The sequence below is a fragment of the Athene noctua genome, chromosome 3, assembly GCF_965140245.1.
Source record: "Athene noctua chromosome 3, bAthNoc1.hap1.1, whole genome shotgun sequence".
Taxonomy (NCBI): domain Eukaryota; kingdom Metazoa; phylum Chordata; class Aves; order Strigiformes; family Strigidae; genus Athene; species Athene noctua.
The window spans coordinates 7603849-7674661 of NC_134039.1; the positions used below are offsets into that span (position 1 = coordinate 7603849).

The following is a 70813-nucleotide window of genomic DNA, read 5'->3' on the forward strand; positions in this document are numbered from 1 at the left end:
TTTACAATAAATTTCCAAACATTTGATTTAATTTCACTCCCCACCTGCTGATAACTAGAAGGTGCAACAGAATCAGAACCTACATTAAAAGACAAATAAAGTTATTTCTAGTTCTCCTGGTTAGAGAGAAAAGCTTTCAAATGAGATTGCATGCCCTAGGCACTCAGAAGACAAATACGCAACACATTTTATGGAGGGAAGTCAGCATTATTTAATGCCCAGGAACGCCAGTCCAGCTGCTAGTGGATTGTTCTGCTGCACTGAGTGTTAGGGAGGAAAGTGCATTCCTCTAAAAAGTCTGTCCTGATAATTACCCATGTCACACCTGATACAGTTTTTTGATTTCTCAAATCCATTTTCTATTCTGTTGCAGAATTTCACAACTGGAATAAATATTGTTGCTACTGACCTTTTTTGTAGTGTATCTTTTTAGTAAGACACTGAAGAACCATCGAATACAAATAATGAAACAAATCCTCCTGCTGCTTGGCTGCTGTTTAGGAGACAGTTCAAAGAGACAACTGCATCTCCCTTCTGTGGCACTAGCAAACAATAGAGGTCTTTGCAATCTTTCAGGAACAGTCAAGTTTACGGTTGGGGCTTCTGTTCCTGTGTGTATTTTGTAGTAATTTGAGCCATTCAATAAAAATTGAATTGTAAGTCATAGAAGGTATTTAGGGAAGCTTCTAATTATGTTTATTTCAGACATAAAGCTACGCATCAGAAGTCTGCAGTAGCAACATCCAACAAGTGTGCTGCATCCCTCACTAAATGAGTGTTTAGCAATATGGCAATTAGCTTAATTATGGATATGAAGAAGTAATTTAGAGGAGCAGGGACAACAGAGAGTGTCTTGCCACGTAGCTGTCATCTCATAGTCTGGATATGCTGCATTTTCTAAGTCTGTAGAGGGGCCTCAGCAGCTGTGGAGATACTACCTGGGATCCCAGCACCAACTGGGCTACAGGGGATGCAGGTACGATGTGGATGGTGGGAGGGGTAACCCATGCAGGGCTGTTGTTGTATGTGAAATGCACTGGTATTATGGACTGCTGCTGGGAGCAAAATGCTGCAGGAATTGAAGGCAGAAAACATTGAAAGTCTGCCGTTCCGTACTACATTTGGGAAGAGAATCCCTTAGACTGTCTTGTCCTCTTGCTCCCTATGCCTCGCTGCTGAATATTCACAAGCTCAGAAATTTATAAAACAAGGGGTAAGTCCCTGATCCTTACTGCTGTCTGGATTTTTTCATTTTATACCCTATCTTTGTGCCTCGGTGACTTGTAATTATAACTGCTACATGATAAGCGGAGTTGCACAGAACAGAAGAGCACATGGCATCTGGTAATTGTCCTGAGATGTGCAGTACAACTTGTTACTGTGTTTGTTTGAGTAATACCTGACCCTGAATTTCCTTGATATGTAGCATAAATCAGTTCTTGTATTTTGGCTTAAACCAGGAGAGAAAAATTTAGCCTTATTTGTAAGATGATTGCTTAAGTTGCAACACAATAATTATTTTAACAGATGTCATATGTTTTGTTATGTGAGGTTAAAATATTCAGAACTTTAAAGCAACTCAGAACTAAGTAATTTCATGCACATATCTTCTGCACTTTACCCTTTCCCATAGCCACCTGCACATGCCGGACCATCTGCTAAATCACTCTGTGCGTTCTTCATGCAATTCTTCTTAACTCTCTTTGAAATGTCCTCTTCAGAAATCTTTCTCAGGCTGCCCAGGGTCCATTAAAGTATTTGGCTCACAGGAGTCTCTTCTGTGCTGCTGAGTAAAAGGAATAATCTCAGTAAGCAATGAGTTAGAGAGACGGCTTTTCCAATTAGCGTTGCAAGTCATGCTAACCCTTGCATTTTGCACAGCTACCTCTGAAGTCTGGTCCATCGAAATTACTACAATTTCAATCTTAATTTGCTTTAAGAGCGATGTCATCTGCACTGTCGTTTGGCTGCAGAAAGCATTTAAAACTGGCAAAGTTCAAAAGGCAACATGCAATCATACCTTTGATCAAATGAACCGAGTCATTTCAAATCATACAGTGCTCAGAGGCAAATCTTTAGGTTTTGTTGTACACTGAAAAGACAAAGGATGAAAATTCTTTTTGATAGCCACCACCAGATCAGTAATTAGTTGATGTCTGGTTTTGCCATAGGTTTTATTAACACAGCCGATTCTGTATTCTTGCTGTTATGTTGTTCACAATGATAAAAAAATCTCGAGTCTGTAATTAGCCTTTTCAGTTCAGTACAATGTCCATTAAAATCAGAGTATAAACACTCTACCCATGCACATTGTTACAAAACAAGCCTTCAGCCCACAAGCTGCTCTCAGTGCTTCCTGGCAAATCATTTCCCTATTATTCCCAACATGAGCATTCATCTCAATATCTTTACCGAACTCATTAATGTTTTTCTTCATAGTGCCTATGTGTTTTAAAGACAAATTGTTCTGCTCACTTAATTTTCTTACACTGCTTTTAGTTGCTTCGAACTGACATGCAGCTGCACAATAACTCATTTCTCAGCAAAGCTCAGCGATGCAGCCTTGAATGGAGTGTCACAGCTTTACTTTTTAATGAGTTTTCTTCTCTGCATTGTCATTCTCTTTACCCTTGGTGGCAGACAGTCAGTAAACCACCTGCGTCATGAAAACTTAAACAAATTCAAGTGGGGAAAAATGTTCTTGCAGCAAGATCCCAATCCTCATAATTAGCAGAGAAAATACACGCGTCTGATTTCATGTGGAGACAGAAGCTGCTGTCTTTAAACAGCAGGTCTTGCAAAATATACTGTCATTTTTTCAAGTTGCACATCCACATGATAGATGGAAAATGCTGCTAAATCACCTCTACGAAGGACTTCTGAGAGAACAAGGAAGCAAGGAGAGAAGCACAATGATTTACTGAATATATCACAGTAAATGCAGCTGCATATTGCATGCTTTGGGCGAAATATTTAAGTTTTCTGAGGTTTTCAGTTTTGTTTAAAATGAGTGTTCATCTCCTAGACCTAAAATCAGAGTCAAAGCTATGAGAGATGGTCAGGAGGGTTTTTTTCTGCATTTAAACCTATGCATTCAAGTTTGTTTAGTCTAATCTGTTGCCCTCTCTCTAATCTTTGATTCTCATTCCATCAGCATCTTATCTCTAACCCTCCTGGATAAAAGAGCAAGTTTTAATGATAAAAGAAGAAGTAAAAAAGGAAATGTTACTCATTCTGCAGTTCTCTGGTTGGAGTCATGTGGGATTTCTCCTTTTGCTAAATTAAGATCTCCGTCCTGTAAATTTAGCAAAAAGAAGCTTGTGATTTTACATTGAAAACTAAAATGGAGAGCTTGTCTAAATGCTTTCAGAGAAGCCTATTTCTATTTCTGTTTTAGAAATTCAAAATCAGTGGTTTGCAATCGTACATATGCCTGCTATCGTGAAAATTTACTTACCCTCCCTGCTCCTCACTGTTTTGGACCCCCCACCAGGAAACTGAGCAAGAAGTAATTCTCACTCCTTCTGTGGATGAGTTGCCCTTTTCTTCTGATCTGAAATAAAAATATTCAGATTTGTGATTCTTTGGCAGAGAAAGGCCATACAAGTCTGATTAAACCATCAAGAGCAAAGCCAGGATTTCATCCCTGTCTGGTGTTTCCTGTATTTTCTTTCTCTCTCATTCTTTAGATTTATTGGACTTCTCTCAGAAGAACATCGCTAGTGACGTGGGCACATGAAACAAACTGACTCCAGTGGCATATGGAATTGATGCACTCGGGACACACTTAAATGCACAAGATGCACAGGTGGCCTTTGTGGGTTACACATTTCCTGGAGATGGACAGTCAAATGACCATGCTGAAGTCATATTTGCTGCTATTTATAATATCATATTAAGTTGAAGCTTGTCGTAGCACAGAATTGTGGTGCAGATATTTAACAAGAATTGTGTAGCTGGAAAGCAGTATTTTCTAGGAGAAAGTAAATAATTATCATCAATTTGACCATGTTATCAATTTGACCAGAATTATGAAGCATAATTTTGCAACTCAAAGAAAGAGAGCAGTTTCTTCTGCTGTATAAGTAAGACTGTATCGCAAATATCACACATCCATAGACCAAGACGTGTCATTGTTGAATATGGTGGTTCCAGTTGCATCCCTATGCAAAATTAATATAGAAATATGCATCAAATGTCTAGTGGATGTATTAAGTGTCACAAAAATACATCCTAATACCTTTTCTAATTTGTCCACTCAACTCAATTTTCCAACATGAAGTAAAGATCTCAGAGTCACTTTCAAACTTGAAACCATAACAAGGGGATTTCTGTAATTGGTGTTCCTACTAAAAACTGGCAAGTGGTAGTAGATTGAGCACCTCATTTGAACATGGCCACGTCACTATCAGAAAGAGATTTTATTCACTATGTAAAATTTGAGTTCTTGAAAAAACAGAATCACTGAATGGTTGAGGATGGAAGGCCCCTCAGACCAGAGGGCTGGAACGGCTCTCCTATGAAGAGAGTTGGGGTTATTCAGCCTGGAGAAGTCTCTGGGGAGACCTTCTTGTGGCCTTTTGATATATGAAGGGAGCTTGTAAGAAAGATGGAGAGAGTCTTTTTAACCAAGGCCTGCAGTGACAGGACAAGAGGCAATGGTTTTAAACTAAAAGAGGATATATTTAAATTAGACATAAGAAAGAAATTTTTCTGTGATGGGTGTGGTGAGACACTGGCACAGGTTGCCCAGAGAAGCTGTGGTTGCCCCCTCCCTGGCAGTGTTCAAGGCCAGATTGGACAGGGCTTTGAGCAGGGCCACCTAGAACCAGTTGCCCAGAACTATGTCCAGATCACTTTTGAATATCTCCATGGAGGGAGACTCCACAACCTCTCTGGGCAACCAGTGCCAGTGTTTGGTCACCCTCACAGTTAAATGTGTCTCCTGATATTCAAAGGGAACCTCGTGTGTTTCAGTCTGTGTCCTCTGGTCCTGTCACTGAGCACCACTGGAAAGAGCCTGGCCCCCTCCTCTTTGTACCTTTCCTTCAGGTGTTTATGTCCATTAATAAGTTCCCCTCCAAACCTTCTCTCCTCCAGGCTAAGTCATCCCAGCTCTCTCAGCCTTTCCTCATAGGAGAGATGCTTCAGTCCCTTCATCATCTTCATAGCTCTTCATTGAACCCTCTCCAGTATATCCATGTCTCTCATGTACCGGGGAGCCCAGCACTGGACACAGCACTCCAGGTGTGACCTCACCAGGTCTGAGAAGAGGGGAAGGATCGCCTTCCTCAACCTGCAGGCAGCACACCTCCTAATGCAGTTCAGGATACCATAAGTCTTCTTTGCCACAAGGGCATACTGCTGGCTCATGGTCAATTTTGTGTCCACCAGAACCCCAAGTCCTTTTCTGCAAAGCTGCTTTCCATCTGGTCAGCCCCCAGCATGTACTGGTGAATGGGATTGTTCCTCTCTAGTTGCAGGACTTTACACTTCTCTTTATTGAACTTAATGAGGTTCCTGTCAGCCCATTTCTTCAGCCTGTTGTGGTCCCTCTGGATGGCAGCACAGCCCTCTGATGTATTAGCCACTCCTTCCAGTTTTGTGTCATCAGCAAACTCTGTTCTGTCATCCAGGTCATTAAAAAGCTGTTGAACCAGGTCAGATCTAGTGTTGACCCCTGGGATACACTGCTAGTGACTGGCCTTCAGCTGTAGACTTCAGGCCACTGTTCACCACTCTCATGGTCCATCTGTTTAGCCAGTTTTCAATCCACCTCACTGTCTGCTCATCCAGCCTGTACATCAACAACTTCTCTGTGAGTTTGTTACGGGAGGAAGCATTGAAAGCCTTACTGAAGTCTAGGTAGATAACATTCACTGTTCTCTCCCTGTCTACCAAGTCAATCATCTCGTCATAAAAAGTCATAACGTTGGTCAAATACAACTTCCCCTTGGCAAATCCTTGCTGGCTACTCCCAATCACCTTCTCCTTCATGGGCCTGGAAATAGTTTCCAGGATTAGTTGCTCCATCAGCTTCCTAGGGATTGAGGTGAGGATGACTGATCTGTATTCCTGCCCTTATTGAAGATAGGAGTGACATTTGCTTTCTTCCAGTCCTTGGACACTTCTCCCAGTTGCCATGATCAATCAAAGCATATCGAGAATTACCTTGCAATGACATCTGCCAGCTCCCTCCGCACTCGTGGGTCCATCCCATCAAGGCCCATGGATTTACCCATGTCCAGCTTGCTTAAGTATTCCCTGACCTGATCCTCTTCCACCATAGATACATTTTCCTTGCTCCAGGCTCTTCCCTGTCTCTTGGAACTTGGGTTTCCTGAAGGCAGGTCTTGCTAGTAAAGACCAAGGTAAAGAAGGCATCCAGTACCTCAGCCTTTTCCTGGTCCTGTGTCAGCAGGTCCCTGGTCTCATTCAGCAGTGGGCCCATGTTTTCCCCAGTCTTCCTTTTGTCAGCTATGTACTGGTAGAAACCCCCCTTGTTGCCTTTGACACCCCTCACCAGATTCAATTCCTTTTGGGCTTTGGCCTTCCTAACCTTACCCCTGCATGCCCAGACAGTGTCTCTCTCAAGGTTACCTGTCCCTGCTTCCACCCTCTGTATGCTTCCTATCTGTCTTTGAGTTTTGCCAAGATCATTGTGTTCATCCATGTAGGCCTCCTGGCCTTCCTGCCTGACTTCCTACTTGTTGGGATGGACTGCTCTTGAGCTTGGAGGAGGTGATTGCTGAATATCAGCCAACTTTCTTGGGCCCCTCTTCCCTCCAGGGCCTTATCCCATGGGACTTTTCTGAGCAGATCTTTGAAGAGGCCACAGTCTGCTCTCCTGAAATCCAGGGTTGTGAGCTTGCTTTTTACCCACCTCCCTCCTCTCAGGATCCTGAACAAGATACACCAGATGCAGTTACTTAGACTTAGAAAATAATCAATTCCAAAAGACAATTAATGTATAATACCAAAAATGTGTGGTTTCCAATACATTGGAAAATTCAATTTCCCATTCATCAATTAATACTTTTCTGAATACCATCACAGCATTCCAGCTATCAGTGCAGCCATTCACAGAATCATCTAGGTTGGAAAAGACCTTGAAGATCACCTAGTCCAACCATTAACCTCACACTGACTGTTCTCAACTCCACCAGATCCCTCAGCGCTGGGTCAGCCTGACTCTTCAACCCCTCCAGGGATGGGGACTCCACCCCTGCCCTGGGCAGCCCATTCCAATGCCCAACAATCCCTTCTGCAAAGAAATACTTCCTGATATCTAGTCTAAACCTTCCCTGATACAACTCGAGGCCATTCCCTCTTGTCCTATAACTTGCTACTTCGTTAAAGAGGCTCATCCCCAGCTCTCTGCAGATTCCTTTCACCCCACACTCGTTCAGTGTGCAGCCATTCATGCCACATATCCATCCTTTCGTATGATGAGATGCATTAAATAAAGGGATAGATATATTCTATGTTAGCTGAAGACTAATCGCCCTCAGATCGTGTTGTTGGAAAAATCCAATCACTAGTCCCATTCTCACTGCATAACTGCAACGGTGGTTATGATGGTAGCATACCATTTATTAAAACTAATTTAACAATGACTTCTGGGCATTCTTGGAAGATCATATTTGTGGTGGTTTAGGCCCTGCCTGCTGCTGGTCCTCTCCCACCCTCGGACTGGATGGGGCAGGGATACAAAAATACAAACCCTGGGGTTGAGATAAGGAAAAATTTAATACAACAATGCAACAACAACAAACTGAACAACAACGATAACAATAACAGTAATAACAATGAACAGAACAAAAGATATACCGCACGGATACAGCAGTGAGGGTACCAACCCAGACAAAAACCATCCCCAAACTCTTCCCCTGCTTGGGTGCCTGGACCTGACATCAGCATGTATGGAATAACCCGGCTAGAGCTCCCTCCCCACTGCTGGGGAAACTTAACCCTATCCCATCTGAGCCAGGACAATATTTTTGCATGTAAAGGGAAAACATCATTATCTGGAAGTAAAATCTGTAAGTCAAGAAGAGGATGAGGATGCCTGGTGATGCTTCACTGCCAAGTGGTGAACAAGAGAGCCACACATCTTGGACTAGTCAAGGACAGGAGAGCTTGCCTTGAGTTTTAAAGGAATGTAGAATAACTGAAAGTGAGTGTGCTGAAGAGGGAGATGGAAATAGTTAAGAGTTATTGAAGGTTACCCTATCTTTACAAAGTGAGAGAAGACTCATCCTCTGAGTGAGGTCAAATGGACTAAAGATAGAACCTTGGTAGAAATGGATATACATGAAATTCCAATCAGAGTGACAAGAAGTGGTCCCACAGACCTTTACACTTCTGATTTCTTTGGCTGTAAGTAATGCTTAAAATTGTCATCATCACTAAGGTAGAGGTTTCTGAACTAGAACGAGAATAATATCTCATCTCTGATTTGTAGATATTTGTTACTGCTTGTTCTTTTTATTCTGCAAAGTCTTTCTGTCTCTTTTCTGGTTTTGTGTTTGTGTGAATACACTAGGAAAAAAAAAGACTCTGCTCTGAGTTAAACATAGTTTTATACCCCTTCTTAGAAAAATCTGAACATCAAAATCTTCTTCATATTCTTCCAGTTCTTTTTCTGCTGATAATATTTTTACAGCAGCTGGACTGCTGCCTTCTCACAGATCCAGGGATATTTCTCAAAACAATTCTCACTGTAAACTCTTGACTTACGATAAAACAGGTATGCACAGTTTTGCTTAGAGGTCAAATCAATCCTAGAAAAAAACCCAGAACATCTTGTTAAGAACTCTGATGTACAAATTTTAAAGAAACCCATAAAGCCCTTTTGGACAATCATATATTATTGCAAAAGTTGCTTAGTCATTTTAAGGTTTATAAAGGTTTATACAAAATATTGAAGAACATAACTGCGCATATAATTCAAGTCTGAAGGTTCATTCTCCCACTTGCCTTCAGCTCAAAGATGTTAAAAAGAAAAATCTACATATGGGACATCATCAGGGCAGAAAGTAGCACTAGTGCCTCACCAGTGGTTATGTCACTTCAGCCACTGATTGATGTAGTGGCAGTTTGGGTCTGGAAACTGAAAAGCAGTGGTCTGCCCAACCAGGAGCCGGATCATTCTGCCCAATGTCTACTAGCCGTGAGAAGTGTAAGAATTTGCAGGACAAAATGAGCTGGTTTCCAAGGATGGGCTGGAGAATCTTCCCTTCAAGAAGGTTCTCCAGCCCCTGAAGAGCACTCTCATGTTACTGCATACAGTTATCACTTCACACAGAACTGATTTTTTCCACATGGTTAGTAAAGGAGAAATACACAGAATAGGCTGATGAGATTTTATAGGAAAAGTAAGCAGGTTCTCTCCACCTAATGTTGACTATTTTTGTGTAATAAAGGTTTCAAAGAGAGTAGTAAATATGGAATACTTGTGACTGAGGAGAAGAGGAAGGTGCAGGCAGGCTTTGTGGGAAGTAGGCTGTCATGAAGGAAATGTGGGTTGCTTCCTGGGATGTTTCATAAAGTGAATGGGTTTAAATAGTAAGAACAGTCACTGGTTGCACTGATCTGCTGACTCCTCCGTCTTACACTTCCAGTTTTCTGAGACTCTCTCTGTTTCAGAGCCTCCACGCCTATATCCAAATACATCTACAGCTGTATTCTGCATTGAAGCTTTGCCATTAATGGGATTTTGGTTTCCTCCTCTTTCAGTGCGCAGGGAAGATTAAAGTGCAAGAAGAGATTGAAAACCACCACCTGTTTAAGTTCAAAAAACTTACCAGTCCATTCTCTTTGTAGAAAGTTTCGTATCATCTACCCAAGTCCAGCCATCAACTCCATATGATAATCCAATCCAGTAAGAGTGTTTTTGTGTTATTTGAGATATGCTAATCTGTAAAAAATGCAAAACATTTATCACCATTTATCACCACAAGGAGCTTGTGGGTATATTTTTGCTGTACCTAAACAACTACTGTTGAGAGAGGAGGTGATCAAGAAAGAACCAAAGGGGGTAATTTGACAGTGACTTTCTGAACTCCTCATCAGGCCTTCAGAATAGTTCCCAAGAGAAAACGTCTCTATTTGGCATGCAAACAGGAGTATTTTGTGTCTGGCAGCTCTACTAAATGCGAGACCAGGGCAACAATTCTTTTTAGAGCCCTATCTCTCAGAGTATTCAAAGAGATTTCCTGAATGAAAGACTCACTGCTTACAACTCTCACAGGGTCCATGACACTCATGTCCACTGTTTGGCTGAATAATATCCTGTGTTGCTAGCTACCTCATCATTACACGTTTGTGGCTAAATGTTGTGCAGTCTGCATTGCCTCAGACCATGGGGACAGTAACTCTATTACTGTGCAACATCAAGAGGTTCTTGCTGACTGGTGAGGAGTTTTGAAGAGTTGATACCAGTGTAAAGAAATATTGGAACCATACCAACTTGCTTTTCCTTTTCAGTGTAAGAAGGGTGGCATTCTGGGAGAAGCAAAAGTCTTCACTTTCCTGCCATGTGGCCTCCTTTTCTGAAAAGTAGAAACAGGTGTCGCCTCCAACCCATTTCCAGTTTACAGGGCAGAGTGAACATGCAGGTCCTAGAACAGAAGGAAACCATCCAACCTCATAAACAGACAAAGGCAGAGTAGAGGAGTCTACACCCATAGGCCTGGAAAGTCAAAGTTATGCAGAGCTGAAATCTAGGTGGCATTTTATGAGTCACATCTATACTATTTTTTTTTTTAAAAAAAGAAATCATTTAATCTGATATAGTGTATAACACCCTTGTTTAACCTGATATAAGGCCTAACACATAGATTTCAGGCTGTGTGAGCAGTAGTTCTACTTACCATCAATCTTACTGTTTGTGTCACCCATCAAGCACAATCTCTCCTTAAGTTCTTGCAAGTTTTCATTATGTCCTTCAGGTACCTTAGAACCCCTGAGACCTGGAGTTTATAAAGATATTCTTCATGAGACAAAAAAGCTGTGACGATGCTACTGCATGATACATGCTTCAACATATATTGCACATTCACTTTTTGCAACAGTGTGCTCACATGCAACACTGATACTACAGCATCACATATTGTGAGGTGATTAGAAGATGAGAAAATGATGGATAAAGAGATTTCCAAATTTTAAATGCAGTTTAATCACAGTGCCATTGCAGGCCACTTGGTAATGCAATAAAAGACTAAAATAGCAAAAAAAAAAAATGCTCAGGAAGGGCTATCTTGAATGAAACATGTTGATCTTAAGGCAAGCTTTACAAGCCTTGAGAAAAACTAAAATTCTAAACATACTTCAGGTTGAAGAAACCTTTTATTCTTAAAGGTTGGTAAAACTTCTCTGAAGAAATTGGGGAGGGGTTTTTTATGTACCTTCCTCAACATTTAAATACTCTCTTTTGGTAGCAACAGTTCAGAATGACTGTGTCCAGGCTCTGTGATAGAAAGTATAGGTACAGTCATGTCACACAAGATAAAAGCTAATATAAATATGAGAGTCATCAGTTCTCTTGCACATCTCAGGTAAACAGGGATGACTGAGTGAAACAGCCAGAAAAAGTGAGATTTCCTCATGAATTTAGTGCTGGAAGTATGTCCATTTTTAACATACTAGTATAAACTAATTTAAGACAGTAGTCTACGAACATGAAAGGTTAATCTGCAAACATGAAAGGTTTATCAAAAGAATGAGACAAGAACTGTTATTCCAGTAGAGTAGAGAGATTTGAACAACAGGGGAAGAGAAGGGAAGCAACAAACTGATTTATGAAAGTCAACATTAGAATTCTATAATTTAATTTGAATTAGTAAATAAATGAGTAATAGATGGATGAGGACAGAATCCATTCCTCCCACTCTTTCCAAAACATATCATCTTGATTTCTCTATCCTTGCTCTGGGCACAGGTCCAGACTTAAAAAAATCGTTTCCCTCAAAGCCTTATGAGCTGCACAGTGTCCATGACAGGCTATTAGGAGGAGAGGAAAGGACAGTGTATGCGGGGAGGATGAGCTATGACTGCCCTTGTTGCAGTCAGTCTGACACCTTTCTTAAATGCAATTATTCCCAAGGTGTTAATATGAATAAAGGAACCCAGTGTTTTTCAGCACTTACCTAGGACTATCATTCCTACGGTGAGGGCCAGGCACAGCACAAACAAAGTGAAGATAGCTGGCCACCATACAGCAAAGGGAAGAGAGTGCCCTGGGAGAAACCAACAATTTATCTGAGGGCATACACCCTGTTCAGCAGTACTCCCAACCCTCCACACCTCCATGAAGAGCCATCTGGTGATTCTTGAAAGAGTTTCCCTTCCAGGCTGTATTATACTTTAAGGATAAAAAACCCAAATGCAAGTTGAGAAGAAGACGCCGCACCTCTGTTGAAGAGGTCTGAAAGGAGACACTGGATAAGTTTAAATGGAACAGCTGGGGGATTCCTTGTCTTTAACAAGTGATGAAACTATGACACTTTGTAGTGATCCTTTGACTTAGAAGCAGGTGATGCTCCTGTCCTCCTTTCACTGTTCTATATTGCTCTGCTCTCTGTCAGAACAGAGTAAGGAAGGGTTTGCTTACCATTTTACACTTTGCACAAATCCTTCCTGCTCTCAGGGCACACAGCGCTCAGGCTGTGTGCCAGCTCCAGGCTGAAGTCCAGTTCAGGAAATTTCTGGAGTCCAGAATACCCACTGAGATTTCCCTGGATTTAAAAGTTCCTGAGAGTTGCCATCACCAAATAATCATGGCAATGAGGTATGAGGGACCTTTCAGACAGAGAAATATTTAACTCAAGACTGGATGCCCTCCTGAAGTACATAGTTTAGCCCAACCAGAGCTGTGGGACTTGAAGAAGGGAAATGACATGACCTGTGCATTCAGCTGGTGCTGTCTCATCCCTTCTGGTCTTAAAGGCTGTGAATCTTAAGCATTTTCTGAAAAATTAAGGTCCAGAGGGCAAACTGTGGAAAATTTTTTCCTATTAAAGTCAGATTGTCCTGTCTCTATAGCCATTTCCTGCAATAATAAATAAACAATAAATAAAAGTAACCCCACTAAAGCTGATTCCTTACATTCCAGAGCTTGATCCTGAAGCCACCTGTCTTTTCCTACAGAAATTTAGGGCAAGCAATGGCAGTAGTTCCACTTTATGCATTTTTGCATTCATGTGTGGTTTTTTTTGGTCAAGCAGAACAATACAAACAGTGCATTAAAGCTATAACATTAAACCTATAAGAACATTCTTCCTATTGACTGAGCTGGATGAGATAATACTGTTCCTGTTGTCATTGTCTGCCATAGTGGAGAAAGTTCAAAGAGCAAGTGTCAGTCGTACCTCGGTTGATGTTCAGGGACATGTAGTGTCTGGCTGGATGCTGTGGCAGGTGATTTAAATTAGAGTATCCATTCTCTTCTTCTGTATTCATATGCATTATCTGAGAACTTATTCCTGACTCAATAATGATACTCTTAAAAGACAGACTGAATGATTTCTGCAGGAGAAGCAAAAAGAAATACAGAAAGAGGGAGGGGATAGGAGAATGAGTCACGCTTCAAATGCCATAAGGCAAGATATTCATATTCAAGTGTTATATGTGACTCCTCCTTTTCCTCCCTCAGAGGAGGAACTCCTCTCTTCCCACCCATCACATCTCAGCCTGGGTCATGACATGAGTCTCATTAAATATAGGGCTTAGTAGTTCCCCTCTTTTCCATTTAATCTTCCCATGATTTTAATCTCTTTTGAACTTTCCACATTTTAAAACAGAACAAACACTTTTTATTCATCTCAGAGGCGGACTGACTTCCACTCTGTGCCTTTTTCACCATTCAGTGTTAAGGGCTAAAAATACAGGTGTCTGTATTCATCTGAGAGAAAAGTTCACAGCTGCAAATAGCTGGTGAAGCTATTTAATCACACAGAGGAGGCAGAAGTGCTGTCCAGAGTCTGATGTTATCTTCTTGGAGAGAGAAGTGGAAAATCAGAGCGTGGGAAAAAAGATGCAGACAGGATTTAACAAATAAGAGAAGTGAGCCCTTATGGAAAAGGCTAACCACATACTGGACTGACCTAGCAAGACTGTATTTAACAGGGCAAAAGAGATGATGATTCTCTTCTCTTCTCTCCATCACTTCTGAGTATGCAGCTGGGGTACTATGTCCAGCTTTGGGCTCCCCAGTAAAAAAAAAAACCAAACAATGAAAAATCCCTAAAACACATAAATACTAAAACTGGTCAAGGGCAGAGCCATCCAGATGCTTAGGAGATGGAGCACCTGATTTACAGGAACAGACTCTGACAACCAAATTTGTTCAGCCTGGAGAACAGAAAGCTAAGGAGAATCCAACTGCAGTCTCTCACCGCATAAAAGGGCTATGAAGAAGAAGAAGCCAAACTCCCAGAGATGTACAGTGAAAGGACAAGAAGAAATGGTCATAAATTGTAGATGGGGTGGTAAAATATTGGAAGAGGTTCCCAGAGAGGGTGTGTCATCTGCATCCTTGGAGATTTTCTGAACTTGACTGGACAGGGACTGGAGTGATCTGATCTGGCTTTGAAATTAGACCTGCTGAGCAGGAGTTTGGACCAGATGGACTTCAGAGGTCCCTTCCAAATAGAATCTTTCTGTGACTCTGTAATCTGTGAGTATGCAGAGAAGACTCAGCGTGATTTGTAGGGGAGAATCCCCAAGGGAACAGTAGTAGATCACCTGAAATAACAATTATCTGTTCCCCTTCCTTGTAACTTGGAGAGAGAAATTCAGAAAGTGAGAAAGAGACTGGATGCTACTTTCTTTAGTAACTCAAATTCTCTGTACCACCCAGCTATAATAGGAGCTCCTTTTTGGTTTTGCAAAGCTTGGCTCTCATCTTGCTGGCCCTTGTGCACAAGTGCTGTGCGCTTTTCCTCTGGAAGTTCCCCTACCAGGAGAACATAGGATGTATTAAAGTCACGATGTCGAGAGATAAGGTTCTGAAAGTTTGGCTCCTCGCCTGCTGCCTCAGATTTTTCAGATGAGTAGAGGTTTATTTAATTTAACACAAAATGAATACAAAAACTGCCCAAGTGAAGGCAGGGACAGAGTGAAGGACCATGCTCCATGGACAGAATAATACCAATGGAAAGATCCTGTTAAGGACAGAAGGTACTGTTGGAAAGAACTGGTGGGCTTAGAGTGATGTGAATCTGTAGGGTGACAGTGAGATTGTGTAACTGGGAGCCTGTCATTGGAGATGCATGACATCAGACTTGTGTCAAGGAGTATGAGCACCCCCAAGAAAAGATGCATGGAAGAATCATGGTGTCTTATGTCTTAAGTGCTGTTGTTTGAAAGGACTGAAAATCATTTTGGTTCAACCTCCTGTTCAGAGCTGGGGCAGCTTTGAACTCTGATGAAGTTGCTCAAGGACGTGTCCAGTCAAGTTCATGCAGTCCCCAAGGACAGAGATCTCCCATCCTCTCTGGATACCTGTTCCTGTGTTTGGCCATCCCCACTGTGAAGAATGTTCTCCTTCTGTCTAACTGGGGTTTCCCTTACCACAGTTTCTATTAGTTGCCTCTAGTAGTGCTCTGATCAGCCCTGGCAGAGTATGAATATGGGGACAAGATAGAGGGCTCCAAAAGAGCACTTGCTGATAAAGAGATGGTCCCATGTCTGCTATTGTAACTGCGCTCCTGGGCACCTTCTTGTAGTCTTTTAGTCCCCTTTCATTGATTTAAAAGCATATCAGTGAAAGATATTATAATGGTCAAAGGTTTTAAGATTCTGATTTGAATAGAACAACCAGGGAAGGAAGATCTAGGTTCAGATGAGCATCAAATTGGCTGACCTTCACAGGGAAGGGGTATTTTTCTTTGTTGCTTTCTATAGACAGTGTCTGTGAGTGCAGATTTGCACCATATTATTCAGCATCTTGCTGACAGTATGTTTCAGCCTGTGGGCACCGGCAAGGCTGAACCCAGTCCAGGGCAGCAGGTGTGCTGGTAACACGGGTGATCAAGGGCTTTGGGAACCCAGTGCAGGGCCTGGAGCAGAGAGGCTAGTGGGGGACGTGAAGAGGCACTGTCCAGCCAGGGTGTTTAGTTCAACTCTTTTATTTCTGAACCTGCCTTCCCAACGTCCATGAACTCTGCTTTTTCCTATCCAGCAGCTGGCATTTGAGCTGCTCTCATTTCACTGTCCTGGTTATCTCATAGATGGTCAAGCTTGAAGCTGTCAAGCTTCTTCCACTTCAGAACAGCACTGCAGGGCTCATTCCCCCAGTGAATCCCTTTATTAACTTCACCCCTGTCTTCTTCACTGTCCATGTCCTGTTTGAAGCAATGTTGAAGTCAACAACTTCGCTTTAGTTCCCAATTCTTTCAAGATTTATGATGTCTCAGGCCCTACCAAGGCCTTTACTCTCACACTTAGTATACAACACTGTTTTATTTTCCATACAAAATGTGCTTTAAATTAAGCTCTTCTCTGAACTTCCCAGTGCCATGGAAAGATTATAGACCTCCCCTCACTGGAGAGACAGTGGACCTCCCTAAGCAGCTTGTGTCTTGGGCTCCATGTGTAGGTAGTCAGGAGAACTTCAATAACCTCTGAGACAGAAGGCAGACTGGGTGAAATAATGGATTTTCTTGAATTTAAAATACTATATGCCACAAATTCTCCCCTCTGAAATAAACCACTGTTAACAGGGAAAAAGCCCTTTCCAAGCTGCTGGGACCAAGATTTGTGCTGAGACCAAATGGAGTTTTCTATATGAAGATATGGAAATAGTATATAAAGATCATCCAGCCATAGGAATGAAAGAAATGTGCCCTGCAAGTTATCAGCACTGACCTGACCTTCCTGCAGTAATACACTCCCTAAAAAGTGACACCAGTCAGCAGGAAACCCAGAGGCTAACATTTGTTTTCACAATGCAGACACCAAACAAAGGTGTATAGCAGATTCCTAGAAAAAAAATCAAGAGTTAGTTTATGGGAAGAAAAATGGGTAAAATGTGGCAGCTGAGATGCCTGGAAGTGCATGATTTTTTTCAGGTTGAAAGGTTGAAACAGATGAAACACTGTACCTTCCTTGCACTGTACCTCGCACTTCCTACTGCAATAGTAAGGAATTCTAGATAGCTCAACTGGTACTTGTGCCCATAAACTGAGTCTTGGCTCTACTGAGTATAGTGAATTTATTCAGTTTGCAAACATCTTTTGGCACATTAGGAAAAGGGGTTCATTTTTTTTACCGAGGAACTGCTTTGAGAATATTTTCCAAGGAAATATTGAGTATTAAAGACATATGATTATTTTTTCATTTATTTTAAGGAATGTCTCCAAATACTAAGGCATATACACATAAATACAAGGTACATCTATACAAGGAATATATGCCTATGTTATACAACAGATTCTGACATATAAAACTTCAAAGAACTCATGCAAAGAAACTCCACCCAGAAAAGTAGAGACATCTTTTTCCTTCAAGAAGTATGGCAAGTGCTTTAATAACACATTATGCATAGTGTGTACCTTCAACTCCAGAGATCCCAAACAGTGTGGATATAGTAAAGAGCTCAAGTAAGATTTGTGGCAATGGATTCTGCATCAGTTTGAATACTTATTATGTGTAGCTCTGAATGGAGCATGTATTTATTATCCTCCCTGCTATTTGCATGGCAATTAATGTTATGGTAGCACTGGAGTTATTCAGGTAATGTTTTGATCCAGCTACGACATTTCAACTTTTCACAGAGGTTGCTTCCAGGAATTCCCTGTAGTCTTCTAAAAAATGTCCTTTTGTTTCCATAAATATTAATGCATAAGTGAAAAGAATTTTATGGATGAATAGAGCCATGTGTTCTTTCTGTATCCCTATACCTCAAACAGGGGAACAGCTGGAAGAACAAGGCTTGCCTAACCAAACTGGTCTAGAAGAGAACTATGGGTGGATGGTAGTTAGTGTAGTGTGTGCAGTAAGCATTTCAGTGAGTAAAATCATCAGGGGTGTAGTTGGACTGGTTTATGACTGTCAGGTGTTAGTGTAAAATGCTGACTAAAACTCCAGAAATACAGAGATCTGTGAGAATGTGTGGCTGTCAACCTGGAGGGTCACTGCTTGCCTGTAACTAATTCTTTTAAGTTATTTCCTAGGCCCATAGTGTTTAGTTTTGTGGTTTTTTGATGTCTCTCATTTGTGAGCCTGGGAGAGGAAATGCAGGCAAAGAGAACTATTTAGTCTCTAATGATCTGTCATTTGAATCACCATTCTGAGAAAACGGCTTGATAAACAAACAAAAATAAAAATACATTTAAAACTTCCAGTTCCTAAAGTTGGTATCTCACACTGGCAGATCCCACATCCCTTCTTGCAATGCTTCTTCAGGTGAAATGAACGGCCACTTTCTCACAGATCCAGAATTGCTTACTTGAACAGGGCTGTGTAGCATAAATAATCCATCCATAGAAGGAGGCACAGAAGATACTGTCATATAACACAACCCTAGGAAATGAAAATACATGGGTTAATAATGTCCCAGTGACCTCATGTGATCTATATTTGGACCATTTGTAATCATACTGATTTGCCACTGGAATGCAGAATTATTTCCCCTTTGGAGCTATTTTATTTAGCTAGGTGGTCCTTTCAAGTCTGGTGCATGTGACTGAGATGTACTTTGCCAGCCATTGTTCCTTATACAGGACACAAATCTGGAGCTCCACAGCAGATACTATGGTCTCCATGCTCCTTTGTCATTGCACATGTGACAAACATGGGAAAGTAAGAGGAAGCACAAATTTTGTATAATTTACTTGGCCCACTGGATAGAACTACACTGGTACTAAGTTACGAAAGCTTACCAGTTCGTTGTTTCTCTTGAAAAAGGTGTTCCATCCTCCCAGTACCAGCCGCCCCTTTCAGATATGTAGGATAATCCAACCCAGTAAAACTGTGAATCGTGTGGCAGAGAAGCCTGTAGGTATGGGAAAATCACAACAATATTTAAAAAAATAAGACCCAAGTTCCTGTATTTTCCAGCTGTGAAAGTTCTGCAACCAAAGGAGATAGTTCTTTCTCAATAGCAGAGTAACGTTGTCCATGCTTGTTTTCCATGAGGCAGTGCTGACTGCTCTCACTATAGGATCATTCAAATACTATTGTTTATTTGCCACAAGACAAGTATACCCTGGATTTGTAAAACCACTGTTTTTTAAAGGAAAAAAAAGGAAGAAACTTTATTTGGTCTGCCTTTAGATATCTACACTGCCTTTAGATATCTGCAGTTTCGATATCATAGAATCATGGAATCACACCATGGTTTGGGTTGGAAGGGATCTTCAAGGATCACCCAGTTCCAACCCCCTGTCATGGGCAGGGACACTTTCCACTAGCCCAGGTTGCCCAAAGCCCCGTCCAACCTGGCCTTGAACCCTTCCAGGGAGGGGGCAGCCACAGCTGCTCTGGGCAACCTGTGCCAGGGCCTCACCACCCTCACAGTAAAGAATTTCTTCCCTATATCTAATATAAATCTACCCTCTTTCATTTTAAAACCATTACCTCTCATCTGTCACTACATGCCCTTGTAAAAATTCCCTCCCCATCTTTCCTGTAGCCCCTTTAAGTACAGGGAGGCCGCTCTAAGGTCTCCCCAGAGCCTTCTCTTCTCCAGGCTGAAACCCCCAACTCTCTCAGCCTGTCCTCACAGGGGATGTGCTCTAGCTCCTGATCATCTTCGTGGCCTCCTTTGGGCCCACTCGAGCAGGTCCATGTGCTTCTTATGTTGAGGACCCCAGAGCTGGACACAGCACTGCAGGTGGGGTCTCGTGAGAGCAGAGTAGAGGGGGAGGATCCCCTCCCTTGACCTGCTGGTCACATTTCTCTTGATACAGCCCAGGATACATCTGGCTTTGTGGGCTGCGAGCACATATTGCCAGGTCATGTTGAACTTCTTGTCAACCAACACCTCCAAGTCCTTCTCCGCGGGGCTGCTCTCAATCCACTCCTCACCCAGCCTGTCCAGGTCCCTCTGGATGGCACATCCCTTCCCTCCAGTGTGTCACCAGCACCACACAGCTTGGTGTCATCGGTGAACTTGCTGAGGGTGCCTCGATCCCACTGTCCATGTCACCAGCAAAGATGTCAAACAGCACCGGTCCCAACACCAACCCCTGAGGAACACCACTCCTCACTGCTCTCCACTGGGACATGGAGCCATTGACCGCAACTCTCTGAGTGTGACCATCCAGCCAATTCCTTACCCACCGAGTGGTCCATCCATCAAATCCGTGTGTCTCCAATTTAAAGACAAGGATGTTGTGTGGGACAGTGTCAGATGCTTTGTCCAAGTCCAGGTAGATGACATCAGTTGTTCTTCCTTTATCCACCAACACTGTAACCCCATTGTAGAAGGCCACCAAGTTTGTCAGGCACAATTTGCCCTTAGTGAAGCCATGTTGGCTGTCACCAATCACCTCCTTATTTTCCATGTGCCTTAGCATAGTTTCCAGGAGGATCTGCTCCATGGTCTTGCCAGGCACAGAGGTGGGGTATAGATAAACTGTTACTCCACTTTCTGTTTTGTCTCTACCCATCTGATTTTCACTTAAAAAAATAATACAAAAGGCCAACCTTTATGCCTTGAAAAGAAAGAGCCTCCATATGAAGCTAACTCCATCTACAAAAAGGAAAGAATTTCCAGGGAAACTTGTTTACTTTTAAAAGTCTTATATAGCAAAAAGAAAATAAGGATATTTGGGCTTTCTGTAAGCTTAATAGCTGTTGAAAAAGTGGTTCCCAGATATGTGTGTTCAGAAAGGGAAAATATGGTCTTGATAGCAAATTACAGATTTTTCATCAGTCAGAAAAAATCCCAAATTAGTAAAACTACTTAAAAATATGAATACCCTAAACCTTTTTCAGTCATCATAATATAATCCACTGCTGTCTAGCCTTTGTGCCATCATTGACACCACTCTGTGAGGATATAACACAAGGTCAGAAAAAAAAAACCTTTTATAGTCACTTTGAAGTGTAGCATGCAAATAACAGCACCATGGTGAACTGGCCACTCCCTAGATTTCATGTGGATGTGGGTTTGATGCTTGGAGCCCTCAGTAACAAAACTTGTGGAAAGAGATAATAAAAACATGCATTCTGTGTGCTGGGCCTCTCCTCCATGCTGGTAATACGCAATTTGTTTTCTCTGTGAAAACCTAAGTATTATCTAAATAAGGTATTTTGTACAATGGCTTATTCTAGTTCTCACAGTACATAATTTCACTATTTCTCACCACACAGAATTTAGAAAGTGTTGCAGGTGATGACAACCTTGTGACTTACAGGAAGGCAACTTGACTCAGAGTAAAGTAAATATATGTACTGTAAACGACCAAAGTGGTTTTTTGCCTGCAAGATTGCTGGAAGTTAATAAATGTGACATGAAGGAAAGCATGAGTTTAAGACTGTACCATCTTTGCTTTGTCTTTTAGCACAAGAAGAGTGGAGTTTCTTGAGGAACAGAACTCCTGGCTTTGCTTCCATGTTTTCTTCTGCTTTGAAATGTAGAAGCAGTTGTCAGCTCCACTGCTTTGCCAGCTTGCTGGACACAGAACACATTTTGTTTCTAGAAATCAGAGAGAGTATTATGCAGACCTGTGAGGAATAGAGGGGCTTTAGCTACTGGATTGACTGAGAAAAGAAGATTAAGGGTAGCCATGAATCAGCTGAGCTCTTGAGGGGTGAGACACAGGTTGTTTTGCATGTTAGTATACACATATCCACATCTCAAATACTTCCACAGTTTAAAACAGAGACTAACCGATCACATCTTTTCCCTGGTGATTTATAGTCTCTCAGTCAATGGGCTCTGAAAAGGGGGTGATTTGTGTTTATTTATATAACAAACACATTTACCATTTTTCTCCTTCCCTTCAAAACACAATTCTTCTCTCATTTCCTGCAGTTTCTTTCTTTCCTCGGGATCCTTGGAAACCTGAAAAACTGAAGGGCATGAAAGTGTTTAACAAAGATAATTTAAAAAAAAAAAAAAAAAAAAAAAAAAGGTAGCTTTAATTGTAGCTTTAATTTGTAGCTTTTGGCATTCTTTTGGGGTTTTTTTGTCTACTTCATTTGTATGTCCAAATGTTGTGTGTACACCATCTGCATTTTCTTCACCAGGAGAAAGTGCAGCACTGGAAAAGGTCACCTGGGAAGGTGGGTGCATCTCTTCACTGAAAGATTTTTCAAAAAGCATCTGGACAAAGATATGGATGAATTTATCTAGGATTGGTAACAGGGCATCTTTGAATGGTGGGGAGGAGAGGGTGGCTGTCAGAATCCTGAAGGATTGCCTCTGTGATGCCATGGACCACGCTGAGTGTTTGTCCTAGGCACTTGCAACTGCTTCCCTCCTGCGACAAAGCAGCTGAGGACTCTGTGCTCCCAAATGTGATGTGGCATCACCTTTGGTTTTTATTTGAAATGTTTCTGTGGAAAATCTGCTGTAATCATGGGGCAAATGCATCAGTCACAATACTTTGACGCCGGGATTGCCCTCCCTGCAAAAAGTTTACAGTCCCAAGAAAAAGAGGGAGCTGTAACTGTGAAGTATTCCGGTAACAGTCACAGGGGGGCACCATTACCCAGGTAGTGGGGCTGACAAGGCGAGCTTCTGCGTGCGAAAACAAAACCTTTCAGAAATGGGTGAGAGTTAGGGATTTAGGGTAAGTGTTAGGGGTATAGGTTAGGATTGGGGTCAAGGTTAGGGTTAAGGTTGGGGTTAGGGTCAGTATGATTAGGGCTAGGGTTAGGCATTAGGTGTTAGGGTTATGTTTAGGGATATAGTTTAGGATTAGGGTTGGAGTTAGGTTTGTGTTTAGGAATAGGGTTACGGATTAGTTTAAGCATTAGGGTCATAAAGGTTAGGATTAAAGTTAGAGGGTTAGGTCATTATGATTAGGGCTAGGGTTAGGCATTAGGTGTTAGGGTTATGTTTAGGGGTATAGTTTAAGATTTGGGTTGGGGTTAGGTTTATGTTTAGGGATAGGGTTAGGGCTTACCTTTTAGTGTTAGGGTCATAAAGTTAGGGGGTTTAGGGTTAGCGTTAAGTTTAGGGGTTAGTTTTATGGTAAGGGTTAGTTAGGTGTAGGTCTTGCATTAGGATTAGTGTAATCCTTAGGGTTAAGGTAACTGTAAGTGCAGATATTAGGGATCCTGAGTGACCTGAGCTGACACTCAGCCATGGGGGTACTTCTGTGGGAGAGCTGTACTGTTGCCCTTATTGCTGCATAATTTACACTGGGGAAACAGGAACACCAGGAATCCGCAGGGGGAGAAGAAGCAACTGTATGTCTGGAATTCCCTCCCACAGCTTGGGACACCATGGTACTTACACAGGGCCAGCAGGGCTACCAGCCCCATCAGCAGCACCAGGCACAAAGCGAGGAAAGCAAAGGCCACTGGTCGCCATATGGAAGGTGAGGCAGAGGTTCCTGCGACAAACAAAAAACCCATTCAGCAACAAAACCAGCAACTGTCCTCACCACACAGTGGCATTACCTCCCCTTTGACAACACCAGTTCACCTTTATCCCTTCTGCAGAGCCTCTTTTTTTCTTACTGCAGTTTGTTATCACTGTTCTGAATTTCCTGAAGTCATTTTGAGAAAATATCTATTTATCCACTGAGAATATTTATTAACTATTTATTAGGCTTTAGTGTTTTAGCATAAAACATCTTCCCATGAGACAGGTAAACAGATTAGATTTTGCAGTTCCCACAGTCCTGGAAATAATAAAACAATCTCTAAGTCCTTCGCCTTGAAAAAGAAAAATTACCATTTAGATTTGGATAACCACCTAGTTTTGGATAATTACTTCTGGAACCTGTGATTGGGATGTCTGAATGATTGAGAAGTTTGAACACTAAACTGTGTATCTTTCTTCAGGCTCTTTCTCCGAATTTCCATTGTGGTTCAATGTCTAATCAGGAATATAGTTCTCCAGGATTTTACAGCTGAATATCCTCTGATTAAAATATTTTCTTTTATATGTATATATATATATATATTTATATGCATTTTTCCCTTTTGGGAAGCAGTGCTCTGCAGTTTTCTATAATACACTTTCATATCTATTCTAGAGTGTTCAGGTTAATTGAAAAGTATTACCCGCATCAAGTATTTTACCGGAGTCCAGTGCATCAGAACAAGCACCTCCAGGGAACTAACCTTTTGTTAGGTGAGAAGAAACACCATCCAGAGGTGCCCAGAAGTGCAGATGGATTTGGTGACTAAAACTTACACGATCAAAGTTAAGGGAGACAACCCTAACCCGCACCAGTTAAAGGTAATTTGAAGAGACTGAAGGTGACACCACACTGGGGACAAATGCCCAGAGAGGTTGTGAGATCTCCATGCTTGGAGGTTTCCATAACTCAAGTGGGAAAGGCCCTCAGAAGCTTGATCAGACTTTAGAGCTAGCCCTTTTGAGCAAAAGATTAGAAAAAATGAACTATAGAGGTCCATTGCAACCCAATTTGGTCGTAAGTCTGTCTACTATATATGTTCTCTATGTGTATCAAAAGGCCATTTTAAGAGTTTTCTGAGTGTGCCACCCTATTTCTTGCTGGGAAGCTCTGCCCATAGATCACACTCCCTAATATTTTATCTTTGGTTTTCTGGCTGCTGCTTCTTAACAGATTCTCCTCCATCTTCCTTGTCAAGCAGTCATTCTCCATGAATAGCACTACATCTTTTCCAGACAGCACCAGAGTGTTGTTAATTTATTCTTTGTCTACTCCAGCCAACCTGCTAAGAGCAGCAACGATATTTATTTCACAAATAAGCCATGTAGTGATTTATGAGCAGCAGCAACAGTACTCAAGTCATCATTTATGGACTCAGGCATTCCACGGGCACAGTCCACGACCTTAGATAGCACTCTGCTTGTTTATAGAAAAGCTTTGAGTATAAAGAAATAAAAATATATACTCCTATCAGACCTTACATTCCCGATTAAGACCCATAAACAGGGCACCTTTCTATTCCGCAGAGCTGAGGAAATTGCTTCCCTTTCCAAGGCCTGCATTATCGGATAAAACTATAGTGCCTTCATCTCTTGTGCCATGCTGCAATAAATCCTAGCAAAAGGAAAAAGAATCCACAGAAAAGCAGAATTTGTCTTCTGTGTTGGAGTAAATGGAAAAAATACTACAGTAAAGATAGGCTTGAGAAAAAATATCACCTGTGATCATAAACAGTAGCACACAAGACTCCATCATAATTATTCTTTGTGCTGCTTCTATGAACACCTATCTAAGGATATACTAGAGAGTTTAGAAGGATTCTAAAGAATCAACACGAACATGGAGATTTAAGTTATTCCCTGATTTAAATCAAAAAGATAATTTCCATCTGTACTTACTGTCTACTGTATCACAAGGGGCTGGAGCCTTAAATGCAGAACATTTGTTTCTGCTGGAATATCCAGGAGTAACAGCTGAAGCTGAGGGTCGCAAATTTAAAGCGGTGTAGCCTTCCTCATCCTCCATGTCGAGCTCGTCACCCTTTCCTGCACTAGTGGCACTGCGGGAGTAGGGACACACTGCAGCGAGACCGATGGCAAGGCGATGAGAATGTTTCACATTTCAGCACTTGCAGCAAAACCACGGAGGAAGCTGGCTCTGTTCTGATTACTGTGTCATAGTAAAAGTGTAACATATTGAAAGCACATTAAGGAGTTAAGGTGAGACCAACAAAGATGGATATTTTCTTTCTGACTGTGAAGACAAGGAGTCTTGGTTCCTGGCTGGAACCTAAGGCTGTTTTATTTAGCTATCCACCTGATCTGACCCCATACATAGACCAAACGTCAGGATTTTCTACCTCCTTGTAGAAGATGCGCTAGAAATAGTTGCTAATTTGAGTTAAGCTGTGAAAGATATTCTGCTCCTGTCTCAGGACACAAATTCAACACAACAGCTGCACGGAAAGCAACAGGCTCCATTTCCATGCAGTGCTATGAAATGAATGAAAAATGGCATTATTTTATAGAAATCCAGTGAAATAAAGGAGAAGGGGAAAAGCTGAGCTGAAGGGATGGTGAGGCCAGGAGCTTGGCAGGATTCACGTGACCTCTCGGCCCATGTTGGAGAAAGACCAGGCTACACCAAGGGCCTCTGTGCTGCAGAACTGTACACAGACGTCACTGTCAGGAGTGGCTTATCCATCCCCACTCTCCGTCTCGAGCTCTCTGCACTGCCCTGCTCCAGCGATGAGCTGCAGCTGTTAACGTTTCAGTGACCAACTCTCCTTAACAGAGCGCTTTCCCAGGCACGATGAGTTGTGTGACGGTGGCGGGCTCAGTCAGCAGGAACTTGCAAGAGAGGAACTTCTGTGGTAGCTGTTCCTGCTCTTGTGTGTAAAGTTGAGAGTTCCCCTTTTGCAAAATAATATCAACAGACTGGAAATGCGCTCTAACAACTGGGTTATTCTTCCTGCCTTGCTGTGCAGAGGATAGATGTGTTCAGAGCAGAAGTGTCTCTGGCTGCACGTTTATCTTTCATTATATCTTACCTGTATGCAAAGAGAAAGCGTGATGGCAAAGCTGGGAGTAAAGGGTGCTTGCTGTCAGTTTTGTTACACCAAGGGGCACACAAGGAGTAGCAGTCATGGTCTATTCATGGTGTATCTGGAATACCCTCATGAAAACCTCACGCTAAATATGGTGCAAAAAGTGCTTGTCTGTCAGGCCTGACAACTGTGCGTTGGCACCTTAGTGCAGAAAGGGCTTTACTGCAGATAACTGGGAGTGAAGTGTGTCATACTGCTGAATTTTGTTGTAAGTTTTCATGAGAGTAACCTCTTCAGTCTTGGTGAGAACTTCTCAAGCATGTAATGAATCACCTTTGGGGAAAGTTTTCACCAACCTGATTTTACTTCTGGAGACAAAAGAGCAGGTAGAGTAGCTTTCCTGTATTCTTTTGGTAGCTCTGAATTCAACAAGCAGTGTGTTAATTATATCACTGGTTTTTGTTTGGCTTTGTTTTTGTTTTTGGTTTTGTGTTTTTTTTTTTTTTGACACCTTTTAAAACAGATCCTCCTGCAAGAGCAGGAATAACAAAAGCAGTAAGATGGTGGTGGGGCTTCATCATCATGCTCTCCGTTCTGGTAAAGATCCAGGGCAGGCAAAGTTTGTTGTTTCTTCAGACTCAAATGAAAAGAAAGGTGAACTAAGGCAGGAAGTTTGGGTCTACATTTGAACAGAGCCTGTGTATAGATGCTGTCAGCAGGCTGGACAAAACAGCTGCATTTATTAACCAGCATGTGCCCACCACATTGCATTGGCTGGAGTCTATGACTGGGGTTGGGGGTGCGGGGTGGAGTGGAATTTAGACATGGGGAACACGCTGTTGTCAGGATCTGTGATTCCAAACTGCCATCTCAACCAATACACGAACAGTGTGCTTCTGTGTCTCCTTCCCTGTAAGGAAAAGCTCTTTCCCAAGGAAAAGGGGATGCATCAGACGGCGCATCCTTAGGTCCTGCCTGGTTACACCAGGACCAGGGAATGTCCTTTGGCGGTTTCAGCCTTGCAGGAGGAGGTTGTTTGCTGCAGTGCTCCAACACCTGCAGTGAATGCTGGGACACTGACTCCTCTCTGTCTTCCCTGGGGGTGATTTTTTCTTTCTTCTTCTTTTTTTTTTTTTTTTTTGGTGTTTCAGTCATTGTTTTCTGAGGAGAAGCAGCAAGCTCCGTCTGCTTCAGTAGCATGGCGCACCGTGGATCTGTACAGCAACCTCACCCACCTTTACAGTTACAAATCCAGTTGCTGCACCAGAGACTGCTTTTGGGCTGGCACTAAATTGACCCAAAAGATCAAGGCCACAGCAAGTTGTGATGTAGCCTTGTGAGTGCCTGTCTGCGTGGGGAGCTGTCAATCTCAGGTCATGTCTGTCTTCAGCAAACTGCAGAAACACCGAGGATTTTCCCATCTGCTCTTAGGCATGCCCCATTAATGAAAAACATCCTGGAAATATCTTTCCTGTTTCCTCACAGTTACTCTAATGTATGAGGAATCAAGATCAGACTCTTTTTTTTTTTCCTTATCTTTCTTGTTTAGCTTTCCTGGCAAATTACAGCAAAGGCCTTCATTATCAAGAATGGCCACACCATAAATACATTCAAGATACCTCTACGTGAGATTTCATATTTCAGTGCAGCTGGTATGAATGCTGAGAGACACTCTGGGAAGTCAGCAGGGCTGTGTCTGCACTGCAGGACGGGAGCACGCTGCATTTTCACCTCCAGAGACAGGAACAGCCAGGAGAGCGGCTGAGAGGAGCAACCAGGAGAGGTTACGTTAGAGATGCAAGTGGTGAGTGAAAGAGCAGAAACAAAGAGCAATTCACTAAGATTTTCAGAGCGTGAAATTGGTGTTTGAAAATAACACCCAAAATGTTCATGTTGATGATCAGAAACTGCTGCGTAGTGCTGAGATCAGTGAGGCACTAGAACTAGAATTACTCATTCCTGAAGGGGCTGACTAATGTTTAGCAGCCCACCTGCTATGCCGGTGGTAGATGATCCAAAATAAATAATCTGGGACACAGTCCACCAGGAATACACAAGTCTCCAGAGGGGACCCCCAAGCTAGGAATTTGTGGGCTTTTAGCTCAAATCAAAACAGTGTTATGGGACCGAGATTTTTGATTTGAACCTGACTGTTGTTGTACTGAGCTGTGGAGTGAGACATAAAAGAAGGTTCTGTTCATGGCTCTGACTGAACCCTAGCGCATATCTTGCAATAGATCAGAAAAGTAGGAAATTAGAAAAGTAAAAAATAGAGCAGAATTATTACTAGGAAAAAAAACGAAAGAGAAAAAAAGAGAAGAAAATAAAATGGGACCTACAGTGGTAGAAGGAAGTATAAAGCATGCAAGAGGCCTAGGCATGCACAGCAGAAGGGCCCCTTCTCCTGTGCCACTTGCACAAGCCCTCGGAGGACTGTGAATCCCAGAGCAAATAGGAGTATTAATACAGTGAGGAACACTTTGGCCACCTTCTGAGGATGAGTGTGTTTGTGTGTTGTACACTCCAGGCCAGTAGGGTGTTAAAGCAGTCAGATCAAGAAGACATCAGTAGTGTTTCCTGAATGGAAGGGTTTAATCCTCATCACTTGTGCTACAGCTGAACAGGTAAGAACTGACAAGTGGTATCAGGACAGTATCAGCGGATGCTGGGAGAGGAGCAGTATCTTTACGTGCTTGCCTTGTCACTGTGCTTTTTTCCTGGCCACCACTTTTGGCCATTTTGTCCATTACTTCATTACTTGTGCTGGTTAAAAGTGAGGAATCGTTTGGCAGTTTTAGATCTGGAACAACAGACTTGGGTGGCTCCTGGAGCCCGTCACCATGCCCATTTCTGTGGTATGAAGGAATGAAAACAGGGAAATGTATTAGTCCAATCCAACATACTTCAATTCTCATGGGATAATCAGCAAAAAAAAAAAAAAAAAAAAATTCCAACCTGGCAGAATGTCTTCTAGCTTCTTGTCATCATTTTGGTCTGACAAACCAGTCCTCCTGCCAATGGCTGTCACCTCGCTGTAACTGGATGGCGGGCTTTTCACAGATATACTGAAGCTGCTCTGTACAGTACCTGGTACTTATGGAATTATAATAATAATATGGACATTGTTGTTGGGAGCTTGCATACCTTAACCTAGGAAAGAAAAGTCTTTATTGTTCCATCTCACCTCATTCAAATGGTGCATCCTTGCCCCTTCCAAAAAGAGCCATCTTTGCAAGAATTACTTCTGTGGGTTACACGAAGAATATATACCCCCAACAGAGAAATAAAACATTTAGTGACATCGTGCACCAACTCCTAGGAGGCTGACCCCGTCCTGAACATGGCAACAAGCACCCCCAGCAGACTCTAAGTGCATCCTAAACCATTTCTTGTACCTGACAGTAAGAAACACTAGCTCCTGGTACTGCCTGAAGGGTGTCAATGGCTGCTTCAAGAGAAATGTTGAAAGGACATGTCCAATAATGGAAAAGAAAATTGACAAAGCACGTTTGAAAGCACAAAAAAAGATGTATTGTATTTCTGAAATAACATGTTAAACTGAAGTGAAATGGGTCTACAGATTAAATAGTGTCTTATATAACAATAAAAAAGTAGAAAAACAAAAGCATGACATGAAGCACCTTTCCGTTGCAGATTTTTCCTGCAGTTTTTTCCTGAAACTAGATGTTAAATACAACTGAAACATGTGACATTTGTGGTCAACCTGAAAATAAATTGCAGAAATAAGCTTTGCAGGTACTGTTTTTTTGGCCCAGTAATAGGACCTAGATCACCCTCCCAGCAGTTCCTGGTGAGGCCAAAAAGATCTCAAATGCACGAATAAGACCCAGAATACAGAGAAATTTGCATAGAAGTTGGCTGCTCAGTGTGTCCTTTGTGTCAGAGAAACTGGGAGCTGAGTGTGGGTAAGGACCAAGTTCATGTACTGTGGGAAAGCTGCCCACTTACCAAGGCTTTAGTTCTCCTGTTAGAGGTGTGTTGTCTGCCCAATACCAGTCTCTCTGTTCAGCTCTATATGTTAATCCAATCCAATAATCTTCTCTGGGAATTTTTTTTACCAAATCCTATGGAGGGTAAGGACAATTCAAAACAGATATTCAGGAAGATATTAAAAAGAAATATTTAGGATCAGAATTAGAAAACATTGATGGAAGTTTCTTAAAGAACATAAATACCACAAATCATTAACCTGTCAGGACAAGTTCTGTACTGAAAGGGTAAGCCTAGCGTCAAAGGAGACATGAGAGTAGAGCTGGTTTTAGTTGGAGAGAAGATAGACTTCTAGCTCTGAAGAGCAATGTCACCCTCATCAACCTGATTTAAACCCTCTGGGTCCCCCGCTGGATCATTCTCCCCCTTTTAGTGATGAGTCCTTCCTCCCCCTTTACTCTGTCCTTAGCATTTGCAACAGAGAAAAGAAGAGTCTGCAGGGAGCTCCTGGGTTTGATTTGTTGAACCTTCACATTTGGCTCTACCATCGTTGACTTATTGCCAGAAGCTGGACCATGACAAGTAGAAGGAACCTTAAAGTTAAGCACTTAGCGATATTCTGTTCTTAAAAAACGCTCTGAGACAAACAGGTAAGAATGTAAACCTCTATAATGCTGCCTTTCTCACTGTTACTTGAGGGAAATCTCTGAAGATTTGAATTCTATTTTTCTGTTGTTCTCTTCCTTCCTTCTCTTACCATGGTCACACCCAGGGCACTTCTCCATTTTCTGTTTTTCCTCATACCTCTCTCTCAGTGCCGTGATTGAGACAGCTAGAGCAGACTGCACCTCACAAGCTTTGCTGTCACCAGTTTGGGAACGTGAGAATAAAGCTGCTTCCCTTTACTTGTGGGAGAATCCTTATGGCCTGCAGCTCAGTGAGAGGGGAACTGGCATTTGCCGAGTGCTGGGGAGCAGGCAGGCCCACCCGTGACTCTAGGTCTTGGCAGATCTTTTCTGCCCTTGGTCTTCAATATGTCTGCTGGCACGCAGAGGGAAAAGCAGGATTTCACTCGACACCTGGCGTTTTCTCTTCCCACCTCAGTTTGTTGTCATGTACTAAAAGGTGAGTCCACATTTCAGCAGCCTGCTGCCAAGTGTTTTCATTTTGATTAAAAAGATGAGATCAAGTTTTGTGGAAAGAACATCTACAAAATGGGGAGGACTAGGCTTTGTGTGTGGGGAGAGAAGGTTAAAAGTTTTTGCACTATCATCTTCCCAAATCCTTGTATGGATCTGTAATCCTTGTGAAACTCGTGAGAACATCGCCCACAGCAAAACAGCCATGAACCCGCTTTCACCAGTCCTCCCAGTTGGAAGGGCTGTGCTTTGTGTGACGATGACTTTAGCACTGCCCAGGACAACCTACTCACTGTAGAAAATCTCCTGCTCACGGAGCCATTTAAGAAAACTGTGTGTGAGGTGCGGAGCTGACAGGGTGCATGAACTTCACCCGTGATAAACAGAGTTAGAATCCAGTCCATACCCGCTTTGCGGCATCTTTTATCAGAAGAAGAGTAGAGTTTTGTGAGGAACAAAACTGGCGACTCTCTTCTGACGACTTCTTTTCCTCAGAGAGATAGTAACAGGTATCTCCGCCTTCCCACCTCCAGTTTGCAGGGCAGAGAACACAGTTCTGGCCTGGAAATGGAAAACCATCATGTCATTTCTGTTCCCAGGCTGTCCCTCACAGAACATCACTGTGGCCTGTGACAACAAGATCCGTAGGGACTGAGGATATCTGAGGCAGTCCTCATCCAGTGGGAATCCCACTGTGGTCCCACAAAGTTCAGGTAATGACAGAGATGCAACCTGAGTCATCCCTTGTCTCTCCCATTCCTTTAGCACTGGGAGGAGGTTCAGGTGCTGCAAACGGGATTTATTTTGCCTCACTTTAGGAGTCTACAAATTCAAGGCAACTGGATTCCCATTTTAGTCAATGGACAGAAATAAGTGTGTCTCACGCATCCTTTTCCTGTCATTTCAGGTGTTTTTCTTGTCAGGAAGCAGACTGTGTTCTTGCACCACCAATTTCTCTTCATTGACTAAGACAGAGACCTCAAATTTAGCTTGTCTCTGCAACAATATCTGGACAAATGAAACCCATTTCCTGACAGGCACAACAGGATCCCTGTGCCCAATGCCCCGGCTGCTCAGAGTAGCTCCTTGTCAGATCTCACTTAAATTACTGAGCTTGGCAAACCGATTTCAGAAGCAGCCCTGCACTGCACACAGTCAGGAGACAGGGAGTGAGCTCCCAGCTTGGTTTAGCCTTGCTTCACCACACATCACTCCTGACTTTAGGAGATTCCTCTGTGTGGGCTGAAGGTTATATAGAGTGCAGTAAGTTCTTTATTCTCAGGCACCACTGTAAAATGGTCTATGTGGTGCAGGTGAGCATGTTGTTAGTGCTGAGGGAACTGTCATGCCTAGAAGGCATCTCGCAGAACCCTGTTCTTAGGGAATCTAAACCCTGAACCCCTGGTGCCCCTGCCAGGTCCCACACCCGTGCACATATGGCCGGGCTGGGCACCTCTCTCTGGGCGCTGCGGGAGGCAGACACGCTCATTGCCTACGTGTTGGCGGTCACATCTGAGGAGACACAGGCTCACCTGAGGAGGCAGACCTGAGTTAGACCCAGAAGACCCATCTCATTTCCTTCCCTGCCATGCTGAAAAATAAACCCTCATCAAACTTGTCGATTTACCATTATTTTTAAGGCCTTTTCTTGCTTCCAAGCACAGCTGATTTCCTATTTCTTGCAGCATCTTTGAGAGATTTGCATGCAGCTCATTCTTTGTCATGTTGAGTTCTCTAAGTTGTGTTTTGTAGTCCTTGGGAATCTGGAAAACTGAAATTCACAATGAGACATTTTCCAGTGCTGTCCTTCAGAAAAGGTGGGATGCAGATCGGGAATCTCTCACTATATCATTAGGGATAAATAAACCATTTGGGATACATGTTATTCCTCCTTGAAGAGTTGCACGTAAAGGCTGCTGAGATAGAAACTATTTGCATAGTGGATTTCTTATTAATTTGCTGTGAATGATCAACAAAACAGAAGTGCCACTTTTTATCATCTATTTCCAGTGTGCATCTTTCTCTTATATTGGTTTCCAAGCTGTGCTTTTTTCCTAAAAATATGAATTTTAGCTCTGGATCCCAGTGGGATTTTGGCAGATGGGAGATAATGGGCACAACCTGTTTACTGTGACACAAAGCTTCTCCCTTCAGATCCAGCATTATCAAAGAGGAATTTGCTCCATCATTAGTCAGTACAGCAGGATTGTAGATACATTTTTTAGGAGGCCAGACAATAGCAGCCAGAGCATCAGTGAATGTCCTACTCCACCCCTTTCCAGCTCCCCTGCACGTTGCTCATTTCTAGCCTCATCACGTTGACAAGAGGACAAAGATGCTGCGGCAAGGGGAAATGGCTGGTTTGCCTGGCTGTCCGTTGTCAGCTGCACCAGAAATTGCACCTGAAGGAGATGTCAGTCTGATGTTATTCAGTAGCTTGAGCCCCCCAGCAAACAGAAAAGCTTTAGTACTTACATAAAACTGCCAGGGCCACCAGCGCCATCAGCAGTGCCAGGCACAGCGTCAACAAAATCAGGACTACTGGCGAGCAAGAGCGGGACGAACTGGGAGGCCCTGGGAGGAATTCAATCATGAAATGGAGGTGTGATACTAAGGGAATGGTGAGCACATTAGCCTCATTAAATTGCAGCCATCTTTGTGGTGCACTGGTCAATAAAGAATTGCTTTCACTTTACAGTTGTGTCTTCCTGCAGCAGCGACTCTGTACTCAGCAAAAAATGCCCAAACAAAGTAAGGGAGTGAGAGACCACAACAGCTCAGTGGAGAACATGGACAGCCTTGGTCCTTTCACAGGCTGTGAACTGTGGCAAGAAAGATACCCAGAAAGCAAGATATTGCAAAGTCTGAAAAGTTGCTTGCTCAAAGCTGAAAATACACACTGTATGGTTGCGGTAATTTGTGATGTGCAGCAACTTTCTGTGGTAATCTGGTTATCTGAGTGCTACAGTAAACTGCCCCGGTACTTTACAGTAGTTTGAGATTTCTATCTAGGTATTCATAGTGATTTTTTCTGTAGTAAGTGTTCCAGCCTAGATATAGAGATGAGTGCTCAATGAGGAGAAATAGGAACAAGATTTTCCTGACCAAAGGACATTTTATGCATGTAGATCGTCCAAAAGAGACCTTGTTTATAGGAGCTAGAAAGTGTCCTGGGTTAAGATGAATGAAAAGAGGGACAAAAAGCATTGTTTTTCAGGGAGGCACTAAATCTAAGGCAGGTATTAAACTTGCCACTCTATGGACTCTGTGGAGAGCTGCAACCAGCTGGACTTAATCCAATAAACGCAGTAGAATGGGAATGTGGAGAGGAATTTGCTAGTGTAGAAAGGGGAAGAGAGTATCTAAGGTTGGGGTGTGAATTGCTGAAGGAGTGGGAACTGAAATTTAGTGTGTCAAGCTAAGGGAATACAAACAGAAATGATGCAGGTTGCTTCTCGTACAGATATGTTGTGGTCAGCCTCTGTGGTGAAGCTCTGCTGGGCAGAATGTTGTAACCCTCTTTGAGAATGTTACTCCCCTTTGATCCCGGTGGTCCAGCAAGTTTTCATTCCACCTAACAGTCCACCATCCAGCCCATAGTTTCCTCAGCTTTAAAATGATAATACTCTAAGAGACACTGACAAAAGCCTCGCTAAATATAGATTACTCCTGCCACTCTCCCTGCACTTGCGTGTCATCACAGAACGCAACCTCGGTCTAAGGAAGTGCTCTAACTGCTTGGTATTGCATAAAAGAGAAATACCCAGGCCCTTCACGAAGAGAAAGAACATCTCCCTTCTGCATTATTTTCCAAAGTCTAATTTCATGGGTATTGAGCAGATGCACTCAGTGATAGACCCTGCCCAGGAGGATCACATACATCGTAGATCCTAACAGGACTTAAAGGTGAATTGACTGCTGGACATATGGATTTTTTTAAAGTCAAACTGCTTCTGTACATGCTCTGAAGCTGAATATTAGGTGCCTGGAGAACCTCAGTAATAGAAATTTTACTCCCTAGGGCAGACTGCTAAATAAACTTATATGAGTTTAACTGTTTTAATTAAAATATTGCTGTAAGCATTTCTTTAGGTAATGATTCCCTGCACTGTATAATGTAATGTCACGTTGCTTTTGCTACATCTAGCTCAGCTAACTGGACCTTGGGCTGGTTCCTCCTTCCTGTACGTATTCCCGCTGTCCTAGAATGGACATATTTATTCACTGTGGTTTTTTTCAATTTGATGTTTGTGAAATAAAGCACAGACTGTGCTCGCCCTCTCAGAATGGTGCTTTTGCATTACAAAATATGCGTTGTCTACTGTGGGACACAGAAGCAGGACATCTGGAGTCGTATGAGGATACTGGTGTTGTTGGATGTTAAAGGAAAGGAAGCCCAGAGCTTGACATGAAACCAGTTCAGTTTTGGTTTTTGTTTTTTTTCAGATCCTGACTTATACTTTGGCAATGCTCAAACCCATAACTTAATGTTCAAAAGGCATATGTTCGGAAACCATAACATATGTTCAAAAACCAGTGTTCTAAACTACTGCTCTTTGATACAGAATTCCCCAGATAATTCCTTCTGAATCATAAGCAACTTGTCCTCTTATTTGTAAACCTCTTCTCCAGAGCCTGACCTCACAAACAGCTAGTGCTTTCTGTGTTCTTTGTTCCCATGAGTTGCACCACTCGAATCTAGAGCTCATCTTTGCAATGTAACACAAATTAAGGAAAATTAATATAAAATTAGTATTTAAAATATAATATTTAAAATGCATTCAGCCCTTAACATTTCAAAGACCAGTGCCTTAATTCAGCTAGAACTTCAGAAGTGAAATAAATTGAGTCAGTTAAAGCTAATTCAATTCTAAGCTTGAATCCAACGCATGGGAAAATTAAATGGAACTGATCCACTTTAAAAATTAGTTCAAATTAACCTGAGGTTTAGACAATTAGGATTATTTGTGGATCTTAGTATAACACTCAGCAATATGCTTCCCTGTGAAATAATAAGATCACTATTTCAAGTATACCTTCCAAACTCTAGAAAGTTCAGACAGAAATGAAAGCAACAAAACCCAGGATATATTTATAGCTAGCATAATTTTTCTGATAGTAACAAAGTTAACAAAGCTCCTTGGGCATATAATTAAAAGTATTTCCCATCCCATCTACTTTAGCAAGAATAAATCATAAAAGCTTCGTAAATACTACACCTTTTTCCTTAGTATCTTCAGGCTCTCTGATATTGTCCAGCTCATGGCTATTTTCAAATTTCAGATTAGCATATGTTATTTCTTCTGTCATAGCTGGTAAAAAGAAAAGAGTCAGAACAAAAGGGTAGAAAAAGATCTAGCATTTGCAGCTCCTAAGCTAGGAAGAAAATCTACCCCTTTGTGGGGGTTTCCTCACACTGGCAGACACAAAGCAAGCAACAGAGACATCAAGATACGTGTGAGCTTCCTCAATCACAGTACTGACAAGAAAATGTTCCTCTTTCACTCATTGCTATGTTCTCTTTCTGCCCGTTTACCTCACTTCTCCCCTCCCTGATTGGCATATATTTTTTTTCTGCCATCACTGAAGAAAACGCAGGCACTTTTGTAGAACATTTCTCTTTTCATTAAAACTCTTCTTCTTTTGGATAGATGGTGTTTAATTCCTGATTACATTGGGTTCAGGCTTGAAACAAAGACTTGCAAAAAATGGTTTTTTATAGCTTTGAGGCTGCCTTTTAGTTCAGGCAGCTGTGTTCAGAGGCAGATTTGTGGTCACACTTCAGTTTCTGGAAGGTGCTGAAAGCAAACCAGAAGGTGGAATTGCATTTTAAAGCTGTGCTTCCTTAATTGTGCTCTCAATGAAAAGAAGCAAGCTTACTAGAATTATTCTTGACTAGAATATGTCAGGGTGTTGGCTCTTGCCTTCCATGTCACCTTCCCAAAGTGATTGTTTGGCCTGGGAGATCTATGTCACCAAACATGAAGGATCTCTTGACAAAGGCTACATCTCAGAAGAAATTTTCCTACACTCAGTTTTCTGGCATTAATGTTTTAGGTTCATTTCTGGAATAATTGTCTTTATTCTTCATTTCTTCTCCAGATCTATGGCAAGAGGGAGAGCATACAGTGACACGCAGATTTTGAGACTGCGTGATAAAGTGAGTCTTCAGGAAAAGACATTTCATGTATCTGCCTCACGGAGATGGACACAGCTGTAGAAACTACCTTTATTTGAGGGGAACAAACAATCCTACAGAGGAAAAGAAATGACGGGGAGACCTGGTTAGCCAAGGAGGGAGGATATGTTTCATTGCATGAGAAACTGTCCACCTGCTCTGTGTCCATGTGCCTCCTGTGAGTCTGCATTTCTCTGGAGAACAGCAATTCTTGGTTATCCTGGTAGGGCAGTGCTTTGCTGGAATATCGCTATTATCCCAAGAATTGTCTAGGGCAAATTTTGTAACATATAACAAATTTTGTAAATGGCATAACAGACACCATGAGACAGGTTCTTCTAGAGCAAGAGCATAATACTTGGTTGATGCTGAAATAAATACCAGTGTTTCTACCTGGAGTAGAAAGGCAGACAGACAGACTTCTTAGTGAAAAAAGAAGCAGGAGAATAGATTATCTGAGGAGTTTTACACCCCTCTTCATGATGTTTTTTAACATTTCCACGGTTGTGAAACCTTAAATGTGCATGACGAAAGCAGGATGTCTGGAGTTTCCGGTAATTTTTGCAATTTAGCAAACGTGATGAATGGAACACAAATAGATTATGCACACACATTACCACCTGAGTGATCAGCGTGAGGCTTACATACAGTATACTACCCTGTGTTAGGAGTGTAAAGCATTCTAAAAACGAGCAGGAGTATGAACTTACCCTCCTTTGTACTTCTGGGCCTGCATAACTGAAACTTAGGCTTCCATTTTTCATTTTACAAAGAAAATTAACGAAACATTATTGTTTATATCAATGTTAAAATCAAAATGACTAATCTAAATTAATAAAAGAAGCTTAGAACTTTAAAATACTAGATCAGCTATGTAGATAGAACATTAAAAAAATCTATTAAATACAAAATATCAAAAAAACAGCCAAGGTTTCCAGAAACTAAACTCTACTAAAAATCAACCTGACCTGTTTTGGGAGGTTTGGTTGTTTTGGGTTTTTGTTTTGCTTTGTTTTGTTTTGTTTTGTTTTGTTTTTCCACAAGTGTGCTTGTTTAGGGAAGTGTCATTGGTAAAACCTGTTTTTTTTGTAAATACCTTAAATGATCCATCAGCTTTGTGCACCAAAATAACTCTGGAGCTTTTGAAAGTTCCACTCTACATCCTCTCTTAGGCACCAAATTAAAGGTTTTCAACTTTCAGAGGTTCTTCATTGACTTAAAGGAGGCAAGTCAGCAACCAGCACCTCTGAATGGTATGTTTTCATGTAGGCATTAAGATAAATAAGCATCTGTATAACTATATCCTTTTAATTTATTTATTGCGTATTATAATATTTGAGTATTGCTCCAGACAATCAGAAATTATAACCATTTAAAAGAAACCATATGTAAGTTCTTAAATGAAGAAAGTAAGATAGAATTCTAACAGAAAACCTGTATAGTCATCCTATTGTAGCATGACTACTTGTCAGCTGAGAAGTGCTGTCTCTTCTCCATTTCTTAACTGACCTTTATACAGAGTGAGGAAACTTCTGGCTGTTGAAATATTAAAAATTGGCATAAATGTGATAATTTCAACAGGTTTTTGATCTAGGTAGCTGACTCCAACAAACTTCTGGACTCACAGGAAGAAGACCTTGTTGTTTATTTAGTTGATACATAATTTATTGTGCTGCATCTCAATCTGTTGTGAAGATCTGGAAGGCTACAAACGCTGTTTGCCAGTTCACAATGTTGAAGGTAAAGAGGAAGAAGATTTCCTGACTGAATCAAAAGCACAGAGTTCTTTTAATTTGTTGCAAGCAAATCTGGCTACAGTTCATTCTCCTGAAATTCTTAAGGAATAGAAAAATCAAAACTGCGTGATATTCAGTAATGCAAATGGCAAGGCCACATATGTGGGAACTGGTAGCCAGAACTTTCTGAATTAGAAAGGGCTCAGAAATAGAAGGACCTGGGCCTAGTAATATTTCCTGTGAATATGAGTAGGAACTAGGAATATACTGTAGTTGTGAAGATTTCGTACCAGTAAACATCAGAGGAAGGGTCTAGGGCAAAGGTAGTGAAAATTAAGTGCTGGTACATAAAGCAGTAGTGACACCACATCCAGAAAACTCCGCAGCATTGTTCTGATCACCAAACTTTAAGAAGGATCTGATCTGTTTGGAATAGGTGAAGTGACGGGCTGTCTGTAAAAACAGTCATATATAGTTTCTGTCATACCTCAGGAGATTAAATGATCTTGCATTTTTTATCCTTGCTAAAGACAAATAAGGTTATTGTAGGAGAGTACTGAAAAATGTCTATCCAAGAGTAAAAGATTAGAACCTAGTTTATGAATATGTTAAAGCTGCAAATTAGAACAAAAACTTTTTTACATAGGATGTGAAATCCTGTAATACCTTTCAGATGGGAGTATCTGTTATAATTCAACACTCCATGTAAGCTGATCTTACACTTTCATCTTCCCTTTTGGAAAAATAGGCCTTTTCCAAAATACAGATCAATAGTCATACATAAGTTTCGTGAATCGCTACTGTACTCATAAAGCCCCATGCAAAGTCAGATATCATGGCTCGGATCCTTTCAATTACAAGGGTTTTTTTTAAAACTAAACCACAAACACACTATTACAAAAGTAAAAACAAGCAAACAAAGGAACCAAAACAATCCTTAAACTCGAAAAACCCATAGCAGAATTAGCTGCATCCCTAAATCTCACAGCTGCTCATCTAGGCATGTAATATACCACAACTGAGGCAACATGTGTCTTCAAAAGAGCTAAGGAAGTGAAATAAATGTGTCAGACCTTCTGGAGTAGAATCACAGAATCATCTAGGTTGGAAAGGACTTTGAAGATCATCCAGTCCAACCATTAACCTGGCACTGACAGTTCCCAGCTACACCAGATCCCTCAGCGCTGGGTCAACCCTACTCTTAAACCCCTCCAGGGATGGGGACTCCACCACCTCCCTAGGAAGCCCATTCCAACGCCTAACAGCCTGTTCTGTAAAGAAATACTCGGGCCAGCAAGCTAGAGTGAGTAAGACCATCAAGCTGACTGTGCATAATGACTCCTAAAACTCAACAAACCAGAAAAAATCAATAGCACAAAATAGAAGGCCATGAGCCTGGAAGACTAATAGCCGAAAGGGCTGCTTGGAACAATAATTTCATCTGCTGGAAATGACTGTGAAAGCTGGTCACAGGATGTATATGGACCATTTGCATCCTGTGAGCATGATAAACTTTGGGAAATGTGTTTCCTAAAAGAAACAGACAAGATGGGGCTCAGGCTCTGCTTCATCTGTAATCCTCTTGTGGTTAAAGCATCTCTGGTCAGAAAAGACAACCCAAAACCATAGTGCAGAAAAAGACTGCACCGATGACTGAGATGTGAGGACTCCCTTACAGGAGAAAGACTGAAAATCTTGTCTCATTTAGTTTGGCAGAATGCCATCTGGTAAAGGAAATGGTTGGCTTCTTGTAGATAAAGAGGTGCTAAACATCGGTGGGAAATGAGTCATTTAGATCTGTGTGATCTGTCATCTTCTACAAAGACAGTGACTGCAGCTGGAGAAGCAGGAGAGGACACCCTCAGCTCTTCTGCTTCCCACTCCCCATCATGGCACCACAATGTGTCATGAGCAGTTTATTAGAGTAAAATAGAGCCACCATTATTTCTGGTTTATTCTATTGCATAGAAAAGAAACAATGGTAGAAAGAGAGAGTTTCTGTCCTTTCTGCTAAGGAAAATAGCAAGAACATGCTTCCTGCTGCTCTTCAGTTCAAGTGGACAGTTCAGCGAGCCTCAGACCCCGGTGCAATGTAAAGTAACCCTATTGCAAATTATCAAATCACTGAGGATGGGACAGGAACCTGCCTGGAGGGCAATCAGCCCAGACAGGGAGCAACTGCCTCCAGCTCAGGTTGCACTTGGCCTGAAAGCAGCTGAGAGGGGAAGAAGGGGTCTACCCCCTGAGGAGGGGTGTGGGCTGTGAGGGATGGTGAGGGTAAGCGTTTCTGGAAAAGCAAAGGGACCTTCGTGTCCTTCTTGCACAGTCCCAAGGGGAGATATGAGACCATAACTGAAAGAAAATTAGTTTTTCTAATGTTATGTTGATGCAGGCAGGTCTTGACAGCCATTATCATATGGGTATTATCATAAGGCGAATACGAGAGGGAGCAACTTGGAAAGAGTCAGCTCAAAGCAGGGTCTCAAGATTTTGTGTGTAAAATAGTACAATATTGACATTTTTTTGTATTTACATGTATATTTATATATAAATATTTTCTCATATGTGTTTGCATATGTATATGAAAATATGGATCCCTTCAATAGCTGATGTTAGATAGCCAATCAGCCCTCAGATCCCCTGATCTCCCCAGTTTCTGGTGCCTGGACAGAAAAGACCCCACGAGCTGCGGTCCCACTCCAGTTGCTGGTACTCAGACCTACACACATGCACACATACAGGCCCCCTACGGATCCCTTTACTAACTGGCCTTAGATGCTTATTCTATTCAGTAACTGGTTCCTGGATTGCCTGGTCTCCTGGTTTCACACAAACAACAGGTCACTCCATTAGCTGTCCAGTCTTACTGGCCTTCCCGGTAGCTGACCAGTCTTTCCAGTATCTGGCTTGGACTTCTTGGTTACTCCAGCATCTGATTGTCAGGTCCTTTGGCCTCTCCAATATCATCCAGACTTACAGCCACTCCAATACCTGGCTGTCAAATCTCTTACCCTAACTGATGGCCAGTCCAGCTTGATATTTGTTAGTGACTATGCACTGACATGCACACACCCATATCCATGTAACAGGCACGCTCTCCAGTCTCCCCAGTTGCTGTCACCTCAGACTCATGGTCCCCTTTGACCCAGGGGCCCCTCACCAATGGTTGGCAGTCAGAGCTCCTTATACACATGTGCACAGAGAACAGAGAGCCCCTCACCCAGGAAAACAGTCAGGAACAGAGTTTAATAAGACAGGAGAGAATGTGGTGACCAGGTACAAGGAATGGCCAGAGAAGGGCAGTGACCAGCAACCTGTTTACAAGTGGCCATCCTCTTTTATCCCATTTTCCCTATCTTTTCCCACCATTGTTCCTCCCTAAAGCACCTTGATCCCTCTCGTTCCACCTTCTCCTAATTATCCTGTAAAATGTGTCACGCAATCTCAGAATGCTCTTCCCATGACCCCATAAGGAGTCCCACACTCCTAGGCAGTCTGTAAGTGACCCTCTCCCATGGATTCACCTGGTGGGTCTCACCCCCCCCACAATGGAACTGGTCACTACCCTCTGGCAGCCAGGTCATGGTGCTCTGGTGGCTCTGCTCAGGTTACTGGGGTTTCCCTGCCTGCCCTTGTTCCTCCTGCTTAATTCTGTTCCTTTGTGTTTGTGGGGATGAGCCTTTAATTATACAAGCTAATCATTTCTAGGAGGCTGACTTCTATTCCAACCTAGGGGACACAGCAGTAGTTCAATGCCTAACTGGCTGCACTGCACATCACTCATGAAGGATGCCTGTCTGTGAGACACGAATTAGCCTCTAAACATGCCTGAACGGCTCTGCTTTACCTGTTTGCTCTGTCTCAGGCCATGTGGAAGCAGGAGTTGATGCCTCCCCTCCCTCCTCAGATATTCTGCTGATGGAAAGCTGCCCGCTGCTACTTCCAACCAACATTGTGAAGCCCATTGTGGGTCTGTGCTGCCCATCTCTACTACATTGCTTCTCTGCTGTCCCCGTGCTGCTTCTTCCTTTGTTTGTCTCAAGCCTTTTGATCAAGAGAAAGACTTTATCACACCTCTCATCTAGCTGAAATACAGGTTTTCCATCTGTACAGGCTTTTTTATCTTTACTCCTTGATAAATTTCATGGACCCCCAAGAATTTTTTTTCAGCAGAAAGCTTTTTTAGAGAGCTACTTCCACATCTTTGTTCCACAGGCTCCAAACCAATGGTTTCAGCAGTGGAGATACCACGGTGTAGGTGATGGAATTAGTCTTCATTCAGGATGTACCCTGTGTTTGAGCTGCAAGGAGGTGATGGAGTAACATCCAAAGTGGTTAATAACCATGGTAAAGTGAGATACACAAACGGAGAAGGCTTTCCACTTTCTCTCAGGGGAACAGATCTTCAGGATGGTGTTGAGAATTAGAAGGGAAGAGAGCAGAATCAAACAGAAGGAGCAAAATGCAGCCAAAGAACAAATTATAACAATGACCATTTCATCACACGCAAGCTTAAGAAATGGTGCCAGATCACAGAGGAAGTGGTTAGTTTTATTTTACTTGCAGAAAGATAAATGATGCATGTCTCTCTTACTGAGAATGGAAATCCAGATCACGTGAAAAAGTTACCAGCAGAAGGCAGAACCTGTGGGTTATGATGACATGATAATTGCAAGGGCCTACAGACTGAAACATAAAATAATATCCCATAGATGCTAGAAACATGCATTTGATGGATCAAAAGCCAAGAAAAACACAGCTGGATAGCATGTCCCATAAAGGAAAGGACCTTTTGCTTTCTTACCAAATTTTCCAGCATGCTAGGGACAATGACAAAGGTATATTATATCTCCACGAAGGAGAGAGGGAAAGTACATGGGGAAATGGAGAGAACAATTCACCCTTATCACCACTATACAGATACTGTTGGTAAGAGCAGACAAGTATATGAAGGAGTAACCGCCAAAACCAGCAGAATTTGTGCAATGGAGAAACAAGGAAATCCAGTTTTCAGGAAGAAATCAGGAAGAATTCTGTGACATTGGTTTGTGAGGAGGTTAAGAAACCCTTCCCTCTGCTGCCTCCTCAGGTTACAGACATGGTGAATTCTCAGCCCCAGAGCTGTGCTGCCTCTTCTAAGAGTGGTTCTTTGGGCCTGCATCTGTGTTTGAAATACCCCAATGGCAACTGCTAGGACTCCAGACACATGTAGACTGAAGACTATGCCCTGCCCTGAGGTTAAACTAACCAACTCAGGCTTAGGAAACTACTGGCCATGGCATGAGGAATCACCCAATGTGGCAATTAACAGTGTGAGAGGCTGAAAAATATTCCAGAAAGCATTACGAAGAATGGCTGGATTTTTCAGGTAGTTAAGGGGCAGTTTATGTGAGAAATCATTGCATTCAAGAAATAATTGGAGGGAGGTATTGGTAACAAGTTATTTTCCAAGGCCAACCATAGTTAAGTTATATGAGTAATACAACATAGGGCCAAAATTGCCTAGATAACAGTATCATTCATCTCAAATTACATAACAGAGGTAGTAAAGCAGGCACCAGTGACAAAAAGAGAGCAGGTTGTTTAAATGGGAGGAGAATGCACTGGAGGGACAAGGAATGGGATAATAAAGTATGCAAATCATGACCTGGACTGTCCAAAAACTTCTGCTGAGCATCCCTGCCCTTGATTACCACAACCTAATCAGGACCATAAAGCAAACATGTCGTTCTGATCAGAGAACACATGTTGAAACAACTTCTTCAGTCAGGAAGATTTGGAGAGAGCAGGATGCTATCAGTAGTGAGCAGGGGAACATCTGAGACAGATGGATCAAGCATACTGGTATGATCATATTGACAACTGTTGCAGGCCTGATGGTATTGGCATCCCTCTCCTAATCACTTCCTAAAAAAAACACCCATAAGGAGGTTGATGTCCTAGAATGATTACATTCTAGATGGGACAGAAATGGTCTGGTGAAAAGAAAATTAAGAATGTGTTCAAGTAGACACCTCAGCAGCAGAGTGGCAAACGCTACTATGCTGTAGGTATCTCTGAAGTCATGTTTTTACCAACTTCTGTTCACTGAAGGTTTTCTTGCATGAGAATGATTCCTGAGGAGCATTTATTCTCAGAATGCACTCAATAAGCAAGATTCTCCCATGATACAGTTGATACCACAGCCTTTTCTTTCCATGACGCTGTCAGCTGCTGGTTTGGGTCAGGAGTTCTCAAGGAGTTACACTAGCTCTCCAACTCAGCTCTGAATGTACTTACTCGCAGTAAACTATTCTCTGCCAAGGGTCTTCTTAAGGTTCTTGTTGCATGTTCTTGTTTGTTCAGGTCCTACAGAGTTAACAAGGGATTCATCACAGTAGAAGTAACAGAAAGAAAAGGGTCTTCATCCAAGACAGATCCGAATTTGGACCTCAAATGTATCATGGAGACACAGTCAAAGTGCACAGCAACCACAACAAGATGAGAGAAGCACCTAAGAAAAGCTTGATTCCTCTCTGCAGTAGATGGAGTTTTCTTTATGGTGAAGCCATAAGAAAGCAGCATCAGTAGGAATGAGCCAAATATAACCAACATGCTAAGACTGAACATGAGAAATTCCATTCCATTTGTTTCCATGCAAGCCATATGATCCCAAGTGCCGTGTCACAGAAGAAGAGGTTAACCTTATGGCCAGAGGAGCCTAAGGGAAATATGGAAGATGTGTCTCTTGGAGACAGCACAAAGCCCGTTAGTGCTGAAAAGGCCACCAGATGAGTACAGGCTTTGGCGTTCATGAGAATGAGTTTGAAAGCTTATGTAGTGCAAAGCAGCAATCATAACCCATTGCTACTAGAAGGAAACAAACTGAGCATGAAGCACCAATGAAGAAAAACATCTGCATAAGACAAGCAATAAATGAAACAGCCTTTCTTTCTTCTAAGAAATTTGCCAACACCCGAGGGACAATGACTCATAACAGATCTATGAAAATGAAGAAACAGAGGGAAAGAAATAAATGGGCGAGTAGAGTCAGTCCTTACCATAACGGTGACATTTCTGGCAAACGTAAGCAGGTATGTGATGAAAAACACCAGGAAGCACCCGAGCTGCACATCCAGAAAACTGGCAAATCTGAGCAGGGTTCATTCTGTTGTGAGGGTTTGATTTCCTCTTCTCATTTATGCAAAAAAACCCTCTGCTGGAAAGACTGATTGTAAGACAAAGGAATGAAATAACAGTATCACAGCTTAATCCATTAGAAAAGCTGATTTTTTCCCAAGTGCAACATTATACCTTGAAATGCCACAGGGACTGAAAACATTTCACACTTTCAGTCTTTCACACCAGAATAATTCTAAGACTAATAGTAGTAACAATAAATTACTGTAGCTTCTATACTTAAGTTACTTGCTGCCCACCTGGGCTCCAGAGGAGTTTAAGCCATGTCCCTAATAACCTTGTACCATGAAGGTCTACGTACAAAGAGATAAATGAGGAAGCTTACATGAAAGTCAAACAAAACCAAGGCTAATAAATACATTTATTTATTAGAAGAGAGGGTATTGTTCCTTTTACCAAAGGTTTGTTTTTAAGCATCCTTCATCACAGATCTTTGAAAATTCGTATCACCTAAGTGCAGCTTCTCATTCACAATGTCAATGACTTGGTGAAACTTAACTCACATGGGGAGTCCCTGCCTTTCTCTCTCACACACCCGGCACCAATATTGGGTATTTTCTTTCATCTAAGAGACAAGACTGGAATGGAGGAGGGGAGAATGGGTGCTGGCACTGAAACGTTCAACCTCCAGGTTTGGTCACTGCTTAATATGTCTTTGCTAACGACCCTTCTGTGGTGACTGGCCTGGACAGGCAGGACGGGATGGGACCCATGTCTGGGCAGCCTGTGGCTCTGGAATGCCACGGCATGGGGCAGGAGGTCCTGTCCCCAAGAGTGGCACTGGGATTGGGCTGGAGGGGAGAGGCACGGGCTGCAGGGAGAGCTGTCACAGGACAGGGGGGCAGGAAGGAGAACGGAAAGGAGAGAAGAGCACTTGGCCTCGTAGCAGCTTCCCCCCCGTAGCAGCTCCAACAAGAAGACGACCAAGAGTAAGAAGAGACGCCCGAGGCAAAGGGCTCACCTGGCCGTGCCACTGCTGCTCTCAAGGGACAAGAAAGCAAAGCCCGTGCCCCACACGAGCAAGGCAAGGGCTGCTCACGTGCAGGGCTCCTGCCAACTCCAGCACGGCGGTCTAAGGGTACAATCAAAGCTTTTGCAATGCCGGGTGGGACACGAGGCCCTTTGTGCTGTGCGTTGGACTAGCACCTCCTGGGTGGCCCAAGGCATGCAGCCCGGCACAGGCAGAAAGCTCTGCAAAGGGAGGCTGTAGAGCAGCCCTGGCTGAGAAGCAGGGGGCAGGAACCTGCCTGGAGGGCAACTGGCCCTGATGGGCAGCTCTTGCCTCCAGCTCAGGTTTCACTTGTCCAGAAAGCAGCCGAGAGGGGAAGAAGGGATCTGCCTGCAGAGGATGGGCGCGGGCTGTGTGGGATGGCGAGGGTGAATATTTCTGGAAGAGCAAAGGGATCTTCATGTCCTTCTTGCAAGGTCCCAAGGGGGAATATGAGAGAGACAACAAGTGTCCTGCAGTCCAGCAGTGTTTGCCCTTCCTGGGTGGGGAGGGCAGAAAAGCCCTTGGGCCACAGCCAGCTAATGCTAATGGCTGTGTCAGCTCAGAGGCTTCCAGTTCTCTCTGCAAGTGGTTCCCCATTCCCTGTGACGTGAGAAGAAGAGCACTCTTTTGCAGGCATGGGGGTGACGGGAAGAAGCAGCCATCTCCAGATGAGAGGGATTGTTTCCACTCTGCGGGGCACTGTGGCAGTAACCTAAACAGTGAGACTGGTCAGTGAGCGGGGCTGTGGGCAGAGCCAAGCTTTGGCAGGGCAGAGGGACTCCGAGGGGGCACATCCAGACCTGTTCAAAATGGCACCAGGAGTGTTCAGAATCTTCAAGGCATGTGAAAGGAGAGAAAACAGATGCAAAGGAGGAAATGAAACGAATGCAAAGAGGGAAAGGGTTCAGCAGTGGCTCACTGTTGCGGATTCAATGTTTTGGACAAAAGGGGATCCTGGAGCTATGGAGAGAATGATCAGGGGCAACACGGGAAGGCGGGAGAGGACAAAGTCCCGCCTTTAATGCTGGCCCAAGACGGAGGAAGAGCTAGAGGTAGTGAGAGGGGAAAGCCCTCTGTGTTACACCTTTCATGCACAAAGAAATGAAATGGGGCAGTTTTGGTCTCCCCAAAAGGGTCACCCTTCTTTCTGGATCCTGACTGCAGTTTAGCAGTCCCAACCACAGTAACACATTTTTGGATTCAGAGTAAAACCAGCATCAGCTGAGCATTAATTCCCAACGAGATGCCATTGTAATAGTTGTGTAGAAGCATTTGTGCGTGTGCCTGCAAACAGGAGAAGTGATGTATTTCTCCTGCACAGGAGAGGGGACAGGGCAGGGGGCAGGTGGGAGTCACAGGGAGATGCTGGGTCCGTCTCCCCGCACCACATCTGCCGTGCCTGCGTTCCCGTGCCTGCAGCAGCCCTGCCCAGAGACCCTGGGGCTGTGGTGGAAGGGCAGAGCTGCCGAGCGGCTGGTGCTGGCGGCCGTGGCCAGGGAAGGCGAGAAGCAGAGCTCATCACCTGTCCTCGGCCTGCGGGAGGAACTGGCTGCTGTTGTGCTGGCTTTGCTCAGCCCCAGGGGCTTCACCCAGCACTGTCTGGCGGCCCTGCGCTGCCAGCCCCTAACATTGTCACCAGCAGACGCGTAAATGCTTTGGAAAAGAAGAACTCTTTCAACTTTTAACAAGCCCCACTGTGGCCTGTGTCGCAGCCCAACAATGGCACTGGGGAGTCACCCGTGTCCCTTGCGGAAGCCCCCTCAGGCTCGTTATCACTGAAGTGTGGACTCCTTAATGATGCCTCGGGCGGCTCCTCGCCGGGTCCGCGGGACCCTCCCCTGTGCCGCTTGGGCAGGCAGAGCCTCGGCCCGCAGCTCCCTCGCCCCAAGCACTGAGTGGGGCTGTGACCCATGTGCTCGGTTCGGGCTCTGGCAGTGTGTTGCGTTCCTGGGAGCTCAGGCACAGCCACCGCTGCTGCTGTAGCACTTGTTGCCCAGTTGCTGTTGGACAGAAGCTGGGATTTCACCCTTTACTCAGCACAGGTTCAGTTCCCTGCTCAGCCATTTCCTCCTGTGTTCTTCCATCCACTTCTCCACCTACAGCTGCTCCTCCCTTTCCTCTTGTGCTCTTCAGCCGTGCTTCCCTTGCCATCTGAGGGAAGAAGTGACTCCTGTCAGATACCCACTATGAAATCACTCCCCAAACACCAAACCTCAAACCCTAGAGGTTGTCCCCAAACACCAAATCAAGCAGAGATTGCTTCTCAGAAAACTGCAACCAACTCTGGGCAGGTGGAGATGGGGAAAAAGCACCTGATTGTGCAGCATACCAAAAGTTAGCTGTAGTTTAGATGCTTAGATGCCCTTGTGGACCTGCCCTTTGTTGAACTGTGGAAGCTGAAGCTCCTGCAGTTCTGGCCTGTGATGGCAATCATTCCCTGTGATGGCAATCATTCCCTGTGATGGCAATCATGCCCTGTGATTTGAAGGCAGGTCTGGAAAGAAATGCACCCACATCTTGTGTGCTTGGCTTGGGTCAGCCTAGTCAGTCCAAGGGAACAGATCAGCGGGCAGAGCACATTTTCTAGCCAAATGGGAGACCTATTGACAAGAACTCCATCTCAGGGGGGCTTAAGCTCACAGATAATTTCAAAAGCAAAATGTCATTAAAGATAAACTTCCTTGTAGTGACCTCAGTCACTTGTGCTAACGAGTCAGGGCTATATTGTGCAGCAATCTTTGAAAAGAAATGGGCAAAATCTTGAGGGATGCTTGGAATTGTTCTAATATGGCTTGTGATATGCTTAGAAAGAAGGTGATTTTAGCAGGGCTTAGATTGCACGTGTGCAGGAGGGAAAACATGAGATACAAACAGCAGCTTTCTCAGATGGGAAAGATGTACTTACATGGGCACCAAGTGACTTGGTCTTCTTGGACTTCTAATCTTGCAGAATACGACCAGGGAAGAAGGTCTTGAGGGAGGGAGGTGGAAGTAATCCTCAGACATGAGCAGAAAGAGCCCCAGCCCCTGAGCAAGATGTTGGATCTGCATCCTGCAGATACATACCGCTCGCTCAAGCTCTACTATGGGTGTGTGCAGCCAGACCAACCTTCAGGTATGATGGTGTTTTGCTGGGGGGGCGTAACTAGAGCAGATGCTGATAGAGGAGAACCAGAGACAGATCAACTCCCTGGTTGGATTTAACAACAGCTTTGTCTCTCCCACCCAGACGATGGGTGCAATCACAACAGCAAGAGCAAGTCACAGTCACTGTTGTTGTTTACTCTGGCCATGCTTCAGGTTTATTGACGGTAACATACCAACGTAGAGTGGAAGGTGTAAGAGAGACAGTCTGTTTCCCTGCATTCATAGAACTAGTACACTCCAGATGAGCAAGGTGTTCCTGAATCTCACACCAACTGGCCGAGAAGAGTCACAAGCCCAGCTGTGCTCTCCAGCAGTCTCAACCTGACTGGAGCATAAATGGTCACGGAGATAACAGCCACCCTCTCAGGGGCCCAGGGGCACTCTGTGTCATAAATCTGATGAAACTCCCGGAGTTTTGTTCCCAGAGAAGAGGCCATCCTCAGCTGGGCTGAAGAAGACTCATACTTCATTGAATGGCTCTACACCCACCTGGGTCATAAAGACACAACCAGTATTCTTCTTCCCTCTGCAGGGTGGTACAAAGTGAGTAAATGAGTCATTCTTCAGGAACACACTGGTGACCTCAGGGCCTGGCAAGGATGATGCACTTGTGTGTCAGGAGGTACCCTGCTTCAGAAACGGAGTGCTGGGCCAGGTGACCCCCAGAGGCCCCTTCTAGTCTAAGTTCTTCTGTGTATCTGTGTGTGCAGAAATCATCTCTGGCTCTGAACTGAAAGCCAACGTTGGGTTAAGAAATGACAATGAAGGAAGTGAAACTCTCTTACAGACCCAATTATCCAAATGTTGTAGGTATTATGGTAATTCTTTATTCTTCAGTACATCATAATATTCTTTTCAGGTCCCTTACCAGCTCAAAACAGTATGCAACGTAGCTGGCAGCTAGTGGTGGCTGCACATCAGCTTTATTAATGTCATTTCTCCTATTACGGATTATCACAGAATTATCCACGTTGACATCCAGCATTGTTTCGAGTTGTATTGTACCCCATTTTTTTCAGCACCAAAGTGCTGAAAAAGCCATCTACCTGAGGGGAGAACCCATTCACACCAGCACTTCAAGGAGCTCCCTTCACCTCACCCATGCACACAGGTTTCTTCCCAGGCTTTTCCGAAGGGCCACGTGCACATCCTTGTTCCTCAGGCTATAAACCACAGGGTTCAGCAAGGGTGTCACCACAGTGTAAGTGACAGAAATCAGAGTGTCCTTCTCTAGGGAATAGGCAGATTTGGGCCTTAAATAGATGATGGAGGCACACCCAAAGTGCACGATAACCACAGTGAGGTGTGAGGCACAAGTGGAGAAGGCTTTACATTTGCCCTTAGTAGAGGGGATCTTGAGGATGGTGTTGAAGATCAAAACATACGAGAGAAGAATCAATAAGAATGAGCCAAACACAACCACAATGCAGAAAATAAAAATCACTGTCTCGATTCCATTATTTTCTGTGCAAGCTACCTGAATGACAGGAGCCATGTCACAGAAGAAGTGATTAATTTCCTTCTCTCCACAGAAAGGCAACGTGAAGATAAAGTAAGTATCTATCAGGGACAAGGTAAAGCCAGTCACTGTTGCAAAGGCCACCAGCTGACTACAGACTCTGTCGTTCATGAGGACTCTGTAATGTAAAGGTTTACATATAGCCACACACCGGTCATACCCCATTGCAGTTAGAAGCATACAGTTAGTGCCTCCAAAGCCAATGAAGAAAAACATCTGAACAGCACATCCAGTGAAAGAAATGGACTTTTCTTCTGTTATTAGATTTATCAGCATCTTGGGAATGATAGCAAATGTATAACAAGTTTCTGAAAAAGAGAGAATGGAAAGGAAGAAATACATGGGGATGTGAAGGTGATGATGAACCTTGATAATTGTCATTAGCAGGACATTTCCAGTGAGGGTGGCCAGGTAAGTCAGGAAAAAAAAGACAAATAATGGAATCTGCAGATCTGGAAAGTCTGAAAATCCAATCAAGATGAACTCCTTCACTTTGGTTTCATTCATCATGAAGTTTCTGATCTGGAAAGAAGTCATTGACAAAAAGAAATCTGACATAAATGATGATAAAGGTAGCAAAACCATTCCCCCTTCATAATGCCCGAAGCACAGTATAACAGCAGGGAGTAGTCCTCTGACACAAACGGACAGTATTTCTACAGTGAAGCAATAATAACAGTAAGCAAGAGATCTTTGCTTTCTCTTAAGTTCCCTCCTTTTTTGCAAACTCTCATTTCAGTTTAGGAATATTATTAAATGTAGTATTAGAAAACATTCCTTTGCTGTTCCTTCAGTGTGAAGTAAAATGGGAAGAAAACCAAGTTCAGTATCTTACTCCGAAGTCAAAGTAGCAGCTCAGTCTAACAGCACTGAACAGACAGGGTAAAAATCACTTGGGGCTTTTTTGAGGCTGAATTCCCAATGGCTTATCTCACTACATGAATTTTGGTACTCTGGGACTAGAGGGTATACAGGTGCAACAGTATTCAAAAAAAGACAGTTCAAATACAGAGGAAGGAAAAGATGATTTAATGCTTGGACAAAATCTTCACTGTTCATCTAGCATTGTAAAATAAAAACCAACCTTTCAACACAGGAGCCATTTCTTTCTGTGGTTCAGTATTCAAAAGCTAGTAATGTCCGGTAAACCAAGCCACTGCTTCATTCAGTTTCAGTATTAGTGCCATTAGTGCTATATATTAACCCATTTAAATACATTTTAATGTTTTAAGTAAAACCTAGCTATAATTAACAGATTCATCACAATGCAGAGTGAACTATAAGGAAAGGCAAAACCAGGGAACAGCTTCTCTCAAACCAACAGTGGTATAAAAGAAAGAAACAAGGCAAAATCCTCCATCACTGACACTAGCCACATTGCTCTAGAAATCACTGGAAACTGTAGTTCTCAGGACTCTATGGTTCAGCTTACCTATGTGTGTAATACCAGAAACCGAATACTGACTTGCAGAAGCTGCTGGAATTTCTTACCTAAAGAAACAGATCTTTGATGACAACTCCAAAATCACGGATTGATGCAAACTTTGCTCTGTCTTGCCATTAATGTCTTTCCTGAGGTGTCAATAACAGTCTTTCCTATCTCCCTGACACGGACTGGGAAAAAAAGGGGCTGGACATCATAACTACATTCCTATTAAGAGAAAAAATAGCTGCTAGAAACGCAGGGTGAACAAGTCTGCTGAATACCTGCTGTTCAAACAACTCACACCTTTATATATCCTGTGAGACCTCTGGGGCATAGTCTTTGTAGTGAATCAAAACCTAGCACTAATTGGTAGCAGTATCATCAATGGGACATAATAAAATACTATGAACAGTTTTAATTCATAAATCAAAAATAAAGTTTTAATTCATAATTCAAAGCAAACAAATGAAGGAAAGCTTCAATGTAGTTATAATTAAAAACTCTTTTCCATAAAAAAGGGGAAGTTTTGTTCAAAATTATCAAAAGTGTCTTTTTTAATATTATGACTGTATAACTCTTCCATTTTCAGGTGAGGGATGGGTAAATTTCCTTCCACACAGTCTAATGCACAAACTCAAATGAATGTATATTTTTCAATAATACATTAACAATTTGGGGGATTTATTTGTAAATAACAAAGTACAGTAACAGGACAAATTCTTGTTAGTGCAATCCAAGTTGTGAGTCACAAGGCAGACTTCTGGGCCAGGAAATCAATGAGTCAACCAAACTCAATATGCCATTATGACATAAACCAGAAATCCATGAGTGAACTTTGTCAGAACTGTCACTGAAGAGTTCAGAATATAAAGAAATCCCATCTCTCAGACATTGTTGTTTGGATTTGTTTGATAGTTCATAATCTCAGCCTTCTCTGTAAGCTTAGACTTGGTTCCATTAGTAACTTCTTGGTTAAATATTTAGCAAATTACATTTTTCCTTATTTTTCATGTTCTAGTTTTCCATATTCCAAATTTGAACAGAATGAAATGGGGGAAAAAAAAAAAAAGCATAGAATGTCCAGCATTGTTCTCTCATTAATATAATTCAATAGCAAGAAATATGAGAATATGCATTACTTCAGAGCTCCTACAACTGGGAAGTATTCCACAGTCTTTAGTAGCACGAAGTGGGAAGGTACTATGAGGGATAACTGAGAAGTTTGTTCTGAACTGAGGTGGTGATATGGCAAATGGGGAATGGCAAAAGACAACAGACTAAACCTCCTATAGTGCCCCAAGAAGAGTAGTAAGTAGACCAGGGATTTCTAAGGGGCTGGAAGTGAAAACAAATCTTTCTTATAAGCTGGAAACAGGACTTGGTCTCCAGCCCTGCAACCAGGTATGCAAGGGGTTAAAAGATCTCCCATGAGAAGAAGTATGGATGGATCAGATGTAAAGTTCTACCCACATAGCGTGCCCAGGACTAACAGGTTTAGGACTTAGTAGTGTGCATTTCACAGCATGCGAAACTGCAGTCAAAAACGTGATTTGATACAGAATAGGATGATAAGATTCAGTAACCTCCCCTGCCACAAGCTGAGTTTTCCTGATATGAGGATAATCAATGTTCACATCTGTGAATGACAGTTTATGTTTAATCCAGAAGGCTGACCAAGCAGCAGACCACAGTCTTAAAACTCCTGCTGTGCTTTTAGGCTTTAGCCTTCTGTCAGAAACTGTTGTGCAGTATTGCTATGCTCTGAAGGTCTATAGTCCGGAAGAAGCTCCTGAACTGGGTGGGTTCAGGATCAGGCTCCAGTCGTTATCTCCAGTGCCCAACGTCACAGCCTTCCTTTCCCCAAACACAAGGATATTGTCTCAAAACCACGAGGTGTGCTTTTCAGTAAATCTCAAAGAGTTTAGCAGCCTTTCAAAGAGACTTGCATCATGTTTGCAAGCTTCCCTGTCCAACCATGAACTCAGGAAATCTTAATGCCGCTAAGACTGTTAGGAAATCCAGTTATGGCGTAAACTTAGGCTTTAAGAGAACCACAAATATCAGAAGACTTTCAGGAGAAAATAAGCACTCACAGTTTATCACCACAACATTTATGGAGCTAAGGTCTGAGGCACTGTCGAACCTCACCTGTCTCATGGGTTCTTCCAAAATATGCCAGTTGGGGCTAGAAATCAGTCAAGGAGGAAGCTATACCACTTTCTCACCTCACCTCTCTCCCCAGTCCTGGCTCTAGGCACTTGAAAACCCCTCCAAGGCAGCCCAGTTTTCCCTTACCATACCAGCTCCTGTGGCTGCACTGACTGTCAGAGAGGCCTTTGTAGGGCCTTGGTCAGTCTTTGACTGCAACATTCTGGATGGGGCTATGCTTGTTGGAGAGGTGTAAGCCTCACCATGGGTCCCTTTTGGGAGGGAGAGAGCTACACTGAGTAGGTTGAACCAGTGGCAAGGCTGAGGAGGTGAAATGCTGGGGTTTCAACCCCAAGACCCAAGTTAAGGTTGACACATGGGTGATTCCCACAGCCCTTCCCAAAGGGGGGTGAGTTTCCCTTTAGGCTCCCCCCCAGGGTGCTCCGGCCTGGCAGACAGAGCCATTGGGTAAAGGAGCCCCAGGTGTCTGCATTGAGTAACCCAAGGTCAGGTGTCCCACTGAGGGATCAAAGCTGGGACCCCTTGCAGGAGGGGCAGTGTCTGTGTGTGAGGTGGGTGCCCTGTGCAGAGTTCCCTGTTGGGGAAGGACCTCCTGCCTCCCTGGGACTGGGCTCCACTCAGGTCTGGCTTTTGTAAACATGGGCTGTGTAGAGATTCAGTGTGTGGCTTCCTTGGTCTGATGTGTTTGGCTTGTTTGTCTCCCGTCCCTTCTATGGGAGACTGCATGTCACCATTTATTCCACCCATTGTTGGTCGTGTGGTGTCATTGTTGGGGTCAGTGGGATTGATGTTGATTATGTATAATCTGACTGACTTGTTTGTACCCCCAGCGCTCACCCATGTACTGACCCTTTTGTATCAAATACAATTTGGTTATTGGTTCATCTCTATACTGGCTGTGTCCTTTATGCTAGGCCTGATAATTGGTTAAACAGGGGTGTCAGCAGTTAAGTGGGAGTCTGGGGCATGAATAATAGTCAACAGAAGTCTCAGGTGACATTGCATGCCTGGGAGTAGAGGAGCTGTAAAGCTCGGCATGCTGTGAATAATTGAGCAATACAGTCACTTTTTGACTGTTGGGCAGAATAAGGCCAGGATACTTCAAAAGCAACTCATGGACAAGCAGGTGAGCTATGTCTCCTGTCTCTGAGAAACAGCATTTTACATCAGTGACCTTCAATACTGGGCCTTCGCCAGCCTCTCATTTTCCCAGTGTTGTAGGTATTTGATTGTGTGGTTAAAGGTTCACCTCTGCAAACACAAAGGAATACAGAGGATCAACAGCAGGCAGAGGAACATGTCTTGTGAGAGCACATGTATTACAAGGAGCGGCTGAGGGAACTGGGGGGGTTTAGTCTGGAGAAGAGGAGGCTGAGGGGAGACCTCATCGCCCTCTACAGCTCCCTGACAGGTGGGTACAGAGAGCTGGGGATGAGTAACCAAGTAACAAGCAATAGGACAAGAGGGAATGGCCTCCAGTTGTGCCAGGGAAGGTTTAGACTGGATATTAGGAAGTGTTTTTTTCCAGAAGGGGTTGTTGAGCTTTGGAATGGGCTGCCCAGGGAGGTGGTGGAGTCCCCATCCCTGGAGGGATTGAAGAGTTGGGTTGACTCAGCGCTGAGGGATCTGGTGGAGTTGAGAATGGTCAGTGTGAGGTTAGTGGTTGGATTGGAGGATCTTCAAGGTCTTTTCCAACCTAGGTGATTCTGTGAACCCCAGTAACCTAGGCAGAGACAATGGAGCACCCTGAGGTGGCTTTTCCCAGGGCTGTCCCAGGAGAGGGATCAGCCACACTGTCTGGGTATGAGACCCACCAGACACATATTGACTCTCCTCACCTCAGACTGAAGGGAGGAATGCACTCCTTTGGTCATGCCCTGCATCTGAACACCTGTCATAGACAAAAGAATAGCTTAAACTGTGAATGTTAACAGGCAACACATGACTGGGTCCATGTTTATGGCAAGGTGTGTGTGTGAATGTCTGAACCTGAATTCTGAACTGTCAAACAAAAGCTGGCTACTTGCTAACTGCAACCAGTATGGGCTGATTGTAAATGTTGGTAACACTTGGAATAAGCAATAGTGACATGTCATGGATCCTACAATTAATAAAGAGATATGAGACAGAACCATTAATTAGGAGGCTGAACGGGTATTGTACTACTCAGGCAGACAATTTAGATTGGGAAAACTGAGTGTGATATGACAAAAAGAAGGGTTCCCCAAAAGAAAAAGGGAACTTGAAAAGAAGAAAGGGACCCAGAAAGAAAAAGGTGAAGATCCTGTCTGGAGGAAATATCCTGGAAGTGGGGGAAGATCTTGAGACCAGACAGCTGCATGGAGACAAATGCCAGGAGATGCCCAGGGACCTTGTCCAGTGACCTCCAAGGCTGGTAACGGCGAGCAGCTGCACAGCAGGAACCAAGGTGACTTTCTGCCTGACCCTCTGGACCTGCGGTAACCTCCCTGCACTATGCATGTGCTGAACCTCATCAATGCACATGTAAAAAGGAGAAATAATCAAGTAGGGGCTAATCTTGTTGGTTGCTGGATAAAACCCAGAATCTAGATATTCTACAGATTGTTGTTTATTCTAATTTCCCTGAAATATAACCACAATCTGTCCTGTTTTCTTATTAATTTCTATTTTCCTGAGTGGGAATGTGTCTACTTTGTGTGTAATGTCTAAGTTCCAGCAATGGGAAAGGGACCCTGGACCTGAGACACCAGCAGCTGTGGAGATTGCAGTGTGTGAGTACTGTGAGGGTGTGTATGCCAGGGTGTACAACTGCTAGTGAGCACCAAGCTGGACTAGTCAACAAGTAGAATAAGGGGCTTGGGACCCAGGGACTGGTGTAGCCATATGTCTGGGCCAGATACTGAAAACACTAGAGGATCTGAGAGTCAGCTACTGGAGGGACTGGGAGGCTAAACCAGCTGCAGGAGAGACCAGGGTATCTGGTAAGGTTCCCTGCTACTGAAGAAGCCTGTTTTCATGTGTGGTTTGTACCTGAGGAGCTGGGAGACCATGGGATGCTGGGGCCGAGTACTGGATAGGCTGTTGAAGGTCAGCTGCTAGTGGGACTCATGTGGCTTCTGTGCATACATGTGTATATATTTTCCACTGAGTGTCTTTCATGCTGGTTAGCCTGACAGGGAACAGGATCAAGGCTGTCTGTATTTGTGCAAGAGCTTTGTTTTAAATCAGCATGGATCTATGTGACAGGGCATATTTTCCTGATCCAATATTGGGGAGGGTTCTTAAACGATCTCAAGAGCGAGATTAAGACGCAAACGAGGTCAGATGCTGCACAAACCTTGTAAGCTTTATTTCACAAAATAACTGATAATAGCGATAGGACAGAAGGAAGGAGAAAGGAAAAGTCAGTCACAGAATTGTCTAGGTTGGATAAGATCTTGAAGATCATCCAGTCCAACCACTAACCTAAGCAAGCAAACAAAAGAGATGCAGCAATATTAGTTACTACCACCACGAGTCTAGCGATGTGCCGTTGGTCCGGTTCCGGTGATGGGGGGGTTCCTGCAGGTGATGGGGAATGTCGTCACTGTGAGTATAGTGGCATGGCCATTGGTCTGGTCCCTGTGCAGGTGACGGAGAGAAAGCAAAGAGGTGAGAGCTTTGGCAGGTGAGAGCTTCAGCAGGCTAGAGCAAAAAGGCAAGAGAAAACTACTACAAGCTAGAAATGTTGCTAGAAAGGAACACGTAGCCCCTTTTATACAGTCCCCACCACTAGTTTGCTCGTTGCCACACTTGCATATCCACTGCCCCATGAACCCCCCGTGTGCACATGCCCAGATGCCCACAGTACTCGTACCGAGGGGGCAGTCGGTCATTGACGCCTTCAGCTTCCACACATCCCCCTAGTCCCCCGGCCCTGCGCACACATGCAGCTTTTCTAGCTCTGGGCTAATTTTGCCCTCCTGGCAATAGGATGCCGAGGCCCGGCCTATGAAATGGTGTGGTGCAGAAACAGAGCTGCCATTTTACACCACCCTGCGGCTCGGGGAGGGGGGTAATGGCATTACAGCCATGTCGAGGCAAAACGGCTGACACAGTCCCATACCCATATGTATGTATGTGTGCACGTGTGCCAGTTGGAAAACACATGTTCAGCCTCATTGTACTGCATGGAGATACTGGATTTGGCAGCTCCTAACAGTAGGATATATTCTGTGCTAGTATCTCAGAAACAACAAACTCTGTATGCAGTTGGAGGCAGGGAAATTCTGGGAGACAGTGAAGGCATAAAGGGGAAAGTGATGAAGGAGATTGTGTTTAACAGAAGGGAAATCCATATTAATGAAGTACCAGTATGTACAATGCCATATTAAGTACAATGACACATCCATTTCAGAATAAAGTGGTGTTTACTTTCTGGAAGGATCCCCAGAGCTCAGGTATGGAACTCTGGGGATTTATCCTTGAGAATAATTTTTTTACTGCCTGTTGGTAATCAAAACAGTGTCTCTTCAGACACACTACACAGAAAACTTTGGCTTTAAAAACAAATTAATGTAGGGAGCTGAACACAGTGGAACAGCTCTTTGTGTCACCTGTTGTCTGAGTGCACAGAACTTTTTTCCTTGATCAGAAACACAGAGCTGAACAAACTGCATTTGTTCAGATGTTACAGGTAAGGAAACTCTTGTGCATAAATGTTAGTGACATTCTTCTAGCAATAACTCTCTGCTGTACAGTGTAGCTCTCAATTTGTTCAGCAATCTGAAGTTAGATATAGAATAATGGATCAAGCAACTGCAGGATTCAGTATAAATGCATTTTATTAAGGTAGAGAAGACACAGCAATGGATTAGAAATGCTAGCTGGTTTAATAGTGAAACGAATTGTTCTGTGAACTGTGCATTCATTTTAAAACAGACTTAATTTAAAATAGCTACTTTGAAGATGTTCTGACTTCACCTGAAATCTTCATTATGATAGCTGTTATTTTCTCCAACAGAGAAACACTTCCCCACCCCCCACCCCCCCAAAAAAAACCCCGCGGAATAAGAAAGACATCACAGGCAAGCTAGGCAGTAAAGTTGTGTGAGATTGCTCAAAACTGCTCAAAGTTTGTACAGAGATTACAGCTTGCAATTCAGATCTGTATCACTCAGGATGGTGAGGGTAGTATGCACCTTCCACTGGAGTCAGAGGGAAAAAGAGGGAGAAGGGAGCTGCAGTGTAAAGAGTAAAGGTAACAGCATTCTTAGGAAAACTGTTTTCTTTCCTTTCCCTTGCTCCTTCCCTTCCAGATCCCTGTGGTGGCACTTTGTGCTGTCTCATCTCCAGGGCAGCATGCAGAATGAAACGACTGTCACAGAATTCATCCTCTTGGGGTTCTCCAGCAACCCAGCCCTGCAGTTCTGCCTCTTTGGCCTTTTCTCTGTCCTCTACTCTGCCACTCTGATGGGAAACGCACTTGTCTTTGTGCTTATCTGCCGGGACTACCGCCTCCACAGCCCCATGTACTTCTTCCTCTGCCACCTCTCCATCTTGGACATCTGCTACTCCTCCAACAATGTCCCCCATATGCTGAGGAACCTCCTTGGACATGGCAGAACCATCTCCTTTGCTGGATGTGGGACACAGATACATCTTTATTTAATCTTTGCACTTACAGAGTGCGTGCTGCTGGCCGTGATGTCTTATGATCGCTACGTGGCAATCTGCCACCCCCTGCGCTACGCCCTCATCATGAACTGGAGGCTGTGCCTCACTCTTGCTGCAGTTTCGTGGGCTTTTGGGTTTGTATTTGGTACACTACAAGCGTCTCTGGCTTTACACCTGCCTTTTTGTGGCCCATGTGAGGTTGACCACTTCTTCTGTGAAATCCTTGCTGTCCTAAAGCTAGCCTGCACTGACACTACTGCCAATAAAGTCCTGATCTTTGCTGTTTGCGTGTGCTTCCTCCTCTTCCCTTTAGCCTTAATCCTAATTTCCTACCTGCACATCCTGGCCACTGTTCTGCGCATCCGCTCTACGCCAGGGTGGCACAAAACATTCTCCACCTGTGGCTCCCACCTGACAGTGGTGGGTCTGTTTTATGGAAACGCTATCTTCATGTACATGGGGCCTGGGAGCAGTAACTCATCTGGGAGGGAGAAAGTTCTTTCCCTTTTCTACAGTCTTGTCAGCCCCTGTTTGAACCCCCTGATTTACAGTCTGAGGAATAAGCAGGTGAAGGAAGCCTTGATGAAGCTTCAGAGAAGAAGAGTCTTTCATTCCATGTAGTCCAGGCTCTAGGCTTTGACCTGTCTCCTGTCTTTCTGGTCGGTCTTCCTGAGCTTTTTGGGTAGTTCTCACAGAATTCAAGTGGTTAAAACGTAACACGAGATGATTCAAATGCATTTTTGTCTGTTACTCTGTACAGTCTAATGAATATCATAACACAAAATGACTAATTATTATTCCTTGTATTAGAGATAAATTATTCTTCCTCATATACAGGTGTCCTAGGCAGGTAGCATGTTTTACTGGAACTGTTGACCCAACTGGAAAAAATAGTTTGTCTTCTCAGTTCTAACTAGCAGTCAGAATAAACTACTGTGCAGCAGGTTTTTTTCTGAGTATAACAGTTGATCTGATATTATTTTTCCCTATCATAGTTGTATTTCCTATATCCTTAGGATGCTAGAGCATCAACTCTATTATTAGAAAGAAAAAAGAGAGAAAACATGATGCCAAGGGGCTTTGCTTCTCAGGACGGTGAACAGGCTTGTGAAGGGTTTTGCTTCTGTACACTTTTTGAGCTTGACACCTCTCATGCAGGAAGTGAACATGATGACCACTGCAGTGAAGAAACTAGCTTTGTGTGGTTTTGCCAGGCTGCTACCCACAGCAGTTCCTCGGACTGAGCTAGCTGAGGTATCTGCACTCTGCAGAGTAGTTCTTGCATTGACCCTGACTCAAGGCGTAGGCTCTTAGCACCTTCCTGTTTACCCACATTTCAAATGTATGTCTTCCTGCAGCTCTATTTGCTGACAATTATGGTTTGGAAAATTTTCCCTGGTCTCTGTGTTGACATGTCTAACTGGGAGGTCTAATGGCTACAAAGTGCCATATAGTCTACTGCTCTATCAGCTTTCATGGGATTAATTGCTTGCAAGGTTGTTTCTTCCAGGAAATAAGGCTGCTAACTGGGATGAGCTTTTCAAAATAACATGCAGTTCTGGATTTCTACTTGGCAAAAGTTAGAGGATAAGGAAATAATCTCCCTACCCCTCATCCTAAAGAAGTTTTTGAAGGTGCCTGCCTTATATGTTCATTCAGGAGAATGACTACATGTACTTGCTGAAAACTTCCTATGAAATGTGTAACAGTTGAGACAGCTGTCCTCTTTCAAAAGAAGAGAAATGGGAAAGTTAGCACCCCCTTCAGCAGCAGGAGCCAGCCATGGCTGTGTTCCCTAATGTGAACACACTAAATGTCAAAAATCAGTTAGCCACTTACCATCTGGTTTGAACACTTGTTCATCTACCAGAGAGACTATTGCTGATGTTTTAACCCAGAGCATCAATAAACCAGATACATTAATCCATTCCTACTTGAATTGTACATAAATTCAGCTTTTTCTCCTCCAGAAAAGCAGAAATGAAAACCACAAAGCATCTGAAAATCAAACCTCAACATTCACAGGTAAGGGAAGTAAGCTGAGAAAGAGACCCCGTGTCTTAACTGTGAGTTTCCGAGTCTATTCAAAACCAGAAGAGAAGTGTACCAGAGATGGAAAAGTGGACAAATGCCCATTGACAACTACAAGGGCATTGCCAGAGTGTGTAGAGATCCACTTAGAAAAGCAAAATCTCATCTTGAATTGAAATTGACCAAAGATGTCAAAAACTACAAGAAAGGGTTCTTCAGTTACATAAACAACAGGCAGAAACAGAAAGAAAATATTGCTCCCTGTTAAACAGGAGACATGAATCAGTCACCAACAATGTTGAAAAGGCAGAGGTTCTCAGTACTTTCTCCATCCTGTCTCTAGCAGTGGTGTTGGGCCCCAGGCCTTGGGGACAAAAATCCAGGTTATTGCAAACACAGACCCCCCGTCAGTGAAGGAAGAGTTGGTATGTGAATGACTAAAGGAGCTTGACCCCTACAAATTGATAAGCCCTGACATTATCCACTCGAGTGTTAAGAGAGCTGGCTGATGTCTTTGCAATGCTGCTCTCTGTAATCTTTTAGTTGTGGAGATCAGAGGACATCCCAGAAGACTGAAAGGAGGCTAATGTTACCCCCATCTACAAGAAGGGCTTAAAAGAGGATCCAGGAAGTTATAGATTCATCAGTCTTACTTCAAGCCCTGGGAAAGTTATGGAATGAAGCCTTCTGGGGGCTACCACAAGTCAAGTGATGCACATGATTGGGAAAAGCCAACACAGGTTCACCAGCGGGCAAATCATGCTTGACAAACCCGGTTACCTTCTAGAACAAAGTAACCTGCTCGGTTGATATGAGGTGGACGGTGGGGACTGTCTACCTGGATTTCTCCAAAGCTTTTGATACGGTTTGGATAGGGTTTCCCACAGCCTCCTCCTAAAGAAACTGGTGTGTTATGGTCTAGAGAAGTGGTTTGTGCAGTGGGTGGGGAACTGGCTGACAGACTGCACCTAGAGGGTGGTGAGAAATTGTTCTTTTTCAAACTGGCAACTTGAAACAAGTGGGGTCACCCAGGGATTGATATTGGGCCTAATATCTTTATTTAATTTCTTCTAATTTTAAAATTTTTTCTATTTAATTTAATATCTTCATAAGTGATCTGGATGATGAGGTTAAATGTACCCTGATGAAGTTTGCTGATGATACCAAACTGAGTGGTGAGTGGACACTCTGGAAGGGAGAACCACCTGCTGGAAGGTCTGGATAGGCTGGAAGGCTGGACTAACAAGAATGTTATGAAGTTCAGCAAGGACAAGTGTAAGGTCTTGCACCTGGGAAAACGTAATCCAGGAGTGCAGCACAGACTGAAATCTGCCTGGTTGGGGAGCAGCTCTGCGGAAAGGGATCTGGGGGTCCTGGTGGACAAGCAACTCAATATGAGTGAACAGTGTGTTGCAGCACAGAATGTCAACAGGATGCTGGGCTGCATCACCAAGGCATCGCCAGCAGAGATAAAGCTGGCCAAGCTGGCCAAGCTGGACAAGGTCCAGAGAAGGGCCACAAAGATGATCAAGGGACTGGGCAGCCTGCCATGGGAGGAAAGGCTGAGAGATGTGGGTTTGTTCAGCCTTGAGAAGAGAAGGCTTAGGGGAGACCTTATCACCATGTTCCAGTATTTAAGGGGTGGCTACAAAGAAGATGAAGACTCCCTTTTTACAGGGAGTCACCTGGAAAAGACAGGGGGTAATGGATACAAGTTACTCCTGGGGATATTCCGATTGAACACAGGAGGAAAATTTACCAGAGTGAGAGCAATCAGCCATTGGAATAATCTCCCCAGGGAATTGGTGGATTTCCCAGCATTGGACATGTTTAACATTCAGCTGGACAGGCTTCTGGGCCATCTTGTCTAGACCAGGCTTTTGCTAAGAAAGTTTGGACCAGCTGATCCTTGAGGTCCCTTCCACCCTGGTATTCTATGATGCTATGATTGTAGCTGTTTCTGGAATACTAAGATGATTAAGGGGCCAAATTAAATTTTCCAAGGCACCCATGCCATAAACAAAACTATACCTATTGAAAATCTGGCAGAATTTTAAAAGTGAAAAAGATAAAGAAATATCTGAATAAAGAAATATCCATTCTCTAAAGTAGATCATTGCTGATTTCAATATGAAAAGCATCAGCGTTAGCATGGTACCTGCAACATCTGGATAACTGGGTCTGTAAGACACGTTTACTGCCTTCATTATCCTTTTTTATCCCCACATTGGCTTTCAGTTCAGAGCCAGAGATAGATAATTCCTGCACACACAGATGCATAGGAGAAGTTAGACTGGAAGGGACCTCCAGGGGGTCACCTGGCCCAGCACCCTATTTCTGAGGCAGGGTACCTCCTGATGCATGACTGCATCAGTCTTGCCAGGCCAGGAGATCACCAGTGTGTTTGTGAAGTATTCGGAGTATTTGGTTCCTCATTTTGTAACACCCTGTAGAGGGAAATAGAATAAAGGTTGTGTCTTTATGACCCTGTTGGGTGTAGAACTGTTCAATGAAGGATAGACACTGCAGTCAATTGCAGCTTTCTGAGAAGGAATCTCTGCTTGATTTGGTGTTTGGGGACAACCTCTAGGGTTTGAGGTTTGGTGTTTGGGGAGGGATTTCATAGTGGGTATCTGACAGGAGTCACTTCTTCCCTCAGATGGCAAGGGAAGCACGGCTGAAGAGCACAAGAGGAAAGGGAGGAGCAGCTGTAGGTGGAGAAGTGGATGGAAGAACACAGGAGGAAACGGCTGAGCAGGGAACTGAACCTGTGCTGAGTAAAGGGTGAAATCCCAGCTTCTGTCCAACAGCAACTGGGCAACAAGTGCTACAGCAGCAGCGGTGGCTGTGCCTGAGCTCCCAGGAACGCAACACACTGCCAGAGCCCAAACCGAGCACGGGGGTCACAGCCCCACTCAGTGCTTGGGGCGAGGGAGCTGCGGGCCGAGGCTCTGCCTGTCCAAGCGGCACAGGGGAGGGTCCCGCGGACCCGGCGAGGAGCCGCCCGAGGCATCATTAAGGAGTCCACACTTCAGTGATAACGAGCCTGAGGGGGCTTCCGCAAGGGACACGGGTGACTCCCCAGTGCCATTGTTGGGCTGCGACACAGGCCACAGTGGGGCTTGTTAAAAGTTGAAAGAGTTCTTCTTTTCCAAAGCATTTACGCGTCTGCTGGTGACAATGTTAGGGGCTGGCAGCGCAGGGCCGCCAGACAGTGCTGGGTGAAGCCCCTGGGGCTGAGCAAAGCCAGCACAACAGCAGCCAGTTCCTCCCGCAGGCCGAGGACAGGTGATGAGCTCTGCTTCTCGCCTTCCCTGGCCACGGCCGCCAGCACCAGCCGCTCGGCAGCTCTGCCCTTCCACCACAGCCCCAGGGTCTCTGGGCAGGGCTGCTGCAGGCACGGGAACGCAGGCACGGCAGATGTGGTGCGGGGAGACGGACCCAGCATCTCCCTGTGACTCCCACCTGCCTCCCTGCCCTGTCCCCTCTCCTGTGCAGGAGAAATACATCACTTCTCCTGTTTGCAGGCACACGCACAAATGCTTCTACACAACTATTACAATGGCATCTCGTTGGGAATTAATGCTCAGCTGATGCTGGTTTTACTCTGAATCCAAAAATGTGTTACTGTGGTTGGGACTGCTAAACTGCAGTCAGGATCGAGAAAGAAGGGTGACCCTTTTGGGGAGACCAAAACTGCCCCATTTCATTTCTTTGTGCATGAAAGGTGTAACACAGAGGGCTTTCCCCTCTCACTACCTCTAGCTCTTCCTCCGTCTTGGGCCAGCATTAAATGCGGGACTTTGTCCTCTCCCGCCTTCCCGTGTTGCCCCTGATCATTCTCTCCATAGCTCCAGGATCCCCTTTTGTCCAAAACATTGAATCCGCAACAGTGAGCCACTGCTGAACCCTTTCCCTCTTTGCATTCGTTTCATTTCCTCCTTTGCATCTGTTTTCTCTCCTTTCACATGCCTTGAAGATTCTGAACACTCCTGGTGCCATTTTGAACAGGTCCGGATGTGCCCCCTCGGAGTCCCTCTGCCCTGCCAAAGCTTGGCTCTGCCCACAGCCCCGCTCACTGACCAGTCTCACTGTTTAGGTTACTGCCACAGTGCCCCGCAGAGTGGAAACAATCCCTCTCATCTGGAGATGGCTGCTTCTTCCCGTCACCCCCATGCCTGCGAAAGAGTGCTCTTCTTCTCACGTCACAGGGAATGGGGAACCACTTGCAGAGAGAACTGGAAGCCTCTGAGCCGACACAGCCATTAGCATTAGCTGGCTGTGGCCCAAGGGCTTTTCTGCCCTCCTCACCCAGGAAGGGCAAACACTGCTGGACTGCAGGACACTTGTTGTCTCTCTCATATTCCCCCTTGGGACCTTGCAAGAAGGACATGAAGATCCCTTTGCTCTTCCAGAAATATTCACCCTCGCCATCCCACACAGCCCGCGCCCATCCTCTGCAGGCAGATCCCTTCTTCCCCTCTCGGCTGCTTTCTGGACAAGTGAAACCTGAGCTGGAGGCAAGAGCTGCCCATCAGGGCCAGTTGCCCTCCAGGCAGGTTCCTGCCCCCTGCTTCTCAGCCAGGGCTGCTCTACAGCCTCCCTTTGCAGAGCTTTCTGCCTGTGCCGGGCTGCATGCCTTGGGCCACCCAGGAGGTGCTAGTCCAACGCACAGCACAAAGGGCCTCGTGTCCCACCCGGCATTGCAAAAGCTTTGATTGTACCCTTAGACCGCCGTGCTGGAGTTGGCAGGAGCCCTGCACGTGAGCAGCCCTTGCCTTGCTCGTGTGGGGCACGGGCTTTGCTTTCTTGTCCCTTGAGAGCAGCAGTGGCACGGCCAGGTGAGCCCTTTGCCTCGGGCGTCTCTTCTTACTCTTGGTCTTCTTCTTGTTGGAGCTGCTACGGGGGGGAGCTGCTACGAGGCCAAGTGCTCTCCTCTCCTTTCCGTTCTCCTTCCTGCCCCCCTGCCCTGTGACAGCTCTCCCTGCAGCCCGTGCCTCTCCCCTCCAGCCCAATCCCAGTGCCACTCTTGGGGACAGGACCTCCTGCCCCATGCCGTGGCATTCCAGAGCCACAGGCTGCCCAGACATGGGTCCCATCCCGTCCTGCCTGTCCAGGCCAGTCACCACAGAAGGGTCGTTAGCAAAGACATATTAAGCAGTGACCAAACCTGGAGGTTGAACGTTTCAGTGCCAGCACCCATTCTCCCCTCCTCCATTCCAGTCTTGTCTCTTAGATGAAAGAAAATACCCAATATTGGTGCTGGGTGTGTGAGAGAGAAAGGCAGGGACTCCCCATGTGAGTTAAGTTTCACCAAGTCATTGACATTGTGAATGAGAAGCTGCACTTAGGTGATACGAATTTTCAAAGATCTGTGATGAAGGATGCTTAAAAACAAACCTTTGGTAAAAGGAACAATACCCTCTCTTCTAATAAATAAATGTATTTATTAGCCTTGGTTTTGTTTGACTTTCATGTAAGCTTCCTCATTTATCTCTTTGTACGTAGACCTTCATGGTACAAGGTTATTAGGGACATGGCTTAAACTCCTCTGGAGCCCAGGTGGGCAGCAAGTAACTTAAGTATAGAAGCTACAGTAATTTATTGTTACTACTATTAGTCTTAGAATTATTCTGGTGTGAAAGACTGAAAGTGTGAAATGTTTTCAGTCCCTGTGGCATTTCAAGGTATAATGTTGCACTTGGGAAAAAATCAGCTTTTCTAATGGATTAAGCTGTGATACTGTTATTTCATTCCTTTGTCTTACAATCAGTCTTTCCAGCAGAGGGTTTTTGTGGGTTTTTTTGCATAAATGAGAAGAGGAAATCAAACCCTCACAACAGAATGAACTCTGCTCAGATTTGCCAGTTTTCTGGATGTGCAGCTCGGGTGCTTCCTGGTGTTTTTCATCACATACCTGCTTACGTTTGCCAGAAATGTCACCGTTATGGTAAGGACTGACTCTACTCGCCCATTTATTTCTTTCCCTCTGTTTCTTCATTTTCATAGATCTGTTATGAGTCATTGTCCCTCGGGTGTTGGCAAATTTCTTAGAAGAAAGAAAGGCTGTTTCATTTATTGCTTGTCTTATGCAGATGTTTTTCTTCATTGGTGCTTCATGCTCAGTTTGTTTCCTTCTAGTAGCAATGGGTTATGATTGCTGCTTTGCACTACATAAGCTTTCAAACTCATTCCCATGAACGCCAAAGCCTGTACTCATCTGGTGGCCTTTTCAGCACTAACGGGCTTTGTGCTGTCTCCAAGAGACACATCTTCCATATTTCCCTTAGGCTCCTCTGGCCATAAGGTTAACCTCTTCTTCTGTGACACGGCACTTGGGATCATATGGCTTGCATGGAAACAAATGGAATGGAATTTCTCATGTTCAGTCTTAGCATGTTGGTTATATTTGGCTCATTCCTACTGATGCTGCTTTCTTATGGCTTCACCATAAAGAAAACTCCATCTACTGCAGAGAGGAATCAAGCTTTTCTTAGGTGCTTCTCTCATCTTGTTGTGGTTGCTGTGCACTTTGACTGTGTCTCCATGATACATTTGAGGTCCAAATTCGGATCTGTCTTGGATGAAGACCCTTTTCTTTCTGTTACTTCTACTGTGATGAATCCCTTGTTAACTCTTTAGGACCTGAACAAACAAGAACATGCAGCTGGCCCTTAAGAAGACCCTCGGCAGAGAATAGTTTACTGTGAGTACATTCAGAGCTGAGTTGGAGAGCTAGTGTAACTCCTTGAGAACTCCTGACCCAAACCAGCAGCTGACAGCGTCATGGAAAGAAAAGGCTGTGGTATCAACTGCATCATGGGAGAATCTTGCTTATTGAGTGCATTCTGAGAATTAAATGCTCCTCAGGAATCATTCTCATGCAAGAAAACCTTCAGTGAACAGAGGCTGGGATTCTAGAGCCACAGGTTGCCCAGATATGGGTCCCATCATATTTCAGATGGCTTCATGGATGGAGACTCCTCATCCTCTCTGACAGTGCTCCTGATCCTTCTCTTCCCTGGGCTGAACAGCCCTATCTGTCTCAGCTCTCCTTCCAGTGAAAGCCCACATTTTCCCAAGCATTCCTCTTCCTCTTCCATTGCCTCCTTCCCTTT

At 43.8% G+C, this 70813-nt stretch overlaps 4 protein-coding genes across 6 annotated transcripts; 1 reads left to right on the forward strand and 3 right to left on the reverse strand.

Annotated features, from left to right (window-relative positions):
* Positions 1-18290: 18290 nt before the first annotated feature.
* On the reverse strand, positions 18291-25792 carry KLRD1 (killer cell lectin like receptor D1). The gene is made up of 6 exons (XM_074901228.1): positions 25445-25792; positions 23415-23513; positions 21937-22023; positions 21492-21646; positions 18885-18997; positions 18291-18525 (listed from the first exon to the last, which is right to left on the reverse strand). Exons 1-6 carry the CDS (start codon positions 25569-25571, stop codon positions 18405-18407), a joined length of 702 nt encoding a protein of 233 aa, XP_074757329.1. The 5' UTR covers positions 25572-25792; the 3' UTR covers positions 18291-18404.
* A 3154-nt stretch (positions 25793-28946) lies between these two features.
* LOC141958448 (C-type lectin domain family 12 member B-like) lies at positions 28947-36978 on the reverse strand. The gene is made up of 7 exons (XM_074901229.1): positions 36902-36978; positions 34158-34256; positions 33310-33453; positions 32089-32243; positions 30562-30677; positions 29548-29742; positions 28947-29442 (listed from the first exon to the last, which is right to left on the reverse strand). The coding sequence occupies exons 2-6, from the start codon at positions 34183-34185 to the stop codon at positions 29577-29579; spliced, it is 609 nt and encodes a 202-aa protein (XP_074757330.1). The 5' UTR covers positions 34186-34256; positions 36902-36978; the 3' UTR covers positions 28947-29442; positions 29548-29576.
* Positions 36979-52003: 15025 nt separating this feature from the next.
* Positions 52004-52942, reverse strand: LOC141958356 (olfactory receptor 10T2-like). Its single transcript, XM_074901145.1, has one exon. It carries the CDS (start codon positions 52940-52942, stop codon positions 52004-52006), a length of 939 nt encoding a protein of 312 aa, XP_074757246.1.
* A 6637-nt stretch (positions 52943-59579) lies between these two features.
* Positions 59580-62285, forward strand: LOC141958449 (olfactory receptor 2A12-like). Of its 3 annotated transcripts, none has more exons than XM_074901231.1 (2): positions 59580-59588; positions 61356-62285. In XM_074901231.1, the coding sequence occupies exons 1-2, from the start codon at positions 59580-59582 to the stop codon at positions 62283-62285; spliced, it is 939 nt and encodes a 312-aa protein (XP_074757332.1). The 3 variants fall into 3 exon arrangements, with proteins under 3 accessions (XP_074757332.1, XP_074757331.1, XP_074757333.1); XM_074901230.1 differs by lacking the exon at positions 59580-59588 and adding an exon at positions 60311-60322; XM_074901232.1 differs by lacking the exon at positions 59580-59588 and having other exon boundaries at positions 61350-62285.
* The last annotated feature ends 8528 nt before the right edge of the window (positions 62286-70813 follow it).

Excerpts from the sequence above, each read along its gene's own strand:
- LOC141958356 (XM_074901145.1), bottom strand. The coding sequence starts at position 52,942 with ATGATGAATGAAACCAAAGTGAAGGAGTTCATCTTGATTGGATTTTCA.
- LOC141958448 (XM_074901229.1), bottom strand. The coding sequence starts at position 34,185 with ATGGCGCTGGTGGCCCTGGCAGTTTTAT. Across the intron at positions 33,454-34,157 it reads GGTGGCCCTGGCAGTTTTAT|TTTTCCAGATTCCCAAGGAC; the intron begins GTAAGTACTAAA and ends TGTGAATTTCAG. Across the intron at positions 32,244-33,309 it reads AAAAGGCCTTAAAAATAATG|GCCAGAACTGTGTTCTCTGC; the intron begins GTAAATCGACAA and ends TTCCATTTCCAG.
- KLRD1 (XM_074901228.1), bottom strand. The coding sequence starts at position 25,571 with ATGGAGGATGAGGAAGGCTACACCGCTTTAAATTTGCGACCCTCAGCT. Across the intron at positions 21,647-21,936 it reads TGAAGGGAAGGAGAAAAATG|AAACAAAATGTGTTCTGTGT; the intron begins GTAAATGTGTTT and ends TCTGATTTCTAG. Across the intron at positions 18,998-21,491 it reads TAAAAGACAAAGCAAAGATG|GCTTCTCTGCCACACGATTC; the intron begins GTACAGTCTTAA and ends CCATACCTACAG.